The sequence below is a fragment of the Pinus tabuliformis genome, chromosome 2_1 (assembly GCF_031772625.1).
Source record: "Pinus tabuliformis cultivar Carrire ecotype Pingquan chromosome 2_1, CPIR1, whole genome shotgun sequence".
NCBI classification, from domain to species: Eukaryota; Viridiplantae; Streptophyta; class Pinopsida; order Pinales; family Pinaceae; genus Pinus; species Pinus tabuliformis.
The window spans coordinates 568,171,990-568,244,078 of record NC_142299.1 but is presented as its reverse complement, the minus strand read 5'-3'; the positions used below and the strand labels follow the sequence as shown (position 1 = coordinate 568,244,078).

Here is a 72,089-nt window from a genome sequence, read left to right as displayed (position 1 = left end):
CGGGCGTAGTTTTTACAAAGGAAACTGAACAGGTGCTATGCACAAAAAGTGCGCTACGCACAAAAAGTGCGCTACGCACAAAAAGTGCGCTACGCACAAAAAGTGCGCTACGCACCTGGGCGTTGGTGTGGCACATTTGTTGGCTGAGCTCCAAAACACATTGCATTGACTTTACAAGCCTCCAAATTTGCAAATAAGCTCTCAACAAGTAAGTACACCCTCCCATTTGGCCTAGAAAGAGATTTTTTCATCCGTGGTGGTGATTTGAATGTTGAAAAATGAAATCCTAAATACTCTCAAAGTTGTCTTGCCAAGCCTGTCTAGGGTTTTGTTGTTTTTGTTGTTTTCACTCCCTTGTGATTATTTTCCTATATCCCATTCCCTTGCACCTAGTTTCCCTAAATCCCTTCCTCTTTTCCCCTCCCATTGACACTCACCTTATTCCCTATCACCAAACCCTAAGCCCTATACACAATTCCTACCATTCTCAAAACCCTAATTCCCATTTCCCAAACCCTATCATTCCCTAAAACTCTACTGCCATCATCAAAACCCTCATTCACAGTCCTACTATCAGTCAATCCTTTTATCCCCAAAAGAAAAACAACAGTCTTCCTATATTTGAGAAAATCTCTTCATACTCATCCACATTTGCAAGAATGGAAACAGATTCAGCATATGATAAGGATGATGAAATTGTTAGTGATTCTTCCCAAGAGGTTCATGCACCAAGAAAATCACATAAAGGAGGAAAACACATCCGAGAGGAGCCCACCACTCTCACAGAGTTACTAGCTTGCCCTCTTGCAGTAACATCTTTTAAACATCAGTCCTATTACCAATTTTGTGAGATAGTGGAGAGGGTGAAATATCACCATGAGCTTGCTAGGTTATTTGTTCTTCATCTTCACAATGGCCAGGTGAACCTAGTTGGTGTTTCTTTCACTTTGACACCTGAAACTATTGCAGCAGCAACAAGCATCCCTAATGTGGGAGAACAATGGAATAAGGGGCAGCATGTGGGCAAAGAGCATTATGAGCCTTACATCAAGGCTAGCTATCAAAGGAAAATCAGTGGGGTCTTTTCTTTCAGATACCTATAAGATACTTATGCTCCACTTATGAAACTCATTATCAAATATTTCACCTGTGAAGGGAGGTTTTCTCGTTTGTATACTTACCATGTTAGATTGTTGATGCACTTCACTAGAGTGAGGATGATGAACCTCCCCTATTTCATATGCATAAATATTGAGGAGATGGCTACATATGTGCAAAGGAAACCTCTTCCTTAGTAGTTCAGTAGCATTTACCATTTTTTATTGATTAAGATTGTTGTTTTGCATCAGCTAAGCTTGCTGAATGTTTCATGGGATACTTTCATTGAACATTATGTCTTCAAAAGCCCTCAGGTGACTCCATCGATGCTTCATAAGGAAGGAGGGCCTTCAAACTAGCTAGATGTTAATGATACTAAACCTATAGGTGTGCCAATGTTTGTCACTTATGAGAAAGGCATAAGGAGGCTATTTGCAGCTGCCAAACGAGTATTATCTCCACCAGGGGTGGAAGGGGTTTCGTTCTCTTCACCGGACAACAGGCAAATGCTATCTTCACCCGGGGTGAAAGGGGCTTTTCCTTCTTCTTTAGCAGAGCAGGTACATGACATAGGAAAGCAACCAATGCATCATGAAGGGCCTTCTGAAGGCTAAGACAGAGATTTAATTTTGATTGAGGAAGAGGACACTGATTTGGGGTTACTCAAGGAAGAGATCATCAAGGAGCAGGAAGCTGAGATTCAAAGCCTATCACTTAACATTGAGAGCGCTAAATGGATCATTAATTACCTTGAGCAACAGAACAAGCCACTTGAGGACAAACAAACAATCATGGAGCTGCAAAACATAAGGGAAAACGACAATTGGCAAAAAGAAGGAAGGTCAAGCTAACTTCACTAGAGGAAGAAATTGAGGCTGATCGGGAATCATGGTTAGAGAGGACAAGCATGCATTTGGAAAAGCTGCTGGACAAGGCTAACAAGGAGAAGAAAATGTTGCGCCACATGGCTTATCACTATTTGGCCCGGAATAAAATTTACAAGACGACCTAAAAGCCAAGTTAAAGAGAGCTTTGAGGAGGAAAAAAGAGCAAGATAAGCTCAAGATCTTGGTTGAAGCAGCATTTTCCCAGCATAGCACCTAACAAAAATCACTCATGCCAAATTTCAAGAAATTTAGTGAAGTTTTGGTCATTTTTTAATTTTTGAGGCAAAAAACAGGTTTTTTCTGACAACAGTGGCGCTACGATTTTGATGGGGGCATCTTCTTGAAAAATGGCTTGCATATTTGGAATGAGCATGAAAAAATATGCTTGCTCAGAAATGGCTGGAAAGTTTTGGACCTCCAAAAGGGCCAAAAACACCTCAAAAATGCCCTTTCTGCCACTTTTTTGCCACACATGACGCAGTCTTGGGATATTGCATTTTTGAAGGGGAAAATGGACACCAAATTCAAAAATTCCACTTATATCGAAAGTAGACAGATAGACCTTTCCAACAAGCCATCTTAGAGAAAATTTGGTGAAGGGGGAGGCCTCCAAATTCAACTGGGAAAAGGCACTACGTAGGAGAAATTTTTGCCAAATTTGCTCAAAACTCAAAATTTTCGCCTAGTTTTTTCTCAGTTTGACTTTTTCTCTCTCATGGTCAAACTCATGATGTAAATTGATGTTATTTGATGTAAAAATTATGAAAATTGACTCAAGGAGGTATATACATCATGTATAGGTGGTTTTGAAACTGAATGAATCAGTTTCCATAGTTTTAGAGGCAAGCTGTGCCACTGCCTATTTTTTAGTTCCTAGTTTAGATCTTGTTGAAACAGCTCCTAGACTCATGGATTCGACCCTAATGGCTAGCATATGTGGTTTGATACCTATATCTTGTACTTTATTAGTCATTTGTCAAGGTTGGACTCTTGTGGATGCATTGAGCACTATTGTACATCATTTCTGCAGTTTGGCAAGGAAATAAAAAAGGGTTTTGCAACATTTTGTGGGATTCTTGTGGTAATGTGATTTAGCATTGTTTTCTTCTCTGTAATTCAGATGATCTTATGTTTATGTGTGCCATCATCTCTCTCTTTTATCATAACGAAATGAATCAAGTTTAAAGGTGGAATTCATTGGGGTTTCAGTGCTTTGCCTTGGGGTTTATTTAGTTCTACATGTTTTCTACTGTTTGAAGAGGACTCATGACATTTGCATGCCCTCTACAACTGCTCACCAGTCTTTAGACTCACCATCACACTCATTTCAAAGTGCCAAGACACTTTCCTACCTCGCCCCATAGAAACCTCTGCAAATCTGTGTTCATTTCCCAGACCCAAAGCTGCCTTCCTCATCTGATCCAGCAACCAACCATTAAAATCAATCAAATTCCTCTGAGCAAACATACCTAGCCTAAAATTAGTATTCATATCAGTCATCTCAAGCCTTCCTTGATAAATTTTCATTGAGATTGACAAGGAGAGAGCCCTCTCCCAACCTGGTAGGGCTAGCTACCAGGTTAAGCGTGGTTTGATGTTACCCTAGACCTGCCTTTCTCAGCCTAAGGTAGATTTAGGCCCTAACAGGCTTGATGCAGTAGGGAAGGAAACACATCTAGCTGATGCAGAGATCTTGTCCTTGGTGAAGCCACCCAATGGTGTACCACTATGGATGTGTTGTAGTCTGTAGGCCCAACCGCTTCATGACCTCTTTTGAAATGAGGTTCTTTCAGCTCCCGTTGTCAACAATGAACTGCAACGAAGAACCCTTCACCCACATTTGTGAGTGAAGAGGCATCCCCCCTCCTCTAGATCTTCAGGCTCATTCTTCTGGATCTTAGTGGTGGCCATGGTGGCACTGGGCTCCGCGTCAATGATCTGCTTCCCTTTATTATTCCCCTTGTCGGTTTCTGACTCAAAGTCAAAACATGCGTCTGATTCAGAAGCCTTCAACTCGACCACCAGTGACTGCTTGGCGCGGCACTCACTTTGTGTTGTGAGTGGAGCTCTTATGGAACTCACATCATTTTCTCATGTACTTCTTTGTCTATGTGGTGTTTTTCTTTGCTTGCAGCTTGAGTGGGTTATCCTGGGTTGCCCAGCCTTGGCTTTGTCATTTGCTCTGTGGTTTGGGGGCGCCTTTTTCTTGCTTCGAATTCACAGATCCAAATTCTCGCTTCTTCTGTTTAAACTTTTGCTCCATCTTGACTGCGTATCGTTACGTCATGTTGAGCGAGAAGATGTCTAGGAAATCCATCTCGTCTTGGATGTACTTGTGTAGATAGTTTCAGTACTTGAGTACCAAATGCCACTCAAAATCCTTGATACCCAGCTTCGTGTGAAGGGTATGGAAAAAAATTGTAAACTCTGGCACATCTTGGTCCCTTCCCTGCCATAGTGTGATCCACTTTATGTATTTATCTTCATAGCTCCCGATAGGGTAATATTGTTCCTTGATGGCATCTTAGAAAGAATTCCAAGTGGGTGCAGCTAAAAATAGTGAGGATTCCCTCTCGTCCTTTTGTTCACAGTAGGTTTCCCACCAGTCCTTGACGTGTGGGGCGACTTTGAGAAGTGAAAAAGTAATATTTTCCTGATTGGAAAAGTCATGAATTGAAAAATATCCTTCCAACATATTTAACCATTTATCTACGACGTCTGCATCTATTTGGCCCTCAAATATGGGAATATCAAAGTTAAATTGTACCTTAAAAGGAGTGGTGCCTCCAGAGTTGTTGTTGGATGAAGATGCGTCGCATGTGGATAGTCGTCGAAGGATCTGGAACATCCATCATCTTGTTCCTCTATCGTTCGAGGGCTTCCTCGAAGTATTTTGAAAGGATCTCCTACCCCCATCATCTTTATTTTCTTCTGCCATGGGAGGCCATCGGGTTTTGTGAGGTTGGTCTTGCAAAGGTTCAACCAGATCGAGCCCTAACTCCATATACCCTAACCTCGTTGGGGAAATTCAAAGAAAAGAAGATAAAGAGCAGACTGCTCTGATACCACTGATCCAGACTTATGCAGCAATGCAAAAAAATATAGAAATACCCATATACACAGAGATGCACCAGAAATAAAACTTCATTTCATTAATATCAAAGAACTAAAATATGCTTACATACAGGAAATAAAAATAAACTAGCTCAGTCGATGGTCGCTTATCTCTGAAAAGAGATGTGGCAGCTACATGCCTATGAATTTTGTTACAATGAGATTCAAAGGCCTATTTATCATTGAGAAACAATGGAAAACCCTAAACACCCAAAGACCTAACCCTAGGAGATGAAGTGCCAAAACTGTGGGCCCCGTTTGGGTAAATTGGTACATCAACTTCCCGGGGTCGTAACTTTGGCATACGATCATCATTTAGGTATCATAATATCTCGTTTTGAAGATTTCGAAGAGGAGGCCGAAAACAAATCATCAAATTATTTGGGGACTTTCTTGGTCTCTCCGTTTTCCCTAAAAACATCTTTTAGTCCCTCAAAATGGCTCTGGAAGTCTAGGACTTGAAAAACTACCAAAAATAGTAAGTTGAGCTACAATTAAGGAAACTGAAAAGAAACAACGATGGGGGTGCAATTGGAATAGGCGGGTGGCCACCAATATCCACCTGGATCACAAATCTTCCAAAAAAATCACCAAATGATCAAACTGAGCAAAAATATTTGGAAGTGGTTTATCCACCAAGGACTAGCACGATGGTTTTTCAGCCACAATTAGCACACGTGGTTTATCAATCCCAACATGCGCTAATGTCTCATTATGCATGCGTTTGATCAATTGGAGGCTAGCATGGTGGTTTTTAGCTACAACTAGCACACTTGGTTTATGAACCCCCAACAATGACCCAGCTAGAGAAATCACCTCCCTCTGCATTCAAGTCTTGCCTCCCTAGATGAAGGTTGTGAACAGAAAATGGACAGTGACAGTTCAAAGAAATAGGTAATGTGGTTGTTATTCATTATGCTCCTCTCTCATAAACCCTTCATCCAATACCCATTTTTTTATTTTCATTTAGCTCGGTTCAAATTTTTAAAACGGGTTGGGGGTCACCTCCCTCAATGGCTCTTCATGTTGCTTTCCAACTACGTTACCTCTTCCATGCATGAGGAGGTAATCTCCTAACAGTGGCCAACAAAACTACATTAATATCCACTTAAGCGACGATCCCTCTTTCTGCCATGAGGTTGGCTTTTAATTAGTTTATTTTTTTAAGGTGGTGGGCATGGCGGTTCGTGGCATAAACAGCCCTTTCCCATACTCTAAACTCTCCCTCCCACATAGATGATAGATAGTTAAATGAATTGTGATTTTAACTGTGATCATTACATAACTTATATTGATTAAATATAATTAATCGTGAACTCAAAGTTAATTATGGTCACTAGATAATTGCAATTGATTAATTATAATCAATCATGATTAAAATTGTGTTTGATTATTATAAATACAATTACTTATTAATTGCAATATTAACACTCAATTAATTGTTTATATGAGCATTGAAAAGATGATTAATTTTTAAATAAGGTATTTACACAACTTGGCATCAAGATGAAAATAAAGACAAATTTCATCTGTAAGGGTATTAAGATGGAATTTCTTCCAACAATTAGATATTGCGCTAACATGCTCAAATATACACAAATGTTTATAAATGTCAATTAAAATAGGGGTGTTGCACATAATGCCACAGTGTTTCAACATTAATAAAATGTAAGTTCCATTAGAAAATCTATTGTACAATATACATAAATTTTAGAAATCAAAATAAATAAACCATTATACAATGACATTAATATAATTAATATTAAGAAAATAAATTAGTTTGGATTCCCACCTTTCAACTTTGTCTACTATTATGTTATTATATTACAAGAGGGGGTGGAAGATGAGACAAATAATATGAAGACAATTTGTTGTTAGACTACGCTGACTTTCTTTGTGGTCTCTTCTTACCTTATGTAGTTGTAATATCCAACTATAACTCAATATTAAAATGTACGTAATGGTATGCATTATTATGTGATTGAATGTTAGTGCCACTACGTCATAATGCAATGATTGTGCGACTGAGTTTCTAGTGCAACCATCTCACAATGTTTCTACCCTGAATTTATGGATGTGTGTGAATGGGTTGTAGTGTAATGATTAGGTGACTAAAATATTGGCGTAATTGTGTCACAAAGTTTTTATCACATATCTATGGAACTATGTAGATCCTTTTTGTCACTGACACATGCTAGCACAACATCTTGTCATTTTATCTTCCATCTTTGTAAAATAGGTCATAGTTCTTTGTTTTTCGACCATTCACAACCCAATGCCCTAAATCATTAGGTCATTCTTAACAATTAAATCTTAATAGTGAATCTCTAAGGATTAAACATTTCATAAAATTTACACCCTATATTAGTAGCTTGTAAAATTCAAGAATGAAATAATTAAATGAGTTATTATTATTATTGTTTTGAGAGTTTGGTCTCCCAAGTTTAAATCTCAATTCCATTGTTAAAAACTTCATAAGTACAATAGAAACCTCCTCATTATTATGGAGGGTGTGTTAAAACCATGCAGGATATGCCCTTCCTATTGGTACAAATTTATTCAATGGCGCATTAACCAATATAAATGTGGCATTTATCCTTATGAAAAGTTAATGAATTATACAGTTCCCAAACACAAGCAACCTAGTAGATATGGAGAATCTTGACTTATTCAATATGTTTATGAGAAATACCTTAGGCTTATTACATGTGATTACCCTCCCTATGTGAATCCATTGATTGTCTCTATGGTATTAGCTAAGGAGCAGTGTTTAAATATGTGTACTAGGCTTAAGCTTACAAAGACATTGGTGTCATTATTAATCCATCCATGTCGATGCGTGTTAAAATTTTAAATTTTGCGTTCAATTGGGTTTTTTATATACATGTAATTTTAAGATGATAAAGAATTTGAATGAATTGTAAGTTCAATAATTACTAAATTTTACAATGAAACACGAATATAAACCTACTTGGACTTCAACTATTGATTCTACAGGATTTCAATTGCTAAATCTATGGTTTTTTGTCATCACTAAGTATTTGATTGCACAATACCTCCTGAATCAACCATTGGAATGGGAAAACATGATATTTTTCTATTAGATATGGTTTTTGGATTTATTGTGTGAGAATAGTTTAAGTCGATTTTTCAACCCCACAATATGTGGTCCATCTTCAAGATGAGAGAGAGAGAGAGAGATAAATATCATAGACACAAAAGTGAGAGATGCCACTGATTGAAATTGGTGGCATCTCTTGCTTTTGTGTTTCCAATCTCTCTCTCTCTCTCTCTCTCTCTCTCTCATCCTATAGATGGACAACATATCATAGATATGAAATGTCAACCTAAACTATTCTCACATAATGTTCATCTAAAAAACATCTATAATATTCTATTTCACTATGAAAGTCTAAGATGATATCCTTTTTATTGGTTGACAAATCAATAAAATAGAAAAACTGAAAAGGAAAAAAACATAATTACTATTTGTTTTGACACAATAAAACTTGTGCATGTAATATACCATGTTTAGGTTTTGTAGAAGTACCACAACCCATATCAAATATGAATATCGACAAGTTAACATCAATGTGATAGTAGATTTATTTTCATAATTGGGATTTAACTTTATTAATCATATTTAAACAAAATATGAATAGATTTTATAAAAACTATACATATTATTTGCAGTTATTAAATGAAAAAGTGAATATTTAAATCTATAATGCTACTTTCAATACTTTATTTCACTTGCATTCAATCACGAATTTAAATTAATAATCATATACATTATTTATTTTAGTTATTTAATAGAAAGTAAAATACAAATTTACAATGCCACTTTGAAAACATCTATATCTTACATTTACCCACAACTTTAAATCAACAATATACAACCAATTGTTATTATTCCTTTATAAAATTATAATGTAAACTCAATAAAAAAACATGATTTCAAAATATAACCTAAGTCCATTATAATCAAAGGTTAAGTTGGATATTAAAATTTTAAATAGTTTCTCATTTCTCAAACTCTTTGCGTTCACTTACAAGTTCAAATTAATAATCATATACATTATTTATTTATAGTTATTTAATAGAAAGTGAAATACAAATTTACAATACCACTTTAAAAACTTATTTATCTTACATTCACCCACAACTTTAAATCAACAATATACAACCAAATATTATTTCTTTATAAAATTATAATGTAAATTCAATAAAAAACCATGATTCCAGAATACAACATAAGTCCATCATAGTCAAAGGTTTAGTTGGATCTTTAAAATAAATTCTCATTTATTGAACTCTAAATGTTGTTTTACATGAAGTACCTACACCAGATTATTTTGTTTTTGGTGAAGCAACAAGTCTTCTAATGAGCAGTTCAATATCTTAGCTTATTGAAGCGGCCACAGGTCAGGACTTAGTATTGGAGATTGCTAATTTGTTTGCAGTTGATGTGGTTGATTTGGACAATGGTTTTAAATATATAGGTTTCTACATGAAACCAAATAATTATGGCATAAGAGATTGGAAATGGTTGATACAAAAATTTGAGAAAAAATCGGCAAACTGGTCATTGAAAAGGCTTACACTTGGGGAAGATTGATATTGGCTCAGTCTGTCTTGCAGAATCTTCCAGTATACTTGATGCATATTTTTTTGATCCCTAAACACATCATTAAGATGATTAAATCTTTAATCTCTAACTTCATTTGGTCTCGTGGTAAGGATAAAAAAAATATACATTTAGTTAGAATGGAGGAAATATCAAAGAGAAAATAAGACAAAGGATGGGAACATTGAATATTTGGATGGATTAGGGTGGTTAAAAGCTTATGGAGGGATTTATATGGAGAAGAAACATGGCAAAGGATAGTCTCGAAAAAATATCTTAAACAATAGTCTGTGGAAGCATGGATTAAGTTAGGGTCTTTGGTTACCAACAAATACTCTTATGTATGGAACAATCTTATGGAGGTTAAACATTGGTTGATTGGAGACTTGAAGTGGGAGATTGGGGAAGGCACATTGGTTAAAATTGGTTTGGACCCTATTATAGGTTTCTTGGAAAAACATTCTTTGCCTTGTCAACTCATTAGGTATATCCATGATAAAGGAATTTATTTTGTATATTAGGTTTTGATAGAAGATGAGTCGATCCATCAATATCTGACTTGGGCATGCTCAAGAGACTTGGGGCTAATTGATGAATTAGCTTGTATTTGGGACATATATGTACTTAATTTATATTTGGTTGGTATCTACTTAAGAATAAATGTTGATTACTTTACATGGGATGGAAGTATATTTTAGGGGCGTATCACTGTAAAGGAGGTCTACATGTACATTTCTCAATCACATCTGAAGGAAGGGGAAAGGTGGTGGTTCAAGAAGGGTTGGAAGTGGAAATTTCCATTGAAACTCAAATGTTTTGGGTGGTTGGTCTTGAAAAACAATATTTAACTTGTGAAAATTTATGCAAGGGGGGAATTACATGTTTGGGCAAATGTGCCATGTGCAAAGAAAAAATGAGCATGTTACTTAACTTTTCCTCGTTGTCCTTTTGCAGCTTCCATATGGATTGATGTTATAAAATTTTTGGAACTTACAGTTGGTTGGAATCCACCATCTATGGAATAATGTTTGATGGAGTGGAAGAAGGAGTTTAAGGAATACAAAACTCCTCCATTTTATATTTTTTTGGGGAATTTGGAGGAGCATAAATGCTCTTATTTTTTAAAACATCCCACTCGACACTAGTGGGATCCGTGTAAACATATATGCATATTTCAATGAGATTGGACTTGTGGTTCATAGGAGAAAACAAAGGAACATACAACAATTGGATATTTGGAACAATCACCATGTGGAGTTTTTAATGGTGTTTCTAATTCAAATAAATGCGGCAGTGGGGCTTTCATTGTTCCGGATCATGGTCGATATTATCATTTATATTGAAACAGTGGTATTGGTACTAATTCTCAGGCTAAGTTTATTGCACTCTAGGGAGTTTTGTTCTGTGCCAAATGGTTATCTCTGGAGTCTTTAAATGTCTTTGGGGATTCCAAAGTAGTAATTGATTCGCTAATGACAGGTCCACTTTCAATCACAATATGTTTTCAAATTAGATGAGCATAGTTAGAGAGTTGATTGGACACTTTAAATTGATGACATTTACCCATGTATACAAAGAATGAACAAAATTGATTACACACTCACAAAGAAGGGACATAGATATACTTTGGGGGATCAACTTTGAAGCATACATAAATGGTGCATTTCAAAGGTCTGGAAAGATCTAGTTTACTTGAAGGTTCCTTTATCTTTGCAGTTAATCAACATACATCTATTTTTTTTATGTAATTATATGTTATGACATTTTGTTTTTTGTCATTTTGTTTTGGAGTTGCAGTCTCATGGACTCTATATTATGGAAATTAGGTGATTTTGTTAACTACTTTGGCATAGATTCTATGCTAGGTATGGCTCGAAAACAGAAGTATATTGCCTTATGTAAACAGTTTTTTATAATACAAAGTTTTTTGTTTTTTCTTACCTAAAAAAATGTTCTTTTACATATTGGCAAACATCTCTCCTTGTGAAAGTTCAAGCTTGAGTTTTTCAAAGTGATGAAGCATGATAGTAAGATGAATTTGTCACGTCATTTTTTATTTTCTAATTATATTACTTTAAAAAAATTATGGTTTTATATATTTTACATATAAACATCTATAAGAAGGTTTTATATATATTGAGGTTTGAACTTGGGAAGGTTTTATATATATTGAGGTTTGAACTTGGGTTGTTTGTATGGTGATGATCCATTCCAAACATTAAATCACAACATGATATATAAAATAATATTATATTTTGGCATTATTATTATTATTATTTTTGGAGAAGTAATTTCCTTTGAGAACCCAAAGGATGCTTTCTCACATTTGTGGATTGCTAGTAAACCTTCTAGTGTAGACTTATGCACCTAAATCATAGAAATTTGAATTAGGTACCAATTGGCACCAAACTAACCAATTGGGCAACAACATAAATAACAATTTCAAACAAAATATGTCTAAGCAATAATTGAAGTATCATAGTGAAAAATGCTAAAGCAATAATACCACCTTCCTTTATCAACACTATTTTGTACATTGACACTTTGCCGTGAGAGTTATGGAGAAATAGCTACACCACTTTGTGTTTTCAATAGTTGGAACCATGAGTTCTCTTTGTCGAAAATGCAGCAAGAAAATCTAAGTTTGACTTTGCCTTGGCCAAATTAAATTAAAATTTGAATTTCTATTTCAACAAAAATATTGGAGGTAGTTAACTGAGGTGACATGACACTTGTCACTCAGTTCAGTTAATTCGAGTTGGGGAAGCTTGATTTTAGTTTAGTATGATTGATTGCTAATTTCTAGAAATCTATTTCAGTTAAATTGAGTTATGGTCAATTAAACTAGTTCTAATTGTTAGAGGAACTAGTGGAAGGTCCAAGTGTGGAAGTGTAACTTCAACTCATCCAGTGATCAACCAGTTAACTAATCAACTAACCCAAAATAACTTATGCATGTAGAGAATTTGAGTTACCCAGTTGAGATGGAGATTTCAAGGCAATGTACTATCAGTTATAGACTATTTCGAAGTGTATAGGTGGTGCATGCAGTTAGAGGATCAACCTAGAGGGATTGCACAATTCCAATTGAGGAATTTCCTAATTAATAGGGGCCTAATTCCTTAAGGGACAACACAAGGAAATAAGAGCTTGGAGGGCTTGAAAATTGGCTGAGTGTTAACCAGAGTCAGTCAGTCAGGCAAAGGGATAGATTATACAGTTGCAAGTTCTGCTAAGGCGTGAGCATGCATTGTACTTCATCTTTATTCTTTGATGAATGCAATACATAGTAGGAAGGGGTTTTGAGCAGTTGCTTTCCCCTAGATAAACCTTTGTGTATGTGTGATAAATATTGATGCATGTTTATGATTTGTCTTCTTGATCGTGAATTGAATTCCACAGATGAGTAGAGTAGATTTGAGTCTTGTGTTTTAGTAAATCACATGATCAATTTTCATATCTACAAATTAATTTCTACATGGTATCAAAGCACGATTCATGATAGAGAAGAGATTTCAAATTTGTTATTGTAGAAGGATCAAATTTGCAGGATCAATTATTTAGAGCTAGTAGGATGGCTTTCTATAGACTAAGAATCAAGTATACCCTCAAGGGAAGCTCAAATTATGTTACTTGGAAGGACCACATGGACGTAGTGCTAAAATATAATGGATTGAAGGAATTCATTGATAATGATATCCAAAAACCAACAACAGCTAATACTCATAATCTAGCAGAATGGAAGAAGTGTGTAGCCAAGGGGAGGAGGATCATATTGGAGGGAGTAAGAGACCATATTGTCTCAAATATCCATGAGAAAGAGACTTTGTATGGAATGTGGCAAGCATTGTCACATTTGTTCCAAAAAAGTAGTGACCACAGGAAGCTGGACCTCAAGGATAACCTTCAAAATATCAAGATGCAGAAGAACGACACTATCTCGCAGTGCTTGAGCAGGCTCACACAATGTCGTGATGAACTTGGTAGTGTTTGGGTACTATGGTAGAAGATGATTTGGTAAACCTAGCTCTTTTAGGCCTTCCCAAGAGCTAACACAACTACCAAGATTAGGTGAATGGGAGGGAGAAGCTACCAAATTTGGAACGTCTTTGCTCTGATTTGGTACAGGAGGAGATAAGGCAAAATACTAGAGACAATACTTCATCTAAGTGTGAGGATGAAGAAAAGTGTGCCTTGTATGGAAAGGGAAATAAGGGAAAAGGGAAGAAATCCCAATCCAAAGGAGAATTCGATCAAGGGGGCAAGAAGAAAGACTTGTCCAAAATCAAGTGCTTTACTGTCATGAACTTAGGCATTATGCCACAAAATGTCCATACAAGAAGGTAGGCAAGAAGACCTCAAGAGGAGTGGCAAGTGAAGCTTTGGCTTCACAATTCAAGTTGGAATTTACCCTCATTGCATGCATGGAAAACACATTGATTGGAAGTGTGTGGTATCTGGATAGTGGTGCCTCGTTCCACATGACGTGGAACAAATAATTTTTAGTGACTTGGAGGAGAATATCCAGATGCACATCGAGATGGGAGATGATGGAAGGTACACCTTAACCGGTATTAATACAATCACATTTTAGAGGGAGTCGGGCTCCCCTCTTAGGCTCAAGGATGTGATGTTTGTACCCGGTCTAAAGAAGAATCTAATTTTCGTCGCAATGTTGGAAGATCATGGTTACGATGTGATCCTTAGCAAAGGGAAAGCATTCCTGAGACACATAGCCATGGGACAAGTGAATCAGATCGGGGTTCGTGTGAAGAAACTTTACAAGCTGGATGTGGAAGACTGTGCTGCATTGAGCAAAAAGGCGGAGAAGGTGCAAAGTCGAGATGTCAGCGAATTATGGCATAAAAGACTTGGCCATTTGCATCATGGTGATTTGAAGATTATGTAGCATATCACCATAGGCCTCCCCAAAGGAGCACCAAAGCAACATGATACATGCAAAGGGTGTACCTTGGGGAAGTACACAAAATACACCTTCAATGATAGGGACAACAAGGCACATGTGTCCTTGAAAAGATCCACTATGATGTCTGTGGACCTTTCTCGACAACCTCCACTGTTGAGCACAGGTATTATGTTATATTTGTAGATGATTTCTCATGAAAGTGCTAGATTTTCTTCTTGTAGAAGAAAGATAAGACATTCTCCAAGTTTGTTGAATTCAAAACACTTGTTGAGAAAGAAATTGGCAAGAGAGTGAAAGCTCTCAGGAGAGATAATGGAGGTGAGTATGTGTCGAATGAGTTTAAAAATTTGTATGCAAAGGAAAGCATTCGACGAGAGTTGACAACACCCCACAACCCTTTGCAGAACGGGGTGGTTGAGAGGAAGAACCATAGTATTGTGGGAGCAGCAAGGGTGATGTTGCATGACCAAGGCCAACCACTACACTTGTGGGATGAAGCATGCAACTCGACGTTGGGTTGTGTTATATTCTTTCCACGACTAGCCCATGTAGTTAACCGAGGGGTTAGAAGGGGGCGAAGCCCCCCCTTTGTTGCGCCAATTGCGTAGCGAGGGGATTCACAGGGGGCTTGAGGGGTGCAAGTAACCCCACTCTATGGGGTCCGGGGCAGCTCCCTGGAAAATTTTGGTTTTGGACCCTATGTTAGGTTGGGCGGACCTACCTATGGTTTTGTGCATGATTTTCGCACATGGTTTTGGACGTGATGGTTTTCGGCCCATGGTTTTGGACACGTGGTTTTCGGTCGATGGTATTGGATGCTTCGGCATTTATAAATATGTATTGTAACATTGAAAGGAACATAATGAAAAATCAAGCTGGTAGTCCCGATTTTGGGATCTAGGGGAAAATCTCTGTGTATATGTGTTTTATGTGTTATGTTATCGCATTGTTTATTTTTTGTGTTTTAGAATTCATATGCAGGTAATTTCTGTACGGGGTTAAAACCTACATGCAAGGGAAGGCATTCGACAAGAGTTGACAACACCCCACAACCCACTGTAGAACAGGGTGGCTGAGAGGAAGAACCATAGTATTGTGGGAGCAACATGGGCGATGTTGTGTGACCAAGGCCTACCACTGCACTTGTGGGAGAAGCATGCAACTCTTGTGTCTATCTGCAGAAAAGGAGTCCTCATCAGATTCTCGGCATGAGTACACCAAAGCAAGATTTTTTGGGGAAGAATCCAGATGTGTCACACTTCACGATCTTTGGAGCATTAGTTTACTGCCATGTCTCCAAATAATCAAGGAAGAAGCTAGAGCCGACAACAAAGTTGGGGATATTTTTGGGGTACATAGAAACTCCTCACAATTACCGTGTGTAATTTCCATCCTTTAGAATGACAGTTATGTGAAGGGATGTGAAGTTTGATGAGGAGAAGGCAATGAGATGTTCTCTTGAGAGGGAGATTTAGTCGCATTCATATCAGGAGGTTTTATCTCCAAAGGAAGAACCTCGGGTAATTGTGGAGCAGCCACAAGTAGAGGAGCAAAGAGTGGATACAACCACTCAAGCAAAGACATCCAGAGAAGGAAGGAAACAGACCAAGGAAGTTGAAAAATTATTGCATGATGTTAGAGAGAATGTGGGAGCACCCACTTCACAACGCAAGCAGAGGAGGTCACCAAATCGGTACACTTGCTACATGTGTTTGATGACTGAGCTAGTAAAGACTGAGTCATCCTCATTTGAGAAAGCAATAGAGAAACCTGTATGGGTTGATGCTATGGTAGAGGAATATGATTTAATTGTCAGAAAAAATGTTTGGGAAGTGGTCCCAAAACCAAAAGATAAATTAGTGGTGGGTTTGAGAAGGATATTCAAGGTGAAGCATGTATCAGACGAAAGCATAGAGAAATTCAAGGCCAAAATTGTGGCCAAGGGGTTATCTCAGGTTGAGGGAATTGACTATGAGGAGACCTTTGCCCCAACAACAAGGTACTCATTTATCAAATCAATTATAGCACTGATTGCGCAGATAGGGTGGAAGATCCACCAGATGGATGTGAAGAGAACATTCATGTGAAGAGAACATTCCTCAATGTAGTTATTGAGGAGGAGGTGTACATTGAGAAACCAAAAGTTTTTGAGACCTTCGACAGAGAGTTGCATGTGTGCAGACTCAACCGAGAGTTGTATGGATTCAAGGAAGCACCCCGCACTTGGTACACTACGACCAACAACTATCTCAACAAGTTGGGCTTCAAAAAAAGTGAAGCAAATGCAAAACTTTATCATATTGTGGTTGAAGGTAAATTATTGATTATTGTGTTATATGTCGATGATTTAATTTTAACCGTGATGAGAAATTTATCAGATCTTGCACGGAGGATCTTACAAGAGAATTTGAAATGAAGGATATGGGACTCATGCACTATTTCCTCGGTTTGAAAGCATGACAAGGAGATGGGAACTGTTTGTCTCTCAAGGAAAGTATACCAATGAGATACTGAATAAGTTTCGCTTGGAGAGTAGCAAACCCATAGAGACTCCTCTAACAGGAAATTGGAAGAAAGAGGATGCCACTTTAGGTGAAGTACTGGAGGCTACCATCTATCGACAACTTGTGGGTGCATTAATGTATTTGGTGAACACACGACCAGATATGTACTATGCAGTCAACCAACTTAGCCAAGCTATAGTTAGGCCAACCAAACTGTATTGGAAGGCAACAAAGAATGTGTTGCGATAATTCAGAGGCACCACCCATTTGGACTATGGTATAAACGGAAAAAGGGAGTGAAGCTTCAAGGATTCACAAATGCATATTGGGTAGGGAGTTCATTAGACTGGAAGAGTACATCAGGAGGAATTTCCAGTGTTAGGTCTGCAACGGTTACTTGGTACAACAGGAAGCAAAGATCTATGGCACTCAATTCAACAGAAGCAGATTACATGGTTGTCAATCAAGCAAACTGTGAGGCGATCTGGATGAGAAAGATTCTTGTTGGGTTATTTGGTCAGATGATGGATCCTACTGTGATCTACTGTGATAATCAAAGTTGTATCAAACTCTCTGAAAATTTTTGTATTTCATGATCAAGCCAAGCATATCACCATCTACGGGATTGTGTGCAGAGGTGGATTATGTTGTTGGAATACATTCCTACAGAGGAAAAAGATGCAGATATTTTGACAAAGGCTTTGTTAAGCGGAAAATTCCAGTTCCATAGAGGCAGGATCAAGGTATCTGATAATCCCTTTCTTGCTGAGAGGGAGTGTTGAAAATGCAGCAAGAAAATCTAAGTTTGACTTTGCCTTGGTCAAACTAGATTAAAATTCGAATTTCTATTTTAGCAAAAATAATGGAGGTAGTTAGCTGAGGGGACATGACACTTGTCACTTAGTTAATTCAGTTAATTCGAGCCGGGGAATCTTGAGTTCAATTAAGTATGATTGATTGCTAATTTCTAGTAATCTATTTTAGTTAAATTGAGTTATGGTAAGTTAAATTAGTTCTAACTGTTAGAGGAACCAGTGGAAGGTCCAAATGTGGAAGTGTAACTTCAACTCACTCAATGATCAACCAGATAACTAATCAATCGACCCAAAATAACTTATGCATGCAGATAATTCGAGTCACCCAGTTGAGATGGAGATTCCAAAGCAGTTTACTATCAATTGTAGACTATTCTGAAGTGTACAAGTGGTGCATGTAGTCAGAGGATCAACCTAAAAGGATCGCGGAATTCCATTTGAGGAATTTCCTAATTAATAGGGGTCTAATTCCTCAAGGAACAACACAAGGAAATAGGAGCTTGGAGGGCTTGAAAACTGGCTAAGTGTTGGCTAGAGTCAATCAGTCAGGCAAAGGGATAGACTATACAGTTGCAAGTTATGCTGAGGCTTAATCAAGCATTGTATTTCATCTCTATTATTTAATTGATGCAATATAGAGTATGAAGGAGTTTTGAGCAATTTCTTTCCCCTAGATAAATCTCTGTGTATGTGTGGTAAATCTTGATGCATGTTTATGATTTGTCTTCTCGATCGTGAATTGAGTTTCGGAGATGAGTAGAGTAGATTTGAGTCTTCTATTTTAGTAAATTACATGCGTACTTTCATATCTACACATTGATTTCTACACTCTTTATTGTACTACAACTTAGCCATATAAGAATTTATATTTCTCTCGTTCACTTGCAAATTCATTTTCTATGTTTTGTTATCTTCCATTTGCACTACCTACAAGAAGTTATATCACTCTGAGTTTTGAATAATTGGTACTTTGACTTGCTATATTACTTGAAAATTTAGTCATATATAGATTGATCTTTCCCTCATGAAATCACAATGTTCAAGCCTTGCCAATCTACATGTTCATAATGCTTTATTTAAAAAATAAATAACTAGCATTTGCACCTAATGTTGCAAAGGAAATGCCGTAAGGCATAGTGTGTGGAAGAATATTGAAATGTGAATAGGCTTATGCGGGCTTTTTGTGAAAGCAAGGGTCGATGATTTCGAGTTTTAATTTGAGGAAGCCATGCCGAAAACTGTAGAAAAGGAATGCAAGTAGCCATAAATATGCATTGAACCTGTTTAGAGACCTTTGTTTGCAGTTGGTAAAAATTGTGGAGTTAAAGGTGAAGATAAATGAATGAATCCATGCGAACAACAACCGGGCAATCATGTTGATTTGGAAAGGGCTATTTAAGAAATCATTATTGAAATGGGAAATTAAATTAGTATGAAGATATATTGAAAACATGTATTATATTAATTAAAATCAATTGATTTTGTCAACAAAATATGTTAAAACCCATTGACAATGGACTGGTTGTGAGGACATAAACTATCAAAATGGTATTGATCTTGAAACATCCCTTTTTAAGTTTGAAATGGAAAACACAAATAGTTGTGAGGACATAAAATATCAAAATGGTATTTGATGTTGAAACATCCTTTTTTAAGTGTGAAATGGAAAATACAAATAGTGTATTGTAACATCCTTTTTTAAGTTTGAAATGAAAAACACAAATAGTTGTGATGACACAAACCATGAAAACGGTATTTGATCTTGAAACATCCTTTTTTAAGTTTGAAATGGAAAATACAAACAATGAATTGTAACAAAAGAGGTTCGAGAAGGAATATAATAGCGTAAAGTACATTGTGCTTGTCATTCCATATTTGAAGCTGTATGAAAACATGGTGGAGGTAGCGAAGGCGTGAAGAATCAGTAATGGACCTGCAAAATGTATATTTTGTTAGAATTAGCAATATGTAAACCAGCGGCGGAAATTTATTAGTAATACTTTGCAGGTGAGTTGTGTTAAAATGAATCTGGAATGAATGGAAATGAAGCTACCTTTGCTATGGGGATTTATATATTGTTAGTGGAAGATGCATGGTGAATAACGGCAGAATGAACACCTTTGGAGGTTAATGCGTAGCTAGAGATGCAGTTTTTTTGCTTGCCAGGCTACTTGTAGCTGTGAAGGTATGTTATTTCTGAGCCCATGTGGCCTGTTGCAAAAGAAAGAAAAGGTTAGAATGAGATGTATAGATAATATAAAGACATTCTAATATTTGCTTATTTACTAATATTGATTAAAGTTGGTTGTTGTTGAAAGATATGAAAAGTATGTTATGAAATAGAATGAGGTAAATAAATGGAGGAAACCTTTTGTTGATGTCAAAGTATGGGTTGGAGCAGATTATCTGGAGGCGGCATTGAACGGAGAATGTCTTCTACGTGTTTTCTGCGAGCAATGTTTTTGTTGTCCTTGATTTTACTGTAACAATCGAAACTGAATGCGGGGTTAATCCGGAGATCTTGTAGAGAAGGCACTCTTGAAATAGCTGTGAATGTGAGACCTTGACGTTCTGTTTTTCCAATGTCAATTGTTGCTTTTGGAAGTGTCATACCTTGAGATTTATGTATGGTTAAAGCCCAAGCCATCTTCAGTGGAATTTGTGCACGTCCATTTCTTTTTACTGCTGGAATAGGCAAGTTAGTGGGGTTTCTTTCATCCCAAGGAGGCCCAATGTATTTGGGAAAATCTACGACAACAAATGTTGGAATTTGTGGTGGTGCAGTTGATTCTTTGTAAAAGATGGTTACAGTTTCTCTGAGGGAACCATTAACAAGTCTGGTTGAAACCCAAAGGTTGGAAGTCAACATAACTTTTTTGCCATTGCATAGTAATACAATTCGCTCAAGTTGCTCGTCTTCAAAGGAAATACTGGAATATGTGTTGTCATCTTCAGCAATGGATCTTGCGATAAGAGTGTTTAGAGATTTCATCATTTGCTTATTATGGACCATTGTTTGAGCATTTGTTGGAAATAGATGCATGGAATCCTGGAATGAACATATTTCTTCTTCTGATAAAAAGGAATCTGTGCACGACATGAGTACGTTGTAGTCATCGATTGTTGGATTTGCATCTCTAATGTTCTGGAGAATGTTCCTGAAAGTAACCTGTGCGATGTCATCGCCTTGTTGACGAAATATTGTGTCTAATGTGATGACTGCGGTGAAGGTGTTCCACAGTGCGCTTCCATGGCTCGTCCCTACATATAGAGGTATGTCTTTGACGGGTGGTAGCTGACCGAGATCACCAACCAATATTATGGAACAGCCACCAAAAGGAGTGTTTCTTTGGTGGGGAAATGCTTCCCGAAGACGTTCATCAATATGGCTGAGAAGCTTTGGCCCAATGAAGCTCATTTCATCGATTAGTATGTATCTTATATGCCTGAGTTCTTCTTGGAATTTTGCAAGAGCATTACCTTCTAAGGGCATAAGATCCTTTAGAGGAAGGTGCAAAGCAGAATGGATTGTCGATGCTTGTATGTTGAAGGTAGCAACCCTTGTAGGGGCGAGGAGCATGATCGGTGAAGGCTCTGAGCTTGCTAGGCCTATGAGCATATCTTTGATGCAATTAATAAGGAGGGATTTTCCCGTACCAGTAGTGCCTTGAATTATCATTCTGAGAGCGGGTAAATAATCCTTCCTAGCAAAATGACTAGAAATAATATTTAGAGCTTTTCTTTGCATTGGAGATAATGTAGTAAGGGTCGCCAAGATATGTTGATTTGTTTGAAGAATGCGGTGGATGGAGCGGCTATTCTCAATGAATTGTATTGCATTATTTTGTAGATCCAATGGGATAGTGGTATGATTCCAGTTATGGGTGTCATCAAAGCCACGAAGACCAAGCATGTCAAGGTCATTTATGAGAAGCTCATTTGTAGGGTGTAATTGGGAAAGTAATTCCCATTCATTTATTTCCATGGTGTCTGTTGGATTGGTTTCATCTATAGTTGAGGTATCATTTGTGACAGATTTTGGTTTACATTTAAAGAAATGAATGGTCGACTACATAATGTTAATGGCAATTTTTGCAGCATATGGCAAGTTTCCTGTGCTCCAATGTCATGATCAACAAGGGTTTCTGCAAGAAATTTTCGAAATGCAGATGTTGCTGGGTCAGCAATGGGTGAAGCCAGGACAATTCTACGTAGCATGTGGTGGAAGCTTTCAGATTTTTTTTTCTGCTTTGGATGCATATTTGGCGATATATTTTTGTACAACGTGTATGGAGAGTACTGGTTGGCAGTCAACATTTGCACGCCAAATAGATAGGATGGTAGGGTTATGGCTATTGAGTCGATCGTCGTTGCGAGCAGGTGTGTATGTTTTTTAGCCATTGGAATCAATGAATAAGGCCGATTTTGGATGTAATTCCCACGGTGCTTTATAAAGACATTGGAGTGCGGATCCATTTTTTCTTAGGCACGTGCTTTCTGAGCATTTTGTGTGATGTTCAACACAATTGACGAGTTGTTCATAGTCACTGAAAGGATTGGTTCTGAAGATTTGCGGTGTGGACAATAGACAAGGGTCTTTGGGATTTGTCCAAGCATTTGGTTGGTTTGAAGTCGAAGGAGCACGAGGGTTCCAAGCGGAAATATATTTGTCGAAGAACTGCCTTGTAATATCAACTGCTTCTGTGTCTTCCCAGTTGAGGTTTTCCATATCAGGTGCATTTTCTATCCAAAGGAAACCATGGATGTGCGCAGATCCCCTATGTTGCCATTCATACCTATCAAGTATGCGTTTCTGTAAGATAATTTTGCAATAGGTGAGGAATGTTGTTTAGAGTTCTTGGAGAAAAAAAAAATGTGGTAGAATGCATACCTGTACTAGTAATCTTTTGTATTCAAGTGTTTCTCTAAGATAATCTCACGAAATGCTGTGAATCTATGGTGCATATATAGTGATGTTTATAGTGATGTTAAATGTGGGTTAGAGATAATGTTATCATTTCTCCACTTTTGTTGTTTTGCAATATCAGAAGGAAGACATCCGAGCATGATTGCATGAAGATCAGGCCATTTTGTATCAGCTGCACTCAATGTGAAGAAGAACGTCGGGCAACTGAGTTGAGATATCATGTCCGTTAGTTCATTTTTAGCCTTGTGCCAATATGACCTTGTTCCACATAAAGAGCTACCGAATCGCATGACTTGCTCTGCCAACTGCTCATCTGGAAATTGTTCTAAGCGGATGTTCAGATCTTGAATAGATATTGGAAAGTTATTTGTGATGTTCTTTTTCACAAAAATCAATGTTGTTGCTTGACTGCGATGCCACATCATGAGATTATATATGTAATAACGAAAGCGTGGGTGCTTTCCAAATCTGTTATCGTAGCAACGTATGAGATGAAGTGCATATTCATGTAGCTGCACTGCTTTCATTCTTGGCTGATTCGGCATTGCAGCTCCTGTCGGGAAAAGGGCAGGGAAAGCCATAGAGAGTAGACCTTCTGTGTTGTATTCATTGACCGGCGATAAACCAATTGTTGGCCACTCAATTGTAGTATCAGATTGGTGGTTGTAAGCATGCAAATAACGGCGGATTTCTTGGATTTCTGTATTTGTATCAGGTATGATGGGGACGAACGATGATGTTTGGTCTACAGATGGGTCTGTGAAATCTTTGGTGAGCTCATGGGGTGGTTCAAGTGGAAGGCGGACAGTGGTTTCTGTAGTATTGGAATGGTGAAGGGAGGAGGAGACATCGGTGGGGATTGCTCGTAAGGATGCCAGTGCGTTGGTATCAATACGAACATTCTTATAGTATGGGTCATTCGCCAATTTGTATTCTAATGCAGCGAGAATGCGATGTCTACTGACAATGAAATCATAAGCCTTATGGTCATTACTATGACGCGTGACAATTAGGATGTCCAAGTGTTCAACACATCGTGGCAACATGTTTGCGATTTTTGTAATGTCTTGAGGAAAACAAATTGTGTGGCCACTGTATTTATACTGGCCACCACGTGCATGTGTTACTTGAAGTATAGGGTTAACCCTAGCAATGAGCATTTCTTCTATCTGTGAAAGAGATGTAAGGGTAGCTGGTTGAGGACCAAGGTCCATGTTGTTTGATAATGAGAAGCGATGACCCTTTGTTTCAGAGACGCATCTGGAGCAGCAATACATGTGGTTGGAATTGCGGATATGTATTCCAGGATATGATTCAAGACAAATGGAGCATGGGCATTTAGGTGGAAGTTTATCAATCTTTGCACGAAAATCTCGATGTGCGATTGATAGGGCGGCAGACACAGCTTCCTAAGGATAAAGGATATAGCCTACTGTGGTCTCCCAATATATACTCGACAGTACGTGGGAGCATAAGTCCGTACTGGCACTTGTCGTTTCAAAGAGGAGGAATCACCCAACCTACGATGAAAGTGATAGTTACCAGGCTTTACGACGCCGGAATACATCTCTAGCCTAGACTTCTAAATGTTGTGTGTTAGGTTCCAAAGCGTTTTTATGTTTATTGAAATGTATTTTACAGTTGATCTTTCTTAAGAAGTTTGCCTTTAAGGTTGATCACGTGATGTACATATACAATTCCTAAATATGCAATCTAAGATGATAAACAGATGTTTACTTTCTTTTTGCAGTGAAAATCCTAGCTACTAAGGAAAGAGAAGTGAAATTGTTTCAACATAGAGCAGAGAACACGCTAAGTCCTAAATCAATTTCTGCATGCATTCTAAATGTAAATGTACATGCATGTATTTGTTTTCCGCTTTCTTAATGTGTGGATGACAAAAAAAATGCCAAGTGGAATATAATATCAATACAGGGATATGACTATTCCAGAATTCTGACAGACATAAGCAAAGCTATTGAAGTTTTTAACTAAGATTTTCTAGAGTCTGTTCACTAGAAACAAGACAGTCACGATGGCACCACTTTGCATTAGTTTAACACAAAGGAATAAAGTTTAAATTATCAAGAAAGCATATTTATAACTAAATCATTTCAATCGGGAAATAATTTTGAATCAAATTTATAAGACTCTGTAGCTGCTCAGTGGCTAATGTACAATTGATGGAAGAGGATTCTCTAGCATGGTCCATGGATGGAATAGAAATGAAGCAAAAACTTGGAAAGGAGATTAAGGTTGTTACCGGAGATGAAGCAATACAGAAAATGTCCAGAAATGTCCTTCAACGCTGAAAGTTGAATCACCCAATGACAAAACAGAGTAGGCCAAGGCAAAGTATCTGTATTTTAACATTGCTGCGTGAGTAACCAACATAAGCTGCACAGTGCTATGCAAAGTAATAGTCTATGCGGGGAAAAAACCCAATATAATCCACACAAGCTAATCCTCACGAGGAAGGTTTTGCAGGGATTTAAAGGTTTTCTTATGTTATAAAATCCTAGACTAATGTGGGTGTCCTAGCAAATAAAAATGTATACCATAATACCCACTTACTATTAAGCATCGTCTCCAAAGGAACTTGAACAATATGATAAAAGATTCATCTTTTACTTCTATAATATACATAATGTTAAATATATGAAAAACACTTTATGCTTTCAAGCAAGTTGTTTTTTTCTCTGACTGTCAGCCCTTGGAACGAATGGAAAACTTAGTGAGACAATCAGGGGGGCGTCAAATCTCTCATTGGCAATGTAAGCACGATTGCAAAAATGCCAAAGCTGCAAAATGAGGCTCAGAGCAAAGAACAAATCCCAATGACTTCATCCAATTCTCCAGTTAGTGATGCCAATTCACCAAAAGAACATCATTTCATTATTTTTTACATACTGGAACCCATTATTTTTGTTCCATACTCGAACCCATTATTGAAATGCAAAAAGATGAACTAATAAATCTACGAACATTCCATTCAAAGATTTGTCCCCTACTTGATATCAATCACAAAGTTGCAGTAAACAATAGATTTAACATAAGAAGTGAAGAAATATAAGAAGTTAATCTTGGTCTCATAAGAAAAGAATATATATGAGTGTGAGTGTGAGTGTGATTAATAAAATATATATTCAAAAGCAATCTTAAAGAATATTTACATTACAATTTAATTTTATCATAAATATTTAAATTTAAGAGCATTATCACTTTATATTATATAAATTCAAACATTTTCCTTTGTACATTATATTATTTTAATTAAAAAAATATATCATACATCATTGTACCATTAATAAATATAGTGCACAACTTAAATAACATATTAAATATTTAATTTGAAAATCATTTGAAAAATTAAATCTAACTAAATAACATTAATAAAGAAATCATTCAAAAACAAATTAAATTAAACACCATTAATAAGAATTCAAATATAACAAAATTTAGTTAAAATAAATTAAATGTATGAATATACAATTTAAAATACATTGAATTTAACCACAATACTAATGTAAAAAGAAGATGTAACATCAGTTATAAGATATAAATAAAAACCATATTCCTATATGAAAAACACATTTCTAAAATATAAAAATATAATTGAAATTCATTTAGAGAAATCCAATAATCTAAAAATTTAAATGTACCATATCTTATAAGACAAATAAAAAATATATTTCTAAATGAAAAATATATTTGTAAAATTAAAAAATATAGTTGGAGGGCCCATTCAAAACTGATTCTCAGAGGCATAGGTTAAATCAACTATATTTTTAATTAAGAAAGAAAATTCACAGAGATATAAATGTAAAAGTAAGAAACCAATTTAAATAAAACCACAAATTTTCACAGAGATAAACTAAATCAATGAATAAATGTAATAATCTGAAAGGAGTGAAATACAAATTGAAACAATAAAATTACAATAATAAATTAAGCCCAACTAAAAAAAATTAGTAAAAACCACTCTCATAAAACTAAATCATCAGTGTTAAATATATTAACATAACTAAAACTGAAATGAAAGGATTAGGTTTCCATGAAGAGCAGAGCTTAGAGGATGGACACAAATTACATCTATGAGAAAATAAAGGTAGGTGGCTTTGACATATTTAACATAAAATACTGAAAATATTAATTGAAAATACCCTATACCTTATTCTTCTTGTGGTTTGACATTCAAGTTATTAGAAGGTTGGGAAAAAATAATTATTAAATAAAATCGAATTATTCTTCTATGTATTTATGAAATTCTCCAATTTCTGTATTTTCTTTTCCTAGTCCAGCTCCAAGAGCAATGTTTACTATTTTATTAATTTATAAATATTCTAAATTACTTCTAGAGCAATGTTTACTATTTTATTAATTTATAAATATTCTAAATTACTTCTATTTGAAAGACAATTAAAAATTAAGGAATAGTATAATCTATAAAATCAAAATCCGGAGAACACACTACAAAAAAACATCAAAGAAAAGTGAGTATGCCAAAAGATTTGATTTATACTTAAATTTTAGATGTGAAGAATTATTTATTATTGTTACCGAAATTGACTCATAATTTCTTCCATACCTACTTATTATTGAGAACTCCTCTTTGCAAATCACTCGCTATTATTTTCTAAATAGTTAGGAATATCTAGTTGAAATTTGCGGAGTATAAAATTCCACAGTTGATACTTGGAAACTTACGAAATACTCAAGAATATTACAAGATTGGGGTGTGTTTTGAGAGTAAAGCTCAGAGGAAATAGAACTGTAATTGTAATTGTATGGCTCTGCTTCACACGATGCAACATAAAACACTAGAACTGATCCCCTAAATACTTTGGAGATGAATATTTGCTCAGAGGAAATAGAATTGTAATTGTAATTGTAATTGAAGCCCAAGGAGGTTTGTGTTGCTCTGCTTCATACAATGCAACATAAAACAATGAAACGGATCGAGCGAAAAATTTTAATTCAATGAGATTATAGGCTGAAATGAATTAAGAAGAAACTGTAGAGCCGAGGAAACCAGAAGGGAAATGGAATAATAAAATTGAGATGAATGGACTGGGTTTTGCTTTGAGAGTAATGGAGGTTTCTTTAATTCAACTATTTTAATTCAAGAAACATAAACTTAGTATCATTCACGAAGAAAGAAATTACATAGAAAGAACAGAACAGAGCAGGGTTAAAGATCGAAAACTACATAGAAAGAAAGAGAGGACTATGAAGAGAAAGAAAAGAATGAAATCCAGAGAGAATTTAAAAACATTATCATCAAGCTAGTCCAGTTAAAAATTCTACTTCAATCTATGCAAACAAAAGCAATCACGGTTCCAGGAAGGTTCATAGATAGTTGAGGCATTGGCCTTGTATCAGGACATAAGAATACAGCGTGGATTTAAAAGTGAACAGAGACAAAGAACTATGCAGCATGATCAGAGAAGAAAAGTAAGTACCAAGTACCTTGGTCTGGGGTTGATCTTAATGTCTGTGATTCGATTACTGCAAGACATGCTGCTTTTTCTTTTCGTACTGCCCTTTATGAAATTTGGGTTTGTTTAAGTGTGTCGTAGGGGATTCTTATAAGCTGGATATTCTGCAGCAGATGGAGAATATAGTGTCACATTGCCAGAATTATCCTTTGGCATTAGGGCCCATGTTGTTTTTGTTTGTGTGTTAAAAATTTAACAGGATGTGAAATAAATCTAGGTCCCGCCCCCTGCCGTTGGGCTCCTTTAGTACTGAGGTATACCCCCATTTCATGTTGGGTAAGACCATGTTCTGCATGTGGATTGATATTCCGATACTCTAAAATTGAAATGACTCCATGGAATAGCAAATTTTTCCAAACAAAAACTTTTCTAAACAGGTCCTTTCTAAACGTTGGTTGAACAAGAAAACAAACTTTTGAATTCTCTGGAATTCATTATTGAGGATAAATATAATACTTATGGAATAATGACATGGGGTGCAAATTGAGATTCTGATCATTGGTTTTAATGGTAAAATGCAGGTTATAGCCAGCAAGAAGAAGGTTTATCTAGTCATGGAATATGTAACAGGGGGGCGACCTGTCTGACAAAATTGTGAGTTGTTATCATGGCTGAGGTCCTCTCATTTTGTGTGCTGCAACTAATTTCAGACCAACAAAGTTCACTGATCGTTTTTGTTTGTACATAAGTAATGTAATTTCTGTAAGTGAGTGGTGTCTTTTACTAACATAGTTTGGTTGTGGTGTGATTATGCTGGTTGCTCAGCCTTTCCCTCTCTTTGTGTAAAAAATTTGAAAAGAGTTCTCACTAGCAGTATTCTACAACATGCCTTTCACATTATGCCCATCTAAATTGCCCATCCCTGAGTCAGATTTGCCTAAACTCTCTGCATTTTAGAGTTATTTCTATGACATAAATACCTCTCTATTTTGTCAACTGAGTGACAGTGCTGTTAGACATAGTTGTTTATTGTTATCATATGGCATTTTAGAGATGATAAGTTTAAATGTTCTATCTTGGACTATTCTGTCAACCATTTTTGGAATCCAGCTATATAATTGTTGGTGATATCACAATTTTTTGTTGCTTAAATTACATTTTTGAATGCATAAATATATTCAACACCCTGTAACCCCTTGAACACTCAAATTGCAAAGACTCAACAAATTTGTGCATCTTGGAATTATTTCTATGACATTCTCTATTTTTTTTGTTGCTTAAATTACATTTTTGAATGCATAAATATATTCAACACCCTGAAAACTCCTTGAACACTCAAATTGCAAAGACTCAACAAATTTGTGCATCTTGGAATTATTTCTATGACATAAATATTTCTCTATTTTGTCAACTGACAGTGTTGTTAGACATAGTTGTTTATTGTTATCATATGAATTTCAGAAAAGATGAGTCTAAATTACATTTTGGAATAAATAAATGGATTCAGCAACATGAAAAATCTCTGGAACATTCAAATTGCACAGATTCAAAAATTCAAATCTACAATTCCAACAATTTTCTGAATAGATTTCTGCCAAAATCTAACTGGAAAATTCAAATCTACAATTCCAACAATTTTCTGAATAGATTTCCGCCAAAATCTAACTGGAAATTATTCCAGTGAAAGTTCTAAAATTAGAACATTTAGACTACACTTTTAGGAAAGTTGAGATACATAAACTTGACCACCTTATAGAAATAATATTATGGTTAATATGGAGATCAAAAATCTCATTATGATTTGCTGGCTTTTGTACAGGCTTATCTTCAGAAAATAACTGAAGAAGAGGCCAGGAAATATTTTCATCAGCTTATAGATGCTGTAGATTATTGTCATGGTAGAAATGTATACCACAGAGACCTCAAGGTATGCAGTTTGACTTTCAATATTTATGAAAATTGCTCTTTGTATATGAACCCAATGAGAGCTTATGTAATTTTAGTTGATAATGCTCTGTGCTAAGATACGATTTAATGTTAAATTGGTTTCGAATTTGGTGAGCAGCCTCAAAACCTACTCCTGGATGGGAAAGCCAATCTGAAGGTGTCTGATTTTGGACTGAGTATCTTGCACCAGGTATTGTATTTGCATAATGCTTTTGTACCGACCATGAGTTCTTAAAGGTTTAACGTTTCAAAATCACAGTCACCTATTTAAACTACCGGAAACCCTGTTCACCCACCTAAACTACCTGTAACTAAAAAACACAGAGAATAGTATGCTTATCACATGGGGCAAAAGAGCGACCAGTTGATATGCAACTCAAAACTTCAATTCAGATTTAGATAGAAAAATTCGGTCCAGGCATAAAAGCAACATCAGCGGGTCTCTGTTTATCTTTTATGGAAGGGATGCCCTAGGCATTCATCCTATTATTACTCGTACTGGAGATTGATTTCATTTCATTTCATTTCTGTCTGCTCAGTTCAGAATGGATTCTGAGAGCTGTGGTTAGGAAAGGCATCAACTTAACATTTGATCACAAACCCATTTCCAAAATTCTGACAAGGAATTTTTAAAATTAATAATGTAATCATATCCCCTTTTCTTATTTCAACTGCTGTTAGATCCTAATGTTGTGTCTATACACACTTTGTGCAGACAGATCCTATACTTTCTACATATTGTGGCTCCCCAAATTATATTGCCCCTGAGGTATACAAATCAAACTCTTCATCTAGGATTTGTTAGAGATAGTATGGGAATTACACCACAGGTCTTTTTCCTTTATCAATCTAGCATATTGGTTATGGTTGGCAGGTAATTATTAGTCAGAAGTACGATGGAAGGGCAGCAGACATTTGGTCTTGTGGGGTCATTCTCTTTGAACTTCTTGCAGGTTTCTGTCCCTTTGAAGGTTCTAATCAAATTGAACAATATCGTAAGGTATACGCAAAATGACTTTCAACTTTATGGTGAACCTCAAAAAATCTGTTGCAAAACTCTTGAGTGTGTCAAATAGATAAAAAATAGGGAACCCTGAAATTTCTGTTGCCCGTAAGGGGAAACTGGTAACAGTCCTGGCTCTCTGTCTCAGATTTAAATTACATTGCAGAAAATAAATAGTCATAGTAGATATTATACAGAGAATTTGGACCTATTGGACCTACAGAATATGACACTGACATTGTTAGTGATGCCAGTATCAAAGAGAAATGATTATGTTTCATGATTATTTAGCAAATGCAATGCTCTAAGCACGATAATGACGAACCCGTAACTACGAAACACACATCCAACCGAATTATCACACTTTCAGTTCTAACTCAACAACTGTGAGTTGGGTTACCTTCAACTTTCAGCAGGGCACGAGTCGTTGAAGCGCTGAACCGCTTGCTGGGCTGTTTTGGTGGATCTCGTTCTGAGCAAGGATACCCTTATTGACTGCCTTTAACTATCAGCGGTCATGAGAATCAGGGCATCTATGTTCATATTAGATCAACCAAAACAACCCACCAAGCGGTTGAGCTCTTCAGAGACCCAGGATTCACTGGAGATCTGGCAAGCGCGATCGTTGTGTACCCAGCTGTTCTTTTTCTTAATGTTGATCTGCAGTTGAAGCCAAAGATTGAGCTGATGAAAACATCCAGCTGGGCCTTACTGGAACGGACTTGGCATATGTATGGAAGGCATCCAGATCGCTTGACATCAGTCTACAAAAATGTCAGACCCCTAAAACCCCTAAAGTCCAATATCTTCGAAACATGTTTGCATTGAACGCTAGTTTCATCACGTCTCTGAAAAAGGGCACCTTCTCTTCTGCACGCCAACCTTGAGAGAATGACGAAACCTTATATAGATCCTCTGCAGAACCCAGAGTTGAAGGTAAGTTACTTTTATTTTTCATATAACCAGTGTCCCGCGATTCTAAGACATAGTACAAACTCATAGAAGTTCAAACTTGAATTTGTAAGAAATATGGGTCGTTTTACAAATCCTTAAAAGTATTTGCTTATACCCTAATAGATTTAATCACAGATAGCACGTGGAAATTCCAAAAAGAAGATTAAAGCATTTGGCAAGGTTTTTCCTTCTGGAACATGAGATCATGGAGTTTCTTAGTGTCAGATCATACTCAATATTATCACTGATAAGAAGCAGAAGAATATGGACCTTTTGATACTCACTGCCACCGTTATTCACTTACAGCTAAGAAGCTAGGATCAAGCTTCGCCACAGTATTTAATTTTCTAAGTATAATGCCACTTTACAACCCTATTCCTAATCCGGTTCATGTGATCAAATTAGATGAGCAGAGGATCCTTGACATGTATGTGAAGAACCGTCCTTATGCCACGAGATTATTGGAAATTTACAGTGTCAAGTCTGCTGATCTTGACATTATAAAATGCCCTTTGCTGCAAGACTCAGAACTCCAGGAAGCTGTTCTGAGATTCATTTTTTCAGAGTTGTATTCGTCCTATTACTTAAAAAGATTAGATTACCTGTCTAACAGGATTGAAATGGTAATGTTATTCAACCCATAATCAACAGAGAGCCTGTGACTGATAATCTAAAGTAAAGGGAGTAAATGAACCATGTTCATAGTGCCAATACACTGGTCTGAGGGTAAGTGAGGTATTAAAATACCTATCCTCCAGCCAGGGTAACCTGTTCAGGTAGTTTGACCCTCTTGGAGAAGAAACTCCAATTTCAAAGAAAGAGCTCCATTGGGGAAACTGGGAAATCTCTGCCATAGAAATTATATACAGCGAGCAAATGCAAATAACAGTATTCCTCAAAACGATAAGAATGAAACCCATAACCCTGTTCATTTATAGAATGAACTGTAAAGAGAGATTTCAGCAATCTTATTCATTAACTGGAAATGAGTAAACCTGTGAAACACCGATGTATACTGTGAAGTCTATGCGAATAATCTTGGAAGAATAAGTCTATGGGAAAGCCCTAAGATACATGACTGAGTTTCATAAACAAAACGTTAACAGAAAACAAAGAATTACCTGTCCTTGTCTGGAGCTGGTTGCCCTTGTGTGGAGCTGGTTACCTCCGGATGAAAATCAATGCCTATATAAAGTTCTGGTAGGAAGCAGAGCGGAGTTCTGGTAGGAAGCAGAGTGGCCGTCATGCAGGGAAGAAACAAAGACAATCTCTGCCTATATAAAGCTCTGGTAGGAAGCAGAACGCTACGCGAGCTAACCGGCCGTCATGCAGTGAAGAAACAAAGACACGTTTCATGTGTGGCCCGGTGGAAAAAAAGATATTTTAAATTAAAAAAACATATTAAATCAACGGCGGAAAACACCTCAATCGTCTAACACAAAATCAATGGCTCAGGATTGCACACGTCACACACATATTAGGGATGTCTTTCTCAGAGGGAACACTTTATGGTGTAAAAATAATAGATTGGTATTTCCATTGAATATACATGTGCTAGTGGCAATGGAAGCGAGCATTAACATGTCTTTTAAAGACATAGAGGAATTTCTAAAGAAATACTTTATCTCTTATTTATAAAAATAACTATCCTCGCACTAAGAGTGGGAAGAGGCAAGACAAAGAAACTAATATCTAATTTTCATTCACAACTTCACATCTTAAGTGTCAAAGTGGCATCTTCAACTACATCTTCTCATATAAGTATATACTCAAGTGCATATGTGCAAAGATATTATGGTTGAATTATGGCAAAATTATCGATTTCCAATATTGTCCTCATGATTCTTATCTCTGGCTTCTTTTTCCCCACATAGGGCATAAGTTATTATGGCAATAACCTCTATTTTTCATGTGCACAAACAATTTCTCCATCCTCTTCTCACACCAAGAGTCCACATAATCTTAATGACTCGAAGGTATTTTTTTGGGCCAATTACTACACTACTACACATATTGGTTAATTTTGTTCAATTTTTTTAATCCATCTCTTAGGATATAATTAAAAACAACATTAGAAATTCCATTTTATAAAAGGATGCAGCTAAGTCTAAACAAAAAAATTACAAAATTTTTTAGCCTTAACTTTTAGATAAAAATGCTAACTTATTATTTGCCACATATATAGAGTTTTTGTGTCTTAAGGACTTGCACCCTAGATGTTCTCACTAGTATATTTTCTTAAAAAAAAAACACTCCTTAAAGGTACAAACCACTTTGCAATACATAACATTTAATGAGAAAAATGACAATGTTGTGCCTCTTCCAACCGCAAATGGTTGGATATGGTTGTTGGTTTCCAATGGCCATATAGATTAGGTGAACAATCTAAAGTTTGAGGTTGTCGATCGATTGTTTTTGCTTAAATTGTGGAGTAGGTTTTTGAGCATCTTACACTTTTCGGGAGAGAGTTGATTTACAGTTTCCATTGTGCCAAAGTTGTCATGATTATGGAATTTTGAGCAGAACACTTGATTTGGATTGGATCATCATATCATTTGTGATCCATCTCGATGCTTTTAGAGTGGAAAATGTGAAGGAATCAACTCACATGACCATTTTTATTGGTTGGACCCAATTTGGTAAGTTAGGGTCTGAAAGCTTTTGGGAGCATTTTGAGACATCAAACAACATTTTTTCAGGGTAAAACTTTGCCATTTTGGCACAACACTTTTTTTTCCTATGTTACAATAGGAACCTTTCCAACAATGCAATAATCGCCTCAATCAGAGTCCATATACAAAAGTTATGCCACTCAAAAGTTGACCTTCATGTCTTCACCACCATAATTAGAGAGGATGCCACATCAACACCTGTTACTCATGGAACAGGGGCTAGCCACGTGACCATGATGAAGAATACTTTAGAAGAGTCCATATTGTAACTCTGCTTAAGAGTTGAGGGAGTCAAACTTAAGCACTAGAAGGCTATTGGGTTGTGTTATAACTAGGCCATTGGGAGGAAAAGGGGGTTCCATTTTTTTCCGAGTGCATTTTCTTTCATAGATGAGGCGAGTAGATAAGAGGGATATCAAGATATCACATATAAAGGATTTGTGTACATGCCTTACTTCTTTGTACCCACATCCATTTTTTATTCAGAGAAAGAGAGTAGAGCGACCTCACCTTCTAGTTGGGTTTTCCCCCGAACAGGTTTCCCAAGATACATCTTGTGCCAATTATGGTTTGCGAGATTTTATTTTGTTGTTCTCTATTATATATACAAATATAATTTGCATGCATATGTAATAAGTAATAATTAAAACATCCAGAAATCTAAGGAGAAATAAAACCACATAGTGTACATTTAAAAAAATTCTAATATATTTAGTAGATTTGTTGTGATGAATTGTCTGGTGGAATATCCACGACAATTTACGAATCAACACTAGCGTTCATTCTCATGAATGTTTATGGTGATTGAAAAAATGGAGGCCCTACTACACCCAATGGACTCTTTGTCCCAATGAAAGGCTCTCTGTATATCTTAGGCCTCCCTATACTCAATGAAATTAATGAATGAGTGACATTGCCAATTTTATTAGAAAAGAAGTTGGACCTAGACACCAAAAGCACCTTGCTATTTTCCCAATTACCTAGGGGAAAACCTAGATTGCAAGACTTGAATAGGGGCACTAGAGCCCCCCAAAAATAAATACTATTTACAAATAGGAAAACCATCAACACTATTGATGACACAAAAATAAAGTAGACCTTCAATCTCAGAGAGGTAATTGGATTTCAAAATCCAATAGGTAAATTCAACACAGAAGAGCCAATATTCAATAACCAAAGCGTGGAAACCTAAGCCAAAATCCCTTAAACTTAAGTTCTAAAGAATTATCCATAAATAGGGTTAGGTTGTTACTAGATTGTTGCTATCACTCTTGCATGTAGAGTGCACATTAATGACTAATTCCATTATCCCACCAACATTAAAACAAATTCATGAACAACATTCAAAGAGAAGGCTATAGTTAACATTGTGCATGCAAAAGGGCTATACACAAGTCCTGTTTAATCCCTTTACCTCAAATGCGATCCATATATCTTGATTGTGCACCATGTGGTTAATTAACATGATGGTAGGAGTGATGATTTGGAAATGAGATAGACAAAAGGATGGAGTGATAATACAACATGCCTTTTTTGCTTAACATTCCTTCTCAATGTTGTGACACATTATAGGCTTGATTACCTGCTTGATAATTTTGGTTGAGGAACTCGAAAGAACAAGATCTTTTGGAGATGACTAGCTTCCTCATAAGATTGAGATATAATTGATGCAACTATGTTATTAGAAGGGAGGGTTTTCAAAACCATTAGATTGATTATTAAACTTGAAACTGATAACTATTAAACTCCTTATTTCTAGTTAAATGAAAGGAGTAGGCCCCTATAGAAGAGTGTAAACTTTAGTTTCATTATTAAATATTCTCGAATAACCTATACAAAGTTTCTTTCTTAGTTTCTTCTGGGATCAAGAATGTTCCCTCCCTCCTCTACGACCCATCCATTTCTTAGTATGGATAGCGACATATGTATAAGCTTTGGGACAAGTGTTAAGCACTAACAAACATGCCATATGCATCTTGAGGTTTTGACATCAAGGTTCTAGGGCAAACATATTTTATGGCAAGTTTGTTTGGTGCTTAAGGCTTCTAAAAGTTTTTGCATGAGTAAGCTAATATTCTAATGAAGGGACTTGGTTTATGACCATAAATTTGATAGGAATTTGGTAGAAATTTCAAGTACAAGAATTTTTTTACAAATGATCCAAGATCTTCACGTGGGCCTTAAATATCTTTTCCAAGTTTGAATGGAACAAGATTATTAAAATTTTGAATCAATGATAACTTTGATCATTTTTTAAATTATTTAATTAATTATTTTTTTATTATAAATATATGACAACTTTTATATACAGTCACTTAAATACCACTTGAGTGAGTTTAATAGTTAAGAGAATGCCATTTTCCCTAAGAGTTTCATAGGTAAAAGTGAGGTTATAGGCCAACCTACAATCATACTCACTTAAGAGTCAACTACTTGAGAAAATAAGAAATTATTATTGTTATTATAAACAATTTCTATATTATTTCAATTACACGGAAATTATAAAAATAATTTAATATCTAAAATAAATAAAATATCATTAATAATGGTGTAGTCTAAGCAATAGACAAAATGATTTTTTTTCACAACATTTTCCTCATTAATTTTAACCAAAATTCGATAGAGATATTTAAAAACTTGAGTTTAAGCTGTTTAATTTGCAGAATTCGAGTGCCCCAAGGGTTTTTAGGGTGCTGAATCTTTTATGCATTCAAAAAATTGTATTTTAAACAACAAAAAATCACGATCTTGCTTGAAATTGTATTGATGGATTCCAATGAAAAAGACTAAACCTAAGTCCACTATAAGTTAGACTATGCCATTAATAATTATATGTGATTATAAAAAATATTATTTAATTTCACAATTTAAAAAATAAATAAAATAATATAAATATCTAAATAATTGATTTTAATTTTTCCCATAATATCTTTCATACTCTTTACAAATCACACATTGCAATGGATGATTTGTTTGGATTCATTTCGTCTCAAAGTGGACTTTATTACCACTATATCTAACAAATTAAGGCTACAACAATCATCCATATATTATAAATATCAAAGAATCTTAGGCTCCAACAAATAAAATGGAGCTTTAACATTTGTGATTCGTGATCGAGTATAATTTCTCCCTACGCTTGTTGTAAGTTCCAAGATATATGTGTGTGTGTGTGTGTGCGCGTGTGGATGGTTCATGAACTCTAGAGATCGGTGATCACTACGTCCACAAAAATGCTATTCTAGGTAGATCCACCTTAAGGGATCACCTCCCACTAGCTCAATCGCGGAGCCTAACCTTAAGCATCAAGGAGATTTGAACTTGTGACCTCTCGATAACGAGGTGCTTTAACAACCCAAGAGATTCATATTAGAACAAACCTGATGAAAATTTAAGGTGTTTTAAGTAAAGACATTTGAACATTTAACAAGGAACATAACATGTATAATTAACCCTGCTAGTCTCATTTACTAAAGCTTGAATTGTAACTGAATCTATTGATGAGTTTACACTCCAATCTTTCAATTTATGAGTAATCAAATAGTATTCTTCACTTAAAATATTAAGAATAAAATTACAAATATACTTTTGAAATTATGTAAATCACTTGCTTTACATCTGAAAATTTAAATTTTTGATAAGCTTTCTAAAAACACAAACCATTTTCACTAATCCTTAGACATCCACCAAACAATCTAATAATCTTATTTCCTTTTTGAAAGATTAACAAATATGGCCATACTCATACACATATAGAAAAAATGTTTATATAAAATCATTAAATAAAGTAAGGACTTGAAACTTATATAAAATCATTAAATAAAGTAAGGGCTTCAAACATAGAGGTTACAAAAACCCACACCTACATTTAACTTCAAAAGAAAGCTAATTGGTTTGTATTGTACAATTTGAGAACAAGCTCAAGCATCTAAATGTTTCTTATTAAAAAAAATACTAAGAAAATTACCATGAGTCAATTAGCATAAAATTAATTAACAATACATCATAATTCTTACCATAAAATAATAAAAAATCTAAAACCTGAGTCAATTAACACAAATTAGTTAGCCATACATGATAATTTTTACAATAAAATAATAAAAACTCTCTCCTTAGTTTAGGTCTCATTAATCTCTACCCGACAAAATCATTAGCATGCAACAGAGTGATAGGATTATAAACATCTTGCGCCATATAACTTAAAAATTATGTGTTTTCATAACAAACATTATTCAATCACATAATTATGATGCATGTTGAAAACATTAATCAATTTCATAATTCTAATGAGCCTTAAATTATTCGAAATTCTTAATATTCCAAAGCATTATAATTTATTTATATTTTTATGAAAGGTGGGTCGTGTCATTGTTAAAATTTGACGATAAGTCGCATGGTTTTTAAGGCGCGTGGTGGAGTTCGTGTTGTTTTGTAAAGCCTGTTTGAAAAAGCCATAACGGCTATATTGAAAAAAGCAACAAATATAATCACCCGCTCTCCATTCGAACTGTGGTGAATTTGGAGGGAGGATTTGGCCGGGAGAGGTTTCGTCTGAACCTGATGCCATGTGATGTACACAGAACAGGGGCTTTCGTTGGTTGTCTATGGCGAGCAGAGTGTGAATTTTACTTTTTTGTTTATTTTTTGTTCGGTTTTTGTTTTTAAATATTTCTGGAGGTTGCCACCGATTCACTGGTTATGACCTTTTGTTGTTGCCATATATTTTGGTTTTTTTTGGTTCTGCGTTTTTTAAAATAATTTCTGTTCTTCTTTTGCATTTTAATAAGCATGGCCATGCTATTTGTGGTTTTGGTATCTGGTCCTTTTTCCCTATTTGTTTATCAATTTTTTCATGATTTTATTCCTTTGAATTTAATGGATGTGAAACGAAGACTGCCCAATTTAGCCCAGCCGGCACAGGTGAAGGTAGGTATGGTTAGATTCATTTATTTCCTTTTAGGTGAATTTGTAAATTGTGGTTGTTTACATTAAATCTTGTCAGAGGTGCTATAATTGTAGGATATGGCCGTAGCAAAACCCTCTGGATTATGCTCGCACGGCAACGGCTATGACAGGGAAAAAGAATTAGCTCTGGCATCTTTTACCTAATGCCAGTGCGAAACCACTGATGAAGCTTACAGGTGTTAAGGTATGAAACGGTATACAAGCCCTGCATGAAAATCTCTTTATATTATTATTATTTAAACTTATGGATGAGGATTCTCAAAATTGGTGGAACAGGGGTTTACACAGCTTCAGACGTCCGGGATACATTATGGATGATGCCGGAAACTGCTTTAACGGGCCCAAACTGAAACACCTAATTCGGGAAAATGGCGTAGAGAAGAGTGTCTGTAACAAATTTGCAGATATTTCTGCCGGCTTCATGGGTGAAGATTCGAGACCGCCATGGAGAAAGGCACGTTCACCGCACCACACGCAGGTTGGGCACACGTTCCACAATAATAGCGCACACAGTGGCATAACAAATGCGAAACTGCAAGATGCAAAATACCCAAATGTCAATTTGGCTGTTAATGACAGGTGTCAACGTTAGAATGAAAAGGACGACGAAAGTCTGTTCCAAAGGAAGGCCTATCGGCCTAACTAGCAATTGTCCCAAAAGGTACAAAGAGAGGCCGATAGGATTATTAAATTAGAATTGTTGAATTTCTCTAGAAGAGATGTTGGTTCAAGCCTAACGGATGAGCAATTTGAGCTAGCTAAAGGCCTTACTAATTACACTATTGTTTGGGTCTTGAAATCTGGAGCGACTTTGCTTGAACTTTTCTGTCTCAAGGAAAGTATGTTAGGAGATTTTTGAAAACGTTCAGAAAGGATCAGTGCAAAGACGCATCGGTGCCTTTACAACAGAATACTAGACTTCAAAATAATTATGGTTCTAAGAGTTCGATGCAACACTGTATAGAAAACTAGTTGAGAGTCTAATTTACTTGACTACCAGTAGGCCCGATTTGGCTTTTGCAGTCAATTTATTGAGCCAATTCATGTCAAAGCCCCTTGAGAATCATTGGGTTGCAGCGAAAGGCGTCTTAAGGTATCTTCAAGGAACCTTAGACTTTGGTATTAAATATACTAATTCGTTTGATGTTAGATTGACAGGATTCTCAGACTCGGGTTGGGTCGGAAATATAGATGACCAACAATCCATAACAAGTTATGCATTCAACATTGGGTTCGGGGTTATTGAATTGAGCAGCGACAAGAAGAACAATGTATCCTTATCTTCAGCTGAAGCAGAGTATCAAACAATGTGAGGAGCAACATGTGCGGCAGTTTCATTGAACCAGGATGTTAAAGAAGAACAAAAGGATGCAACAGTTATCAGGTGTGACAACTAGAGCTCAATCAAACATGCAAATAATCCAGTGTTTCATAAAAACACCAAGCATATTGATACATAGTTTCACCTTGTTAGTGAGAAGGTTCAGTAAAAGGAAATCCATATTGAATATTGTAATACTTGTGATGATGTTGTAGACATTTTTACTAAGCCTCTTGTAAGAATTAAATATGAGTTATTTAGAGAGATGTTAAGAGTGCTATGGAACCCTTTCTCCATTAAAAGGTAGTGTTAAAATTAATGGACAAATGTATTCTTGGAGAGAGTTTGTTCATTAGTTTCATGTGAGACTTGGATTAGGAATTTGTTCCTACATTCCAGGTGGTTGTTCTAACTTCCTTATTTGATTGTAAACTATATATTCTTGATTTTTAGTGAGAAGATCGTAGATCGTTCCGCTAGAGGCAGTCTCCAAGTGAAGCTCCTCACCTGAGATTTGCTATGTTTAATGAATAAATTCTTTTTCTTCCATTTTTTAACAATTACTTCCATAAGTTGCACCGCCGAGTAACTGAATCTCCGATTTAGCTTCTTGCATAAACACTACCTTGTCACCTTGTAAGTAACGATGAAGAAGATATTTCAAGATATGTGTAAGTGTTTCTTATGTTTCCTTTTGGATAAAACTCATATTCTTTAGAGAAGCTCAAGAGGTCCTAAAAGAGAGAACCAACTATACCAAAAGGACGAGCTTAGAGATAGCTTGGTTAAGTATTGAAACAAGTTAAGGAGTAACTTGTTATTGCAATGTACAAGTGGACAAGGTAAAGTTCACAAAGAAACTATTGATAGTCATGACATGGGTTCAAGGAGAAGTCATAGTAGATGAAAATAAGATGCCAAAGTAAATGACATAAGAAGAAGGATGACTCAAAAGGAAGTTCACTGAGAAGTTGTTGAGATAAAAGTGCACCTGAATGTACTAATGTAACAAGAAGGTAAAGAAGACCAAATGTTTAATGGATTATGTGGAAGAAATTAAAGTGGCATAGGTTACAAGTGAAGTTGGAGCGTAGGTTTAATGCTTAATTGAATGATGAAGAGCTCACAACAACCTAGATGGAAGTTTACTTTTGTGAACTTAAACACAGAGCAATCCTTAGTAAAGATAAGGATGAAGAAGTTGATGAGATCCAAAGATATTGTGATTTTAAAACTAGTGAACTGTTGGCGAATACAAATCATGTAGTTGTAGATGATAAAGAGTTTCCTCATGAGGTAATAACAACGAAATTCCAATCAATGTAATTGTAAATGAAATTCTTATAAAAAAAAGAGACATCTATGAAAAAGGGGATGAAGAGAATGACAATAAGTAAAGAGACATCTATGAAAAAGGGGATGAAGAGAATGACAAACTTATTGCAAGCCTCATGAACTTTGCGGAAATATTTCAAATTAGCATGATGATTTGATGTCTGAAACATCAAACAAGGCCGCACAACCTTGTGATTTTAAATATGACATTTTTTTTTTGAAAGTTTGGTTGAGAATTAACTACAAAGTAACCCAAGATCCTTAGCATATTTAATTTTCACCATGATTTTAAATTGCAAATTAATAATTTGTATTCCTTTTGACACTCGTGCCTTCCATGTGATTTCTTCTAGAAATCATTTTCGTTAGTGGGTTGATGCTCTTGCATCAGACTTAATTATGATAAGACTGAAGCTTGGGCTAGTTTATTATGCATAGACAGTTATAAATTTCTGCACCTGAATTCCGACTTCTAATCAAAGCAATGTGATAAAATTTGATGCAAAGGAAGCGTATACTAAATATTAAAAAAAAAAAATGAAGTAAAGAACAATTAGCTAAACAGCTACAAGAATTTGTTTTCTTGATTTAATTGCAAGAACATATACAATAGATTCACGTGACCTTATTCAAGTATTTCACCAAATTTGTTTCCTCAATTTACAAAAGCCTCATAAAGAGCTAAATACCATGGACAAACGCGTTGGATTTATGAGAATGTGTGAGAAACAAACCATGCGAATATTTTTCATTACTTCATATATGCCATTCAATTCCACCAGCTGGAGGAGGAGATCTCTGAGTCCCTTTACATTTTTCGTCATGTGAACAATTAACAGTGATAAAGATTTAATGAAAATGTGAGAAAATGTTTCTTCATAACATCAGATATGTCTTTGAACAAAAATAAAATCCACGAGAAGTGTCTTTTTCTGAAATTCGATCTCCGTTTTATAGTTTTGCGGTTTGTAAAATCTTTCCCAGAATATTTAAACCTTCCGCGCGAGCTTGAAGATCTTCTTTCTTTGCACTCTTATCTTGCAACACCGTGTGGCACACATAGGAGAGGGTCTTATCTTGCAACACGATCTGGCAAACGTGTGAGAGAGTGTGTTCAATGTCAGGCACATTTACTTTCCAAAGTGAGTTAACAATCAATTCTTTGTTGGACTGTAAAAATGCTCCAAAATCGGCTTCACTGTAATTCTCCCCCGTACTCCGCTGCTCTTTGATATCTTCTAATAACTGCAACAGAGCAAAAGCACCTGTTCCCGCTGTTTCTGAGCCATTCGGCTATAAATGACAAACCCAAATATAAGTCTCCGTTCTTTCCAAGTTCCTTCGCCGCTTCTCTTTCATACATGTAACCAATTGTCTGCAGTATACTGTTTCCATTAGCTGCACTGCCCAGCAATTTTAACGTCAGATTTAGCTTCTTCTATAAACCCACCCTTCTCACCTTGTACGTACGGATAAAGACAATCTTTCAAAACCTGTGCAAGATTTTCTTCTCTTTCCTCTTGTACTTTCCTGTTATCCGTGTGCTCGCCTTCAGTAAAGATCTTCTCAAAAGAAGCCATAGAAGCAATTGTGAGGTGGCCTATATAGTCTTCAAATAACTTGCTTCCAAACAACATCGCAAAGACTGTTGCTGCCTCTATTATTGTTTCCATTGATACACCTGCATTTCCATGTGCTGGATCGCTGGGAACATGGTAAGCTTCTCCTAATGCCTGAAAATTTTGTGCCACCTGAGCATCATTTGTATTTTTAAGAGGAAAAACCTGCCTGGCCTTCATGTAATAAGCATTCTTGATCTCTGCTTCAGTGGTCGTCGCACTCACTGCGAGTATGTCGTAGTAACCAGTTTCCTTAACCAGTGCTAAAAGTCTGCAGCAGATTCCAGAGTTCTGGCAGAATCAGATGACAAAATCGATGTCCACCGGGAGATCTGGTTGTTCATGATGCATACTCTGACGGGTGCATGGCATCCAGAAAATCTTGCGTTTTGTGAAAACGAGCACCCCGTCTTTTTGTGTTTTCTTGGTTTTCCGATTGATATTTAGTTTGCAGCTTTACCAGAATAAACTTGAGGGTGAGATTCCTAAGAATATTCGTACGATGGCCTTACGAGGCCAAGGCCCTGTTAGATTATTCTTAGATACATCCAGAAGCTGAAGTTCCCTCAAATCCCCAATAGAAACAGGAATCCTCCCCTGTAAATTACACTCCATCAGCCACAGATTCTGTAGCTTAGTCAATTTTCCAATCTCCACAGGAATAGGACCACTTTCAAACGGATTAAGGGCCAGATTCAGCTCCAGCAAGTTTGTCAGATTGCCTAGAAATCCAGGAATAGTCCTACCCAACAAATTGGAAAAGAGATTAAGTATCTGCAACTTCCTCAACTGGCCGAAGGCAGGGGGAATGGGCTCAGTAAAATTATTGCCTGAAGAGAGCCTACTAGATAATGCTGAGACAAATCCAAGCGCGTCAGATTAGTACAGTCGGCGAGATCCTTTGGGACTTCCCCCTTGATTTCATTGTTGGCAAATGAGAGGACTGTGAGATATCTCAGGCTGCAGACTTTTGATGGAAACGGCCCTGCGACCAGAAAATTGTCAAATTCTAATCTCACAACATGCCCTTCTCTGTCACAGTGGACGCCATTGAAGGCACATGGAGAATCGCTGCTAACTTTAAACTACTTTCAGAGTAATTTGTAATGGTTTGTTCAGGGATTACAGGAATACGTGCCCTTCTCTGTCACAGTGGACGCCATTGAAGGCACATGGAGAATCGCTGCTAACTTTAAACTGCTTTCTCAGTAATTTGTAACGATTTGTTCAGGGATTACAGGAATTTGTAACAAATTTGCGGATATTTCTGTCGGCTTCATGTAGTGGGTGAAGATTCGAGACCGCCATCATTATGGAGAAAGGCGTTGGCATAACAGTTTTCCGTTTTGCGAGACCCGGGCAATAGAACTCGCGCCAGCTGCAAAGATCCTCAGTTGATACCATGACAAGTAATTGAAGAAGACGCTGAATGCTCGCTGAATGGCATAGATGCCAGGTGTCAACATCTGAAAGAAAAGGACGACGAAAGTCCCTTTCAAAGGAAGGCCTATCGGCCTAATTATAAAAAAATATTATTTAATTTCACAATTTAAAAATAAAATAAAATAATATAAATATCTAAGTAATTGATTTTGATTTTTGCCATAATATCTTTCAGACTCTTTACAAATCACACATGGCAATGGATGATTTGTTTGGATTCATTTCATCCCAAAGTGGACTTTATTACCACTATATCTAACAAAATAAGCCTACAACAATCATCCATATATTATAAATATTAAAGAATCTTAGGCTCCAACAAATAAAATGGAGCTTTAACATTTGTGATTTGTGATCGAATATAATTTCTCCCTACGCTTGTTGTAAGTCCCAAGAGATATATATATATATATAAGTCCCAAGATATATATATATATATATATATATATATATATATATATATATATATATATATATATATATATATATATATATGGATATGGATGGTTCATGAAATCTAGAGATCGATGATCACTACGTCCACAAAAATGCTATTCTAGGTAGATCCACCTTAAGGGATCACTTCCCACTGGCTCAACTGTGGAGCCTAACCTTGAGAGCATCAAGGAGATTTGAACTTGTGACCTCTCAATAAAGAGGTGCTTTAACAACCCAAGATATTCATATTAGAACAAACCCGATGAAAATTTAAGGTGTTTTAAGCAAAGACAATTGAACATTTAACAAGTAACATAACATGTATGATTAAACCTGCTAGTTTGATTTACTAGAGCTTGAATTGTAACTGAATATATTGATGAGTTTACACTTCAATCTTTCAATTTAAGAGTAATCAAATAGTATTCTTCAGTTAAAATATTAAGAATAAAATTCCAAATATACTTTTGAAATTATGTAAATCACTTACTTTACATCTTAAAATTTAAACTTTTGATAAGCTTTCTAAAAACACAAACCATTTTCACTAAGCCTTAGACATCCACCAAAAAACTGTAAGGCTTGATATTATAATTTACAAATATTTCTAACAGTATATGCCTGTCCATTTAAATTCATTCCTATTTAAATTCATTTCTAACATACTGTATTTACAATTTCATAAAATTTCATTTCTAGCAGAATGTACAGAATATACCTTCCAATTTATGACTAAACAAATCAAATTAGATGTATGTACTTACCTGGTTTTTCTGAGTTGGTGTCGGTTCCTGGATGATGTTGGATGATGTTGTTCTCCGGATACCAAACCAACCAATTTCCTCCCAGCCTGTCTGGGATCGGTCTTTCCGGACCCCAAACCCAAAAGGCTTCAAAAGTGAAACCTTTTGGCCCCCGTGCCCAAAACTTCCAAGAACAGGTCTCAATTTTCCTAGATCTATATCTGGAGCCCCAAAGCTCATTCGTTATTTCACATTTCTCTCCCAGATTCTCCATTTGCTTCCTTCCCAAATTTCCATCCCGCAATCTCCATCCCACCGTCCTCCCCCCTTCTCCTCTTAGATTTTCTTATATAGGAAAGGATCCTTCCCTCCGAAGAAATCCCACCCTTTTTTCCTCCAATCAACCTTGTCCTTATCCTTTTAAATTCTCATTACTCCATTCGGTTATCTTTATTGTACATTAAATCATATTCTTATTTAAATATATAATAAATGGTATTTTGATCTTTATCGCTTCAACCGACTTTGGGAAGAGGATCTTTTTTTAAAAGTACTTAACATGACATGCCAAAGGATAAGTTAATTAACCTGGGCCTAATAATATTTATTTATTTATTATTTAATTAAAATGTTATTAATGAAAATGAATTAATATATATATATATTTTTTTTGACTTTAACGGTTAGATTTTTATTTAAAAGGCGGCAAAACAGCTGCCGCTTGCATTTACATTGGATTGAGTTTCTCAATTTCATTTCTCTCTGAGTTCATGAAGTCCACGATTCCATGATCAATCTTTGATTCAGGGTCGTCTTTTGGAGAAGCAACGCTGTATCTCTGCCGGATGGTTCTTTACCTTGATGTTACCAGCTGTTTCTGACAACCTGAGTATGCCTTTCTGGAGCCTTCCTCTAACTCTGTTGCCAGAGGAGCGAATCGGATATGAGCTATTTCCACTTGGGAGTATGAAAATCGTTTTCCATCTCTAGTCTTCATTCTAACCTTCCAACGCCTTGATTTTTGTCAAAGCAATTTCCCCTGGAGCAGAAAGAGCCGTGCGAAATGGGCAGCTGTCCGATTGAATGTACAGAGCCTGACGTCAAAATTTTGCGTTGCTGAAACACCACGAGCGGCGTTGCTGAAACACCAGTTTCAGCAACTGATAAAATAACTGTGTTGCTGAAACACCATTTCCAGCAAGCAAATTTCTGGGTTTTCTGTGTTAAAACAGAATTACTGGTTAATCCGATTATGGGATGATGCAGAGAGAATCTTCCAAGTTGACTGATAGGGTTCTTTGGCTTCTGGCAGCTCCAAGGTTGGCTTCAAAATCAGCTTGAGTATTAAGCTGCCTCATAATGTGGAAGAAAGAGATTTTCTGAAACTTAGCCAGCATGGGTCTTATTTTCTTTAGAATTCGACCTAAATGGATCTGCCACTGATTCGAAGGAGAATTCATTGCTTGAATGATGAGCCGAGAGTCTCCAAAGACCGTCAATGTTTGAATGTTCCATTTTAGAGCCAGAGTCAGCCCCTGCCACAAAGCTAGAGCCTCAGCTCTATTATTTGATTCGATTCCCAGACCCCAATGGTACTTGAGTAAAGTAGACCCATCGGGTTTCAGCAGCACTCCACCTCCACCCGCAGCTCCTGGATTGCCTTTAGAGGCCCCGTCGAAGAAAATACAATGGTCATCTAGTGCCGATCTCCACTTTAGAAATTCCTGTTCTTCCATACGGATTTCCCACTTAGCATGGCAAGTGGTTGGAATAGTAGGGATGGGTTGATTATTTGGAACGATTTCTTTTAGCCACAGCTCCTCCTCATTGTCCAGCTTTACTTCATTCCTTAGGGTTGGCTTAGCTTCCAAAGTCTCTCCCAATAAAGCTTTAATTTTGGATATAACATTGTTTACAGTGCAGATTTCTCCTCTGAAGATTCTGTTGTTCCTTTCCAGCCATAATTTCCAACATATGTATTTAGGGGTCCACATCCAAGCAGTCCTAAGGAGGTTTTTATTGTTGGTGCAGATTGGAGGTAGCTTGGCCCACTCGTAGAACAGGGATGGCACACTTCTTGGTAGCTCAATCTTGTCCACCCTTGAACTCAGGACCCCTTTCCAGACTGCCTTGGCAAAGGGGCACAGCAGCAACAGGTGATCAGCTGTTTCTTCCTCTGATATACATAATGGACATCTGGAGGGCCCTTCCATTCCCCGTTTTCTCAGGTTGTCTCCTGTGAGAATACTATTATGAGCAAGTGTCCAGCAGAAAAAGTCTATTTTAGGGAGAGAAGGAAAGTTCCATATGAATTTCCATTGCGTTGGGTCTGGAGGGACATTCGGGACAGCAATTAAACTTTTGTATCCTTCAGCTACCGAGTAGGAGCCAGTATGGGAGCCCCACCCTCTTTTATCCTTGGCTGTTGCTGATAATGGTGATTTCCCTTGCAGATTGTCTAACAGTAAAGAAGCTTCAGATTGCAAATGGTGTGGTACCTCCCCGAGATTCCAGCTGTCCCATCTTCTTTCAGCATCCTCCGTCCAGTTGGTTATGTCCCATAGAGTTTCCTTGTTGTTGGAATGCAGCCATAGCTTGATATTTGCCAAGCCTTTTATATGATGAAGAGGCTGGTCTCCAAGAATCTGATCATTCCAAATTCTTATTTTTTTCCCATTACCTGGGATCCAATAGAGGTTGGGGCTGAAGTTGTCCAGAGCAGCGATACAAAGTTTGGATATTGGGGAGCCTTTGGAATTTTTTGGAGGAAGATCAAGACATCTCAATCGTTGACCTTGAAAGTATTTCTTCCACAGCACTTTCTTGCTCCAGCTTATTTTTCCTGCCACAATATTTTTGAGCCAAGAGCGAGATTTTGGGCAGCCGAGTCTCTAATTTGCAGACCTCCTTCTATGAAAGGTTTCTTAATGGTATCCCAATTTACTAAATGAAGCCTTCTTTCGTTGTTTTTTCCCCCTTCCCACAGAAATCTTCTCAGCATACCATCCATTTTACTGAGAAAGGTTTTGGGGGCGAGGAGAATGGAATGCTGAAACAGAGGCATGCTTGTTAAGACAGATTTTATAAGGATAATTTTCCCAGCAGTGTTCAGCCAGGAGGCTCCCCAGGCATTAATTCTGAGTTTGAGCTTGTCCAAAAGGGGCATCCAATGGGAAACTTTGGGGATGGATCTGAAAATTGGGATCCCAAGATATTTGAAAGAATCCCAGTCTTGACAGATTTTCATTTCAAGAAGCCTAGCTATATCAGCAAGGTTTTTAGCTGAGCAATTCCAGCCATAGATTGTACTTTTTGAGTAGTTAATCTTGCTGCCGGATGCTTCCTTATAGATGTCCAGTTCCTTTTTGAAAGAATTGGCCGAAATAATACTCGCTCCACCTAGTAGCAGAGTATCGTCGGCAAATTGAGCATGGTTTATTTCTTTGACATTTTGCACCATTCTGAGACCTGGCAGAATTTGGATTTGCTGACAGTAGTCGAGCTGGAAGCTCAACACTGAGGCTTGTATGGCATAGAGAAGCGGGGACAGCGGACAGCCTTGCCTTAATCCCCTTGAAGCTGTAAAAAATTCAGTTGATCTTCCATTTACCAGCGGAGCAATCCAAGGAGAGGCGATGCAGGCTTTCACCCAATTTGTGAATTTTGTTGAAAAGCCCATTTTTGTCATAACTGCAAACAGGAAGTCATGCCTCACCCTGTCAAAGGCATTAGCAAGATCTAGTTTTATTACCATTCCTTTCTCTTTTCTCTGGACACTTGAATGTACTGCCTCTTGAACCAGTACAATATTATCCAGTATCTTTCTCCCTTTGATGAAGCCTCCTTGGTTCTCCGGTATGATGTCCGGCAATATATTCTTGAGGCGCATGGATATTATTTTGGTAATAAGTTTATAGCTAGTATTACACAACGAAATGGGGCGGAATCTACTGAACTCAGAAGCTCCTTTTTCTTTCGGAAGCAAAGCCAGGAAGGCTGAATTGGTGCTGCCTCCTATCTTAGTACAAAGTTGGGATTTCCTTACCATTCTCAGAAGGTCTTTGTTGATAATTGACCAGCAAGACTGAAAGAACCTGGCAGTGAACCCATCAGGCCCTGGCGCTTTATCCGGATCCATGCAATCCATAGCTTTCTTGAGCTCATCCATGCTGATCGGGGCAGTCAGCATATTATTGATGGGGTCTTGCACACAGAAGGGGATCAGATTGTACGGATATGCTTGGGGATCTATAGGCTGGTAATCAGGAGCTGAATAGAGATCTTTAAAAAAGGAGAATGCTGCTCTCTTTATGCCCTCAAAATCATTAACCACTGTATCTTGGAATCGGATTTCTGAAACATTTTTGTATTGCTTTCGGGCTTCGGCATGTTTGTGGAAGAAACTAGTATTTTTGTCGCCGGCTTGTAACCATAAGTTTCTAGATTTCTGTCTCCAATACTCCTCTTCGTCCCTACTGGCTTTATGAAAGGCTTTTTGTAACTCAACTTCTTTTTGGAGCAGACTTTGGGTAATATCTGAATTCTCCATTGAGGATTGGAGGGCAGCAAGATTTTCTATAGACTCTTTTCGATTGGCAGCAGGAGTTTTCAAAGCTTTTGCCCATTCCTTGAGCTTTCTCTTAAGAGCCCGCAATTTTTCTTCCCACACAAAGAAAGGGGAACCCTGAATTTTCCGGTTCCAGACTTCAGCAACCACCTCATTGAACCCCTCTTGCTGAATCCATAATGGGCTAAATCTAAATGGAATGGGTCCAAGAAATCTATCCACGGAGAGCTCCAGACTTATGGGTTTGTGGTCAGAGGTGCAGTTGGGCAGAATTTTGGATGAGGTCATTAGACCACTAGTGAGGAAGGAGGATTGGACAAGGAATCTGTCCAAGTGAGCTGCTATATGGCTGGGACCTAGTCTTTTATTAGACCAAGTATATTTCCCGGCTGAAGGTTTGATGTCCTCCAAATCCCAATCGTTCATGATGTCTTCTACCCATTCTCTGGCAGGGTCCCTTACAGGTGAACCACCTTTTTTCTCTTCAGCAGCTAGAGTAACGTTCAGATCCCCTGCAATAATGATATTTCCTGGATTGTGCAAAACAAGAAAGGACTGGAGCGAGTCCCAGCAAATTTTTTTCTCCGATGGCAAGACTAGAGCATAAAGGTTAAATAAACTTACTTGTTGACCAGAATCTTTGTGAAGGAGTTGAGTGAAAATCCAGTGCTGGCCACTTTCTTCTTGAATCAAGTCGTATTTGGAGCTGTCCCAGAAGGAGGCGATCCCACCAGAGGCACCTCTAGCACTGACAGCTCTTCCAGGGCCTTTGCTCTAGAATGTTTTGCTGGATTGGAGGAGAAGAGAGTCCTCCATCTTTGTCTCCTGGATGAGAAGGATTTCAGGCATATGCAACCTTACAATGTCTTTCAGGGCCTCTTCTTTCAGCCTGCTACCTAATCCTCTGCAATTCCAAGAGACGTATTTCATTATTTACTGGAGAGGGGGGGAGTGGCTCCTTTTGGAGCCTTGTTATTCTTGCGCCCGGATCTGGTATTCATCATTCCCTTGAGGGTTTTCTGGGAACCTTGGAGAACATCCATGTAGGTTTTCTCCTCTCTTTGTTTCTTCTTGGATTTTCGGCCCCTGGATGTTTTGATAGGAGAGATTTGAGAACTGTCTGATTCAGATTCTCTTTCTTCTGATTCTTCTCCTGATTCAGAGGCAAGACTAATGTGCTCGTCATCGCCTGCTTTTCCCCCTTGATCTGCCTTGGTTAGTTGGGGATTTGATTCTTCTTCGGATTCTTTCCTTTCCTTCGGCTGACCTTCAGTTTCTTCATGTTTCTCTGAGGCCTCCCCCTTTTCAGCTGTGGATGGGCCTTCGTTTGAGACTGGTTTGGTTTTGTCGTTGGGCTGGGGATTTCCCTTTGATTCTGTCTGCTTCTTCTCGTTTGGCTTTGAGACTACCTTTCCTTTTTTTATTTCCTTCCATCCTTCTTCTTCCTCTTTATCCCCTGATGGTGCTTTAGGGCAGTTTCGTTGAAAATGGCCATGTTCATGGCAGATCCTGCATTTAAATGGGAGTTGCTCGTAGTCTAGCTTCTGGTAGTGATGCCAATCTCCCACTGTCAACTTGATAGCTTCCGGTAGCCCAGCTTCGAGATCCACTTCCACGCATATTCTGGCGCAGGTGTATTGGCCCTTGTTATCAGCTTTATCGATGAATCTTCCCAGTCCATTTCCTATCTTTTGCAGTGCTTGGTAGCTCCAACAGTGTATTGGAAGATTGCGGAGCCGAACCCAAACAGGGATCTCCTTTGGGACATCGACTGAGGGGTCAAAGTCGGGTGTCCATTTATTCAGAAAGAGACCTTGGTTTCCCATGAAATATGGGCCATTTCTGAACACCAAATCTCGGTCTTCCTTGGTAGTGAATTCAAAGATGAAGTAGCCCCTTCCAATCGGGTAGCTGATTACATTGTTTGGGAGCAGGGGTCTCCAGTTTCTTTGCACCCATTCATCAGTCGATTTGGTTGTTGGCCATCGTCCCATAAACTGCCCTACTAAACCTCTGTCAGCCAGGGCAAGGGCGATTTTGATTGTCTGGTCTTCTGGCAGAGCAATTTCTGGGATTTCTTCTAATTTTTTGATAAACTTCGGAGCTTCAGGCTGCATTCGTTTTTTCCCTCTCTGCGTAAGGATCTTCTTGAAGGCTTCTGCAGGCGAAATCGGAGGGGTGGGAGAGGGCTCCGCACCCCCTGGAGCAGCCATGGCGGCGGCAGCTGGTCGTAAACCTAGCAGAACGCATTCCCTATCTCGCGCGCGTTTTGAAAATGAATTAATATATTATAAATAAGGTATTAATTAATTATTTTACTATTTAATTTATTTCCCATACATAAACACTTCATATAATTAAATTGGTATGAATACTACTACAGTGCTTTCAATAATTAATTCATTTTTTTCTTCTACTTGGGAATTTTCATAATAAGTTAGTATGCATACTAGCGCAGTGCATGCAATGCATGCATATGTAGCTATCATATGCATGCCTCGTATACATGCTAATATTTTTATGTTACTTGTAAGTTGAAATGGGTCGTTACATACACCCCTCCTTCAAAACACTTCGTCCCGAAGTTAGAGTTTATATAGTATATCGGTAATTACTTTAGTGTTTAGTATAATCATGTAAGGATTGCGTTCCGCGATTGAATACTTATTTGTAATGAAAAGAATTTTAAAATTTGTTTTGAACATTCATGCTCTGCCCCAACAGAGTTCCCAAGCTATTCTATAATCATCCTATCCTTCCTAATCTCTTCCACTCCCATCCTATCCGTCCTCTACTGGATTATGCCATGGCATCGGCTATACCGATCTAACCATTCATAAACCTCAAGGGTGATAGCGTCGATTGTATCGACCTATATATTTTGTAGGCATCCGGCAGTCATCATCACACGTCTAGGGGAGCGTAACTCGCACAGTCCTCCCATGACTCCAGGTTTTGGAGGATAAACGGTGGGCAACACCTCCACCCCTCCTAGTTGGATCAAGCTGAACACCCTATCATGGAACCTGATTGAGCCTCAATTGTTCTTGAAGGTTTTGTCATCACGTGATTGGTTTGGTATCGGGATTTAACCAGAGCTTGTATAGCGTATCAGGGTGATGAAAACATCTGCAACATAAATACTTGTCCACACATCATAACATATGCATTGATATATTCATAAAATATATTCAAATAACCCTTTCCTAGTATTTTATATTTTGTTGATACCTATGGTATATATTTTAAGTTTATATGACATACATGGCTATGTCTAGCTGATATACCTACAATTAACTTTCACATCAAAATAGTAAAGTGTGATCACTATTATTATATCCATTTTATCAATGATAGGAAATCTATGGTTTTTCATCAAAGTCACACATGCTCATAAGTAAGACATCATATGTAGAAATTTCATCCTAACATAATTTATGTGGGCATCCATGAATCAACAATACATGCAGATTTAAGTAACATACATAATAAACCATAATAATTTGAAATAACATACTCCTATGTATCTTTTCGTAGCTATGGAAAATTTCAAAATGACAGTCTCGAGAATATGGCTAATAAAGTAAAGATAAAATAAAGCTTAATCTATTATACACTTTTCCTATAATGATATTGCTAATAAATTTTATATTTAATTTTATATTCTTTATGTATTAACGCTTATTATCCTTATCATGTTGTACCAAGTTTTCCCTATACAACAATCACTTCAGCTATCTTTCATGTATCAATTATCATATTATAAGCCCTTTAGACACCCTTCTGTACTGCTATCTTGTAGCTTATTTGACTTTTACTTCACTTTGCAATTAGTGTTATTTGTTAACATTACTCCCTATTTCCACACACACACACATATATATATATTTTTACTTGATGATTGCTTTCTTTTTCTTCATTTTCCTTTGACCTTGTTATTTATGATTCTCCTTATCTCTTCAATTACCATAGAGTATACATTAGTTTATTGTTTATTTATGCCCTCATTGCTTTTTATATTTACTTTAACTATTAAAGATATACTCTATATTCTTTTATATTTTGTAACATATTTATTTTCACTCTACTTTTATATATATAGTTCCCTGGAAATCATAGTTATATGTCATACTATTATAAATTTGTTCCTTTCCTAATTTTCACTTTCATTTTTATTTGGGTTATTTATTATTCCACTATGTTTTATGCACACCCTGATTTAATATTGAAATTATGAAATATTCGTCTATATATATATATATATATATATATTTCATTCCCTGAAATCTCTCACATGTGTGTTTCGTCTTTATAGAATGTAAAAATAAAATAATGACCTTTGTTAATCTTTTATTTATCAAAATACTCATTTTAATCCTAAAGACTAATGAGCCAAATTTATTCACCTTTTCTTTTATTTACTTTAATACTAATTGCTTACAATACATTGAAGTCACCTTATACTACTTTTACTTTCATTTCTACTTTATTGCTTTATAATATTTAAAATTAATTACTTAATTACTTACTTACCATATTAAATTATTTTATTATTATTATTTTCTTGGCTACTTCTCACTCGTGGCTGAAAATCCACCTATTCTTCACTAGATTAACATCTTTCATTTAATATGTGAATGGATTTCTATTATGAAAACTAAGGATAATCACCCATTTGCATTAGGTTGTCATTCTTATCCAAGTTAGAATTGGCGAGAATCCATGATTAATGCCATGTGAACATTTGAAACCTTTACTTGGGATCCATATTTCACAATTCTTATTTATTTACTTATTTATTTTCTTGGAAAGAGAAAATTCGAGCTTCGTAATTCATTAAATAACGCGATAATCTGTTCATATATATAATAATAAAGTCACAACTCAATCTTCTCTGGACAAGGCCTGATTCATTCTGTGTACTTTATACAATCTTCTACTTAATTTTGTTCTCCTAGTTCACTAGTTCTTTTGAATTATTATTATTATTATTATTATTATTTTTTTTTTTTTTTTTTAATTCAATCCAGATATATTTTAATTTAATTCCATAAATATAATTATAGAATAATCCTTAAATAAAATACAAACTCCAATGTTACACCCCTCACCTCCCGGTCTCACATACCCATCTTGAAAAAGAAATGAGCATATTTTATAATATACAATGTTTATTGTCATTTTAATGATTTTCTTTGATTTTAAAATTTTCACAGAATTATATTGTTTTACTATACTTTCCAAACAGGCTACAAACACATTATCTTAGATTTAGACTTATAAGGCCATCGTTATATACAATGAGATAGGATATGTATTATGTTCATTTTATATTATATATAATTGTGTATGTATATTTTATATTATATATAACTGTTATTTTAATTGGCTTGGCTTTTCTAAAGATTATTGCACGATCGAATTTTATAGCTTCCTTATCTTCTTCGTTCTTACTATTGTATGACTATCTTCTATACAAGATATGATGTTTTCAATTTAAATGTCTTAGAGCAAATAGAAAAATTAAGCCCTCTATTAAATACATTAATCTCCTCATTATTAAAATGGTTAATTACTTTCTTACTTGTAATTCCCAATATTCCATTAATTTTTTTTTTATTTTTATTTTTATTTTTTTTTTTTTTTTTTAACTCGATTCCATTTCGAATTGTATCATTCAAGATGGTAAAAATGAAAATAATTGGGCCATTTCTCGATGCGTGCGTGTCATCTTGCTCAGGGTTCCAATGTCTCCATTGAGGATGGTAACCGATTGGAGAACTAGAAAATTCAGATTCAGATTAACTTCGAAGCACGTTGTGGCTGGATAAAACCATGATGACATGGTTGGTATATTAAATCTAAAATTGTGAGCCGAAGAAGATACACCTTTAATAATTTAAGACCATCACTATCCTTGGATATTGGGTAGAGAATGTTTGAACTAGTCAAGTAAAGACTGAGGCAAGTCTGCCACTTGATATTATGAGTTGGACATTGCGGAGAAGTTCGTATACACCTGAAAACCAAAGTCCATTTCACTTTCCATGTGTTAACTACTACCGTAATACTATACTTATTTGACCAGTTTAAACAATTAATAAATACATACCCATAAAATTAAATGTTCATTAGTAAATAAATAATACCATATATATTTTTTGAAATAAAATGTTCATGACACGTTACTAAATTTTATTGTTTGATTATAATAGCCCTGTAAAGAGCTAAATTAACTCAAAACCATTTGTCTACGGGTCGGCAATAACCGAAGTATCAACAGCCTTGGGAATATACATACACTCACGTGTTGATTAAGTAGGGAAATTATGTCAAAATTCTTTACAAAGTTTGGAATGCATTAAACGTCTCTGCGTCATCAACGTGTTAAACTCATGTGAGTCACTGCCACTAATCAGCAAAATTTCTCTCAATTTCCCTTAATTCGTTTGATGTGTGAATATTATGAAATGAAATGTGGAGGGACTACGACCTTTCCACTTGGCCCTCCAGACGTCGCCTCACATGGCCCTTAAACTTTAAAAACCGAAACATGTAACATATTGAAACCTTAGAACCTCATAAGCTTGCCGCATTTCCTTACAATTCCTCCAATTCACCTACGGCATTACTAACTGCAGGTAGATCAATTTATGATATTCAATTCCTCCAATTCACCTTCGGCATTACTAACTGCAGGTAGATCAATTTCTGTTGCCTGACTAGCAGCAATACCGGTAGGAATAATAGCAGGTTTATTAGCCTTTTTACTTCAAACCTTCTCTGTAGTCTGACAATTCACTGTGTCATCTGAATTCTCTCTCATTTTCTCAAAGCATGCTGTGTTTTTTTTTTTTTTTTTTAGGAATATAGGTAACGGACTTCATTTGCGCCACAAGATTATCCAGTTGTGCGGATGCAAAGCCAGATGACTTTACCAGCTGAGAAAAATCTTTAAAAGCTTGCATGTTCATTCTGTCGTTGTCCTCATCTGACCAATCCAATGTATAGTGTATGAATTTAGAGGGATTCTTAACATAGTCAGGGACTCCAACACAGTCATTCTGTACTAAATCTGAAGAACCGAGGTCTCTTATTGATGGTCTCTTTCTTGAGTTCACACCTTCAATGTCATCATGCTCAGTTTCCAACTGTCTAGCGGGATCCCCTCTACCTCCAGGCTCAGATCTCAATAGTCAACAACTTCTTCATCCATAAACCTAATCCTATCCCCAACCTAACCATGGTTAAGTCCTTCGTCTATAGCCTACGACGTAAACTTGAAAACTTAACTGCTGAGCCCATCATTGAACTCGCACTCAAGTCGTCTATAGAACTGTGCTTATCTATTCAGCCACCTTTTAACCAATAAAATTCAAATATGCATGCTTGCTTGCAGCTTTACAATGTGCATTTGTGCATTTTTCTCACTTTCATGCTTTTTTTCATGCACCTGTTGATCCATCTGTAAGGTTTTACTCTGCATTCATTTAAAATGATTAAAACAATGATATGGTATGCTGGCATGGAAATTGTTTACCCTAAGTGTGTTCTCACATGTGTGTGAGCACTTCGTAAAAAGAGATCATGCATTTCCCTTATTTTCTTGGTTTCATGCTTGCTATTTATGTCTCCTAAGTCCCACCCACCTTTTCCCACAAAAAATAGGTGGGAAGGAAGCCGAGCAAAATAAATATGCTTCAGAGGCAATCTAGTTAGGAAATGCTTTTAAACTGTTTATCTAACTAGATATTTATCCCTAAAATCCACACGAATATCCGATTATTCACTTATCATTTTTACATCTAAGAGTTGTTCTTTCATTATTTGCTCTAAAATCTATGGGCTCTAGCTGACATTTAAAGTGGAACAGCTTATGATTTCTTGCCCTTTTTGGTGGTTATATTTATTTTGAACACCTGTTTATATACCTTATTAAATACAATAGAAATGTAGTTACCTCTGAGTGTTGTATTTTAGCAAGTTATTTGATGCATATGAACAAATGAGCTTCATATTTTCTAAAAGATGAGCATTTAGAACAATGAAAAATGAAATATAATGCAGGGCAAAAAGATTTGGGAGAAAAGCTAGTGAAAAAGTTGACATTGCTGCATAAACTCATCTAAACAATTGGGTTTGAAGTTATGGATGATTATTGCTGCATGTTGCGTATCATTGGGTGACAACAATTTTCAAAATGATGCTGCTACTTAAAAGATATTTGGATGCAAGCCATTTTTCTGAATAGTACCATCAATGTTGACTATGATCAAAAGAGGGTCCATATGGATGTTACCCTGAAAGAAATGTTTAGATGGTGGCTTTGTCCTAAGAAGGTCATTTTTAGCTACTATGGTTTGTACGAACATACTTCAAAGAGGATCTAAAAGACAACTTCATTACGCTTGCTTTTATTAATGGAATTGATATTATTTTCAAAATTGATAAAATTGCTGATTTTTAGGTGATGTCATGAAAAATCGCCATTTTTTCAACCAGCTGATTTTTCTCCATTTTTGCTGATTTTTTCCGATTTTGAAAAAATGAATATATTTTATATTTTATAATATGTGCCGCGATCTGCCCATTTTTTGCCCCTTTTTTTTTAGCCGATGTTTATGAAAAGATGTTTTTTGGACCCTTGTCGATTTTTGCTGATGCTGATTTTTCAACACTGATTATTTTCATATTTTTCCATTTTTCAGGTTATTATGATGTTTACATCGACTGGAAACTTCTTGCTGTGAGAGAATAAACAATTAAAATTTTGTTTCTGACAAGCAACGAATAATCACAATTTTGTTTATGACAACTTCAGGATATAACAAAGAAGCAAGTACTGAAGTTGACCGAAAGCAGAAATTTTTATTTATCAGTATGGAAAATTCTTTGTTGATGGAATATGATTGGCTTCTTCGCTACCATGGGCTCGGATCTTATTTATATAGATGCCTAGATTCTTATGAATACAAACTACAGATAATAACAACTTCCTCTCTGAAAATTGGTATGCTTGCTTAAAAGTCTTAACTTCGAATTTTCGGTCATTCGTTTATGCACAGAACTATAAATGTTGGGATGACATTTTTGGATACATATTTTCGGCTACTATACCATTGTCTACAATTCAGGCTTTATATATATGACTGTAACAGATCTCCCGTAGTTCGGTCTTGGTCCTTTGTGACTGTAGCTTCAAGTTGATCCTGTTAACTATGCTTACAGTGCCTTTAATCAACTCGGCACTAGGTCCTTTACTTGCTAGCTAACTAGCCCTCAAATGTCTCTTTATTCCGTGATCTGACTATCCACAGAAAATGCATAGACTTTTGATGATTTCGGATTACTGAGGTGACAACGTATTCTTAATTTGGAAGGTGATTTCAAAACTTAATATTTATGCCCAGAACTTTGCTCCTTTTACTAAAGGATTCGACCTTGAATGGGCTATTAATCTAGCCTCTCGGTCCTTTTAAGAACAATACTTCTATACTCTTCAAGTTACTTCACTGTCTTGCTCAGGCTGCGGCCTAATCACAGGGTTAATTTGTTTTGTAGTTATGCCCAGAATGTCCACTTCTCTGCGCAGTTGTGATCTTCTATCTGCCCTTGTGCCAAAAGTTTTGAATATGTAAACTTAACACTTAGTGTTAAATAGGAAAACTTTCTTACGTTTATTAGTTATAATTCCAACTATATGATGGTAGCCGCTAAGGTCCCAAGTGTTTGAATTTAGCTCTGATACCATATGTAAGGCTTGATATTATAATTTACAAATATTTCTAACAGTATATGCCTGTCCATTTAAATTCATTTCTAACCTACTGTATTTACAATTTCATAAAATTTCATTTCTAGCAGAATGTATGGAATATACCTTCCAATTTTATGACTAAACAAATCAAACTAGATATATGTACTTACCTGGTTTTTCTGAGTTGGTGTCGGTTCCTGGATGATGTTGGATGATGTTGTTCTCCGGATACCAAACCAATCAATTTCCTCCCAGCCTGTCTGGGATCGGTCTTTCCGGACCCCAAACCCAAAAGGCTTCAAAAGTGAAACCTTTTGGCCCCCGTGCCCAAAACTTCCAAGAACAGGTCTCAATTTTCCTAGATCTATATCTGGAGCCCCAAAGCTCATTCGTTATTTCACATTTCTCTCCCAGATTCTCCATTTGCTTCCTTCCCAAATTTCCATCCCGCAATCTCCATCTAATCATTTCCCCCCGTCCTTCTCCTCTTAGATTTTCTTATATAGGAAAGGATCCTTCCCTCCGAAGAAATCCCACCCTTTTTTCCTCCAATCATCCTTGTCCTTATCCTTTTAAATTCCCATTACTCTAGTCGGTTGTCTTTATTGTACATTGAATTATATTTTTATTTAAATATATAATAAATGGTATTTTGATCTTTATCGCTTCAACCGACTTTGGGAAGAGGATCTTTTTTTAAAAGTACTTAACATGACATGCCAAAGGATAAGTTAATTAACCTGGGCCTAATAATATTTATTTATTTATTATTTAATTAAAATGTTATTAATGAAAATGAATTAACATATTATAAATAAGGTATTAATTAATTATTTTACTATTTAATTTATTTCCCATACGTAAACACTTCATATAATTAAATTGGTATGAATACTACTAGAATGCTTTCAATAATTAATTCATTTTTTTTTTCTACTTGGGAATTTTCATAATAAGTTAGTATGCATACTAGCGCAGTGCATGTAATGCATGCATATGTAGCTATCACATGCATGCCTCGTATACATGCTAATATTTTTATGTTACTTGTAAGTTGAAATGGGTCGTTACATACACCCCTCCTTCAAAACACTTCGTCTCGAAGTTAGAGTTTATATAGTATATCGGTAATTACTTTAGTGTTTAGTATAATCATGTAAGGATTGCGTTCCGCGATTGAATACTTATTTGTAATGAAAAGAATTTTAAAATTTGTTTTGAACATTCATGCTCTGCCCCAACAGAGTTCCCAAGCTATTCTATAATCATCCTATCCTTCCTAATCTCTTCCACTCCCATCCTATCCGTCCTCTACTAGATTATGCCATGGCATCGGCTATACCGATCTAACCATTCATAAACCTCAAGGGTGATAGCGTCGATTGTATCGACCTATATATATATATATATATATATATATATATATATATATATATATATATATATATATATATATATATCTATATATATATATATATATATATATATATATATATATATATATATATATATATATATATATATATATATATATATATATATATATATATATATTTTAGTAGGCATCCAGCAGTCATCATCACACGTCTAGGGAGCGTAACTCGCACAGTCCTCCCATGACTCCAGGTTTTGGAGGATAAACGGTGGGCAACACCTCCACCCCTCCTAGTTGGATCAAGCTGAACACCCTATCATGGAACCTGATTGAGCCTCAATTGTTCTTGAAGGTTTTGTCATCACGTGATTGGTTTGGTATCGGGATTTAACCAGAGCTTGTATAGCGTATCAGGGTGATGAAAACATATGCAACATAAATACTTGTCCACACATCATAACATATGCATTGATATATTCATAATTAAATATATTCAAATAACCCTTTCCTAGTATTTTATATTTTGTTGATACCTATGGTATATATTTTAAGTTTATATGACATACTTGGCTATGTCTAGCTGATATACCTACAATTAACTTTCACATCAAAATAGTAAAGTGTGATCACTATTATTATATCCATTTTATCAATGATAGGAAATCTATGGTTTTTCATCAAAGTCACACATGCTCATAAGTAAGACATCATATGTAGAAATTTCATCCTAACATAATTCATGTGGGCATCCATGAATCAACAATACATGCAGATTTAAGTAAACATACATAATAAACCATAATAATTTGAAATAACATACTCCTATGTATCTTTTCATAGCTATGGAAAATTTCAAAATGACAGTCTCGAGAATATGGCTAATAAAGTAAAGATAAAATAAAGTTTTTTTTTTTTTTTTTTTTTTTTTTTTCACTTTATCTATTATACACTTTTCCTATAATGATATTGCTAATAAATTTTATATTTAATTTTATATTCTTTATGTATTAACGCTTATTATCCTTATCATGTTGTATCAAGTTTTCCCTATACAACAATCACTTCAGCTATCTTTCATGTATCAATTATCATATTATAAGCCCTTTAGACACCCTTCTGTACTGCTATCTTGTAGCTTATTTGACTTTTACTTCACTTTTATAGTTCCCCACTTTGCAATTAGTGTTATTTGTTAACATTACTCCCTATTTCCACACACACACACACATATATATATTTTTTACTTGATGATTGCTTTCTTTTTCTTCATTTTCCTTTGACCTTGTTATTTATGATTCTCCTTATCTCTTCAATTACCATAGAGTATACATTAGTTTATTGTTTATTTATGCCCTCATTGCTTTTTATATTTACTTTAACTATTAAAGATATACTCTATATTCTTTTATATTTTGTAACATATTTATTTTCACTCTACTTTTATATATATAGTTCCCTGGAAATCATAGTTATATGTCATACTATTATAAATTTGTTCCTTTCCTAATTTTCACTTTCATTTTTTTATTTGGGTTATTTATTATTCCACTATGTTTTATGCACACCCTGATTTAATATTGAAATTATGAAATATTCGTCTATATATATATATATATATTTCATTCCCTGAAATCTCTCACATGTGTGTTTCGTCTTTATAGAATGTAAAAAAAAAATAATGACCTTTGTTAATCTTTTATTTATCAAAATACTCATTTTAATCCTAAAGACTAATGAGCCAAATTTATTCACCTTTTCTTTTATTTACTTTAATACTAATTGCTTACAATACATTGAAGTCACCTTATACTACTTTTACTTTCATTTCTACTTTATTGCTTTATAATATTTAAAATTAATTACTTAATTACTTACTTACCGTATTAAATTATTTTATTATTATTATTTTCTTGGCTAAAAATCCACATATTCTTCACTAGATTAACATCTTTCATTTAATATGTGAATGGATTTCTATTCAGGAAAACTAAGGATAATCACCCATTTGCATTAGGTTGTCATTCTTATCCAAATTAGAATTGGGGAGAATCCATGATTAATGCCATGTGAACGTTTGAAACCTTTACTTGGGATCCATATTTCACAATTCTTATTTATTTACTTATTTATTTTCTTGGAAAGAGAAAATTCGAGCTTCGTAATTCATTAAATAACGCGATAATCTGTTCATAATAAAGTCACAACTCAATCTTCTCTGCACAAGGCTTGATTCATTCTGTGTACTTTATACAATCTTCTACTTAATTTTGTTCTCCTAGTTCACTAGTTCTTTTGAATTTTTTTTTATTTTTTTATTTTTTTTTTTTTTTTTTTTTTTTTTCAATTCAATCCAGATATATTTTAATTTAATTCCATAAATATAATTATAGAATAATCCTTAAATAAAATACAAACTCCAATGTTACACCCCTCATCTCCCGATCTCACATACCCATCTTGATAGGAAAAGAAATGAGCATATTTTATAATATACAATGTTTATTGTCATTTTAATGATTTTGTTTGATTTTAAAATTTTCACAGAATTATATTGTTTTACTATACTTTCCAAACAGCTACAAACACATTATCTTAGATTTAGACTTATAAGGCCATCGTTATATACAATGAGATAGGATATATATATTATGTTCATTTTATATTATATATAATTGTGTATGTATATTTTATATTATATATAACTGTTATTTTAATTGGCTTGGCTTTTCTAAAGATTATTGCACGATCGAATTTTATAGCTTCCTTATCTTCTTCGTTCTTACTATTGTATGACTATCTTCTATACAACATATGATGTTTTCAATTTAAATTTGTCTTAGAGCAAATAGAAAAATTAAGCCCTCTATTAAATACATTAATCTCCTCATTATTAAAATGGTTAATTACTTTCTTATTTGTAATTCCCAATATTCCATTAATTTTTTTTTTTTTTTTTTTTTTTTTTTTTTTTTTTTTTTTTTTTAACTCGATTCCATTTTGAATTGTATCATTCATGATGGTAAAAATGAAAATAATTGGGCCATTTCTCGATGCGTGTGTGTCATCTTGCTCAGGGTTCCAATGTCTCCATTGAGGATGGTAACCGATTGGAGAACTAGAAAATTCAGATTCAGATTAACTCCGAAGCACGTTGTGGCTGGATAAAACCATGATGACATGGTTGGTATATTAAATCTAAAATTGTGAGCCGAAGAAGATACACCTTTAATAATTTAAGACCATCACTATCCTTGGATATTGGGTAGAGAATGTTTGAACTAGTCAAGTAAATACTGAGGCAAGTCTGCCACTTGATATTATGAGTTGGACATTGCGGAGAAGTTCGTATACACCTGAAAACCAAAGTCCATTTCAATTTCCATGTGTTGACTACTACCGTAATACTATACTTATTTGACCAGTTTAAACAATTAATAAATACATACCCATAAAATTAAATGTTCATTAGTAATAAATAATACCATATATATTTTTTGAAATAAAATGTTCATGACACGTTACTAAATTTTATTGTTTGATTATAATAGCCCTGTAAAGAGCTAAATTAACTCAAAACCCTTTGTCTACGGGTCGGCAATAACCGAAGTATCAACAGCCTTGGGAATATACATACACTCACGTGTTGATTAAGTAGGGAAATTATGTCAAAATTATTTACAAGTTTGGAATGCATTAAACGTCTCTGCGTCATCAACGTGATAAACTCATGTGAGTCACTGCCACTAATCAGCAAAATTTCTCTCAATTTCCCTTAATTCGTTTGATGTGTGAATATTATGAAATGAAATGTGGAGGGACTACGACCTTTCCACTTGGCCCTCCAGACGTCGCCTCACATGGCCCTTAAACTTTAAAAACCGAAACATGTAACATATTGAAACTTTAGAACCTCCTAAGCTTGCCGCATTTCCTTACAATTCCTCCAATTCACCTACGGCATTACTAACTGCAGGTAGATCAATTTATGATATTCAATTCCTCCAATTCACCTTCGGCATTACTAACTGCAGGTAGATCAATTTCTGTTGCCTGACTAGCAGCAATACCAGTAGGAATAATAGCAGGTTTATTAGCCTTTTTACTTCAAACCTTCTCTGTAGTCTGACAATTCACTGTGTCATCTGAATTCTCTCTCATTTTCTCAAAGCATGCTGTGTTTTTTTTTTTTTTTTTTAGGAATATAGGTAACGGACTTCATTTGCTCCACAGGATTATCCAGTTGTGCGGATGCAAAGCCAGATGACTTTACCAGCTGAGAAAAATCTTTAAAAGCTTGCATGTTCATTCTGTCGTTGTCCTCATCTACCAATCCAATGTATAACTGTGTATGAATTTAGAGGGATTCTTAACATAGTTAGGGACTCCAACACAGTCATTCTATACTAAATCTGAAGAACCGGGGTCTCTTATTGATGGTCTCTTTCTTGAGTTCACACCTTCAATGTCATCATGCTCAGTTTCCAACTGTCCAGCGGGATCCCCTCTACCTCCAGGCTCAGATCTCAATAGTCAACAACTTCTTCAACCATAAACCTAATCCTATCCCCAACCTAACCATTGTTAAGTCCTGCGTCTATAGCCTACGACGTAAACTTGAAAACTTAACTGTTGAGCCCATCATTGAACTCGCACTCAAGTCGTCTATAGAACTGTGGTTATCTATTCAGCCACCTTTTAACCAATAAAATTCAAATATGCATGCTTGCTTGCAGCTTTACAATGTGCATTTGTGCATTTTTCTCACTTTCATGCTTGTGTTCATGCACCTGTTGATCCATCTGTAAGGTTTTACTCTGCATTCATTTAAAATGATTAAAACAATGATATGGTATGCTGGCATGGAAATTGTTTACCCTAAGTGTGTTCTCACATGTGTGTGAGCACTTCGTAAAAAGAGATCATGCATTTCCCTTATTTTCTTGGTTTCATGCTTGCTATTTATGTCTCCTGAGTCCCACCCACCTTTTCCCACAAAAAATAGGTGGGAAGGAAGCCGAGCAAAATAAATATGCTTCAGAGGCAATCTAGTTAGGAAATGCTTTTAAACTGTTTATCTAACTAGATACTTATCCCTAAAATCCACACGAATATCCGATTATTCACTTATCATTTTTACATCTAAGAGTTGTTCTTTCATTATTTGCTCTAAAATCTATGGGCTCTAGCTGACATTTAAAGTGGAACAGCTTATGATTTCTTGCCCTTTTTGGTGGTTATATTTATTTTGAACACCTGTTTATATACCTTATTAAATACAATAGAAATGTAGTTACCTCTGAGCGTTGTATTTTAGCAAGTTATTTGATGCATATGAACAAATGAGCTTCATATTTTCTAAACGATGAGCATTTAGAACAATGAAAAATGAAATATAATGCAGGCCAAAAAGATTTGGGAGAAAAGCTAGTGAAAAAGTTGACATTGCTGCATAAACTCATCTAAACAATTGGGTTTGAAGTTATGGATGATTACTGCTGCATGTTGCGTATCATTGGGTGACAACAATTTTCAAAATGATGCTGCTACTTAAAAGATATTTGGATGCAAGCCATTTTTCTGAATAGTACCATCAATGTTGACTATGATCAAAAGAGGGTCCATATGGATGTTACCCTGAAAGAAATGTTTAGATGGTGGCTTTGTCCTAAGAAGGTCATTTTTAGCTACTATGGTTTGTACGAACGTACTTCAAAGAGGATCTAAAAGACAACTTCATTACGCTTGATTTTATTAATGGAATTGATATTATTTTCAAAATTGATAAAATTGCTGATTTTTAGGTGATGTCATGAAAAATCGCCATTTTTTCAACGAGCTGATTTTTCTCCATTTTTGCTGATTTTTTCCGATTTTGAAAAAATGAATATATTTTATATTTTATAATATGTGCCGCGATCTGCCCATTTTTTGCCCCTTTTTTTTTTAGCCGATGTTTCTGAAAAGATGTTTTTTGGACCCTTGTCGATTTTTGCTGATGCTGATTTTTCAACACTGATTATTTTCATATTTTTCCATTTTTCAGGTTATTATGATGTTTACATCGACTGGAAACTTCTTGCTGTGAGAGAATAAACAATTAAAATTTTGCTTCTGACAAGCAACGAATAATCACAATTTTGTTTATGACAACTTCAGGATATAACAAAGAAGCAAGTACTGAAGTTGACCGAAAGCAGAAATTTTTATTTATCAGTATGGAAAATTCTTTGTTGATGGAATATGATTGGCTTCTTCGCTACCATGGGCTCGGATCTTATTTATATAGATTCCTAGATTCTTATGAATACAAACTACAGATAATAACAACTTCCTTTCTGAAAATTGGTATGCTTGCTTCAAAGTCTTAACTTCGAATTTTCGGTCATTCGTTTATGCACAGAACTATAAATGTTGGGATGACATTTTTTGATACATATTTTCGGCTACTATACCATTGTCTACAATTCAGGCTTTATATATATGACTGTAACAGATCTCCCGTAGTTCGGTCTTGGTCCTTTGTGACTGTAGCTTCAAGTTGATCCTGTTAACTATGCTTACAGTGCCTTTAATCAACTCGGCACTAGGTCCTTTACTTGCTAGCTAACTAGCCCTCAAATGTCTCTTTATTCCGTGATCTGACTATCCACAGAAAATGCATATACTTTTGATGATTTCGGATTACTGAGGTGACAACGTATTCTTAATTTGGAAGGTGATTTCAAACCTTAATATTTATGCCCAGAACTTTGCTCCTTTTACTAAAGGATTCGACCTTGAACGGGCTATTAATCTAGCCTCTCGGTCCTTTTAAGAACAATACTTCTATACTCTTCAAGTTACTTCACTGTCTTGCTCAGGCTGCGGCCTAATCACAAGGTTAATTTGTTTTGTAGTTATGCCCAGAATGTCAACTTCTCTGCGCAGTTGTGATCTTCTATCTGCCCTTGTGCCAAAAGTTTTGAATATGTAAACTTAACACTTAGTGTTAAATAGGAAAACTTTCTTACGTTTATTAGTTATAATTCCAACTATATGATGGTAGCCGCTAAGGTCCCAAGTGTTTGAATTTAGCTCTGATACCATATGTAAGGCTTGATATTATAATTTACAAATATTTCTAACAGTATATGCCTGTCCATTTAAATTCATTTCTAACATACTGTATTTACAATTTCATAAAATTTCATTTCTAGCAGAATGTACAGAATATACCTTCCAATTTTATGACTAAACAAATCAAATTAGATATATGTACTTACCTGGTTTTTCGGAGTTGGTGTCGGTTCCTGGATGATGTTGGATGATGTTGTTCTCCGGATACCAAACCAACCAATTTCCTCCCAGCCTGTCTGGGATCGGTCTTTCCGGACCCCAAACCCAAAAGGCTTCAAAAGTGAAACCTTTTGGCCCCGTGCCCAAAACTTCCAAGAACAGGTCTCAATTTTCCTAGATCTATATCTGGAGCCCCAAAGCTCATTCGTTATTTCACATTTCTCTCCCAGATTCTTCATTTGCTTCCTTCCCAAATTTCCATCCCGCAATCTCCATCCCACCGTCCTTCTCCTCTTAGATTTTCTTATATAGGAAAGGATCCTTCCCTCCGAAGAAATCCCACCCTTTTTTCCTCCAATCAACCTTGTCCTTATCCTTTTAAATTCTCATTACTCCATTCGGTTATCTTTATTGTACATTGAATTATATTTTTATTTAAATATATAATAAATGGTATTTTGATCTTTATCGCTTCAACCGACTTTGGGAAGAGGATCTTTTTTTTTAAGTACTTAACATGACATGCCAAAGGATAAGTTAATTAACTTGGGCCTAATAATATTTATTTATTTATTATTTTTAATTAAAATGTTATTAATGAAAATGAATTAATATATTATAAATAAGGTATTAATTAATTATTTTACTATTTAATTTATTTCCCATACATAAACACTTCATATAATTAAATTGGTATGAATACTACTACAGTGCTTTCAATAATTAATTCATTTTTTTTTTCTACTTGGGAATTTTCATAATAAGTTAGTATGCATACTAGCGCAGTGCATGCAATGCATGCATATGTAGCTATCATATGCATGCCTCGTATACATGCTAATATTTTTATGTTACTTGTAAGTTGAAATGGGTCGTTACATACACCCCTCCTTCAAAACACTTCGTCCCGAAGTTAGAGTTTATATAGTATATCGGTAATTACTTTAGTGTTTAGTATAATCATGTAAGGATTGCGTTCCGCGATTGAATACTTATTTGTAATGAAAAGAATTTTAAAATTTGTTTTGAACATTCATGCTCTGCCCCAACAGAGTTCCCAAGCTATTCTATAATCATCCTATCCTTCCTAATCTCTTCCACTCCCATCCTATCCATCCTCTACTAGAATATGCCATGGCATCAGCTATACTGATCTAACCATTCATAAACCTCAAGGGTGATAGCGTCGATTTTATCGATCTATATATATATATATATATATATATATATATATATATATATATATATGTATATATATTTTTTTTTTAGTAGGCATCCGGCAGTCATCATCACACGTCTAGGGGAGCGTAACTCGCACAGTCCTCCCATGACTCCAGGTTTTGGAGGATAAACGGTGGGCAACACCTCCACCCCTCCTAGTTGGATCAAGCTGAACACCCTATCATGGAACCTGATTGAGCCTCAATTGTTCTTGAAAGTTTTGTCATCACGTGATTGGTTTGGTATCGGGATTTAACCAGAGCTTGTATAGCGTATCAGGGTGATGAAAACATCTGCAACATAAATACTTGTCCACACATCATAACATATGCATTGATATATTCATAAAATATATTCAAATAACCCTTTCCTAGTATTTTATATTTTGTTGATACCTATGGTATATATTTTAAGTTTATATGACATACTTGGCTATGTCTAGCTGATATACCTACAATTAACTTTCACATCAAAATAGTAAAGTGTGATCACTATTATTATATCCATTTTATCAATGATAGGAAATCTATGGTTTTTCATCAAAGTCACACATGCTCATAAGTAAGACATCATATGTAGAAATTTCATCCTAACATAATTTATGTGGGCATCCATGAATCAACAATACATGCAGATTTAAGTAAACATGCATAATAAACCATAATAATTTGAAATAACATACTCCTATGTATCTTTTCATAGCTATGGAAAATTTCAAAATGACAGTCTCAAGAATATGGCTAATAAAGTAAAGATAAAATAAAGCCTTATCTATTATACACTTTTCCTATAATGATATTGCTAATAAATTTTATATTTAATTTTATATTCTTTATGTATTAACACTTATTATCCTTATCATGTTGTATCAAGTTTTCCCTATACAACAATCACTTCAGCTATCTTTCATGTATCAATTATCATATTATAAGCCCTTTAGACACCCTTCTGTACTGCTATCTTGTAGCTTATTTGACTTTTACTTCACTTTTATAGTTGCCCACTTTGCAATTAGTGTTATTTGTTAACATTACTCCCTATTTCCACACACACACACATATATATATATATTTTTACTTGATGATTGCTTTCTTTTTCTTCATTTTCCTTTGACCTT

At 35.7% G+C, this 72,089-nt stretch overlaps 1 protein-coding gene, 1 long non-coding RNA gene and 1 pseudogene across 4 annotated transcripts; all 3 read right to left on the bottom strand.

Annotated features, from left to right (window-relative positions):
* Positions 1 to 19,502: 19,502 nt before the first annotated feature.
* LOC149201701 (uncharacterized) lies at positions 19,503 to 33,563 on the bottom strand. 3 transcript variants are annotated; one of them, XR_016253477.1, is made up of 3 exons: positions 33,363 to 33,563; positions 20,026 to 20,183; positions 19,503 to 19,905 (listed from the first exon to the last, which is right to left on the bottom strand). It is a non-coding gene; the product is annotated as an uncharacterized LOC149201701 (long non-coding RNA). The 3 variants fall into 3 exon arrangements; XR_016253478.1 differs by lacking the exons at positions 19,503 to 19,905; positions 20,026 to 20,183 and adding an exon at positions 31,420 to 33,236; XR_016253479.1 differs by lacking the exons at positions 19,503 to 19,905; positions 20,026 to 20,183 and adding an exon at positions 31,420 to 32,202.
* Positions 33,564 to 43,485: 9,922 nt separating this feature from the next.
* On the bottom strand, positions 43,486 to 47,774 carry LOC149201700 (chaperone protein dnaJ 10 pseudogene; annotated as a pseudogene).
* A 253-nt stretch (positions 47,775 to 48,027) lies between these two features.
* On the bottom strand, positions 48,028 to 51,632 carry LOC149201699 (uncharacterized). Its single transcript, XM_089401333.1, has 3 exons — positions 50,872 to 51,632; positions 49,793 to 50,493; positions 48,028 to 49,619 (listed from the first exon to the last, which is right to left on the bottom strand). Exons 1-3 carry the CDS (start codon positions 51,630 to 51,632, stop codon positions 48,028 to 48,030), a joined length of 3,054 nt encoding a protein of 1,017 aa, XP_089257459.1.
* Between the last annotated feature and the right edge of the window lie 20,457 nt (positions 51,633 to 72,089).

Excerpts from the sequence above, each read along its gene's own strand:
- LOC149201699 (XM_089401333.1), bottom strand. The coding sequence starts at position 51,632 with ATGACCTCATCCAAAATTCTGCCCAACTGCACCTCTGACCACAAACCC. Across the intron at positions 50,494-50,871 it reads CCTGATGGGTTCACTGCCAG|GGTGAGGCATGACTTCCTGT; the intron begins GTTCTTTCAGTC and ends TGCCTTTGACAG. Across the intron at positions 49,620-49,792 it reads CGCCCCCAAAACCTTTCTCA|GAAAAATAAGCTGGAGCAAG; the intron begins GTAAAATGGATG and ends ATATTGTGGCAG.